Source organism: Triticum urartu, chromosome 5A (assembly GCF_056163025.1).
Source record: "Triticum urartu cultivar PI428250 chromosome 5A, HENAU_Tu73, whole genome shotgun sequence".
Classification (NCBI taxonomy): Eukaryota; Viridiplantae; Streptophyta; class Magnoliopsida; order Poales; family Poaceae; genus Triticum; species Triticum urartu.
In genome coordinates, this window is record NC_141877.1 from 403,609,456 (window position 1) to 403,681,544 (window position 72,089).

Genomic DNA, 72,089 nt, shown 5'->3' on the forward strand with positions numbered 1-72,089 from the left:
AGAATGCGTAGTGACAAGTGTAGGGCACATGGCATGGAAGATAACGGTAACGACGAGTCTTCATCACGGGGAGGACATCCCTGAGACGAGCTATCGCCTCGCGGGCTGCCATCTGCATAGCATGCTTCTCCGTAGGCATGGCTCTTCCCAAGAACCGGAAGCGGCGTAACTCACCATGCCCTCCCTTGAATTGCACCACGACCTGGTGCATGGTCAGACTGTCGTTGACTCGGTGCTGGCAGAGTGTGAAGACTGGGCGCACGGATGGCCCCATCGCGACCTGAACGATGAAGGAAAGAAGCTTGACGAACCCATCGGGCACGTTGGCGAAGGTCTGAGACTCGCAGCTGTTGTCGGACATCTACAAAAGTAGGCAAAAATTCTGCATGGTCAGATCATAAATTTATGCTGACTGACAGAAAATGACTACAATCAAGAAAATAAGAAAAAGGCTCAAACATGCCAATAACCAATTAGCGATCGCACCTAGTGGCTTCCTACAGTCAGCCTGGCTCTGGTACCAAGCTTGTCACGACCGGTTTTCCAATAAAATATTTATTGAGAAACCAATCTTTTGAGTCCAGTATGAGAAAAATTCTCCTTACCGGTAGACAAATTCCTGATACAATAAGCCAGTAGCATAAAATATATTACAGGGTCGAGCTACGGCAGCTCAGCCAAATTATTACAAGCACGCCAATAATTATACATAATGGCGGACATGACACAGTGGTGTGGAGGCATACTACTGACTCGAGGATAGGGCGGTGGTGGAAAAACACAGCGGGGAGTGAGATACATGACTCTAAAACTGGCATCTCATCGAGCGTCGAGGTGAGGCTCGATGAATTTATTTGGTAGCGGAAGCGGATATAATACAGTGACCAAATCCAGGGTCGCACGAGACTGACTGGGATTCCTCTAGGCGTCGGACTCGCTATCGAACTCTTCATCCATGAGATCGCCTTCGTCAGCATCTGGCCAAATCAACAAGCCAGTGAGTACTTTGAAAGTACTCGCAAGACAGTTCGGACGTAAGATATAACAAATGCATGCATGAATGCGTCATGATTTATTCACCAATGTACATACAAAAATTAGCATAACGAAGTAAGTAAAAGGGAAACGGCGGTAGTCCGCCTGAAATCCCAACAAAACATAAATGAAAACCGATCGGGTGTCTGAAGCGACGCCTCGAAGGGTGGACAAATAAATATAAGAAAAGGATGCCACAGTCGGGCGTCTTAGCGACACCACATAAAGGGCTTTAAAAGAAATGCCACAGTCGGACGTCTAAGCGACATCACAGAAAGGGCTTTAAAAGAAATGCCACAGTCGGATGTCTAAGCGACATCACAGAAAGGGCTTTAAAAGAAATGCCACAGTCGGACGTCTAAGCGACATCACAGAAAGGGCTTTAAAAGAAATGCCACAGTCGGACGTCTAAGCGACATCACAAAAAGGGCTTTAAACGAAATGCCACAGTCGGACGTCTAAGCGACATCACAGAAAGGGCTTTAAAAGAAATGCCACAGTCAGACGTCTAAGCGACATCACAGAAAGGGCTTTAAAAGAAATGCCACAGTCGGACGTCTAAGCGACATCACAGAAAGGGCTTTTATCGAAAGTAAAAAAATAACAATGCCACAGTCGGACGTCTGAGCGACATCGCAGAAAGGGCTTTTATTCACAAGTAAATAAAACTCATAATCAACATTCAATTCATGAAAATAAACGGGTTAGTCCATCCACAGGAATAATCATTTAGCCGGAATTAGCAGTCATGAGATTCACCGGAGTCTCTGTCATCAAAATTGGCACTTGTCAGGATAAGATGATGTGGAACTTGGACATGGAATAGATGATTTGAAGGAATATATGACTCTGCAGGGGTTGTACAAAAATTTCCCACAGCCAACGGATTTCCGTAGTCACGAAGGACTAGTTCCGTTTACGGTATTTCGGAAGAAAACACAGCTAACCAGTACACACCCATCCTACCTCTCGATGCTAGGAATCACCCTAGACATCGTCCAAGAAAAACTTTTGAGACGGGGAGATCACAATCTCGAATAGCATGGGATCAAATTTATATACGCGCGCTCTAAGGGGTGCCCCCCTCTCGGTCCCAACCGGAAACACCCATGCCCCCTGATCGGATGACTGGCTTTAATCCAGGGCCATGGAACCATCATCACGGCCTCTCCTTTTGGTGTGTACCAGGAAAGCGGTTTGCAACTTACTAAGCCATATTCCTTGCGGAAAACGTGTGGTAGTACAGGGAAGGAAATGGGAGGAACTGGACCGATACGGTTTGACACTGCAGTCACATAGTCTGGCATAAGACTGGCGTGCTACAACACTGCCATCTTACCCATCCTCATGCCAACACATGGCCATTCATATCCACATCCATCCACTTATGGATCATCGAACTCACTTACCTCAACAAGGCAATGGAAATAACGTTCATTAGTATGCTCATCAACATGCCATGAGACTAACTAAATGCAAAACATGCCAAGACACTCATCATATCAAAAGTTCAAACATTCTTGCCTGGTTCGGAGTAGTCGGAGCCTAGCTCGGTGAAGTTTGCGGTCCCGTCACCTCCTTCGGTATCTATGGTATAAAGAAAATATACGCGCTATCGTGAATACCGTGAGGTGCACAAAAAGTATTCCAAATTTTTTTTTAAATAAATATGATAAAAAACTAGACAAAAATCTGAAGAGGACAGAAAAAGAATCAATCAAAAATACTATTCTGTTTAAAAGTTATAAAGGTTTTTGTCCAGGGACTCATCTGTAATGAAACAAAAAGTTTCCAGGGGCTAGCTTATAAAAACAGAAGACGTTCCAGTATTGAATACGCCAGCCCAGAGGGGAAAACGCATTTTGCCCGAAGGCGCTACCAGAAAACGTTTCACATAGAGATGACAGAGAGGCTGACGGTGGGGTCCCACTCGTCAGGTTTAAACTTTCAAATGGGGGGGGGACGAAGTTCGTCGGCGTCCGAGAGCCGCGGTGGTCGCCGGCGGCGATCCACGGCGAGGCAGGGGGATCGGAGGGTACCTCCGTGATCAGGGCTCCTTCCCGCGTCGGTTGGTGGTGGTGGTGGTCGCTGGCGAGTACCACGTCGACGGCGAGCTTTGCTCCGGCGGACGGCGGCTCGGGTGGTCGAGGGACTCGTCGGAGAGAGCTGCGAAGGACAAATTGATGCTGGCGTTAGCTTACTGGGTACTAGAGGGAGTAACTAACGGGATTTGGGCGCCGGAGACGGCCTCACCGGAGCGAATCGTGGTGGAGGCCGAGGCGGATCGGGGCGGCCGGAGTTGGGGGAGGAGACCTCCTCGAGGTCCTCCGGGTGGCTTGGCAGAGCCTTGGTGAGGTGTGGTGATGATGCGTGCACGAGGGTGAGCTCGGGAGCCCTTTATATAGGCGGTCCGAGGCGGTGGCCGTGAACGGGGGTCTCCGGTGACGATTACAGCGGCGCAGGGCTTGGTCGGGGTAATTAGGACGTTGAGCGTCATCGTGGAGGTCCACGGTTCCGTTTTGGTGCTAATCGAGCTGGAGTTTGGTGCTTTGGGGTTGAGTTCGACAGAACGGGGCGGCGCGGGCCCGTCGGCGGGAGGGAGCGCGTCCCGTGCTTTGCCGGCCACGGTGGCGGTGCCACGGGCGTGCGCTGGCACGCATGAGGCCACGCGGAGAGCAGAGGGGCGATGGGCGGCGTGGAACGGCGTTGAGCCGCCGTTCTTGTCCCATGTCGGCTGTAACGGGGTTTCGGCCGCCGCAAGACACGCCAGCGCGGGCGGCCAGGGGCGCCACCGATGCCGGGAAGACGCCAAGCGCGCGTGCAGGGGTGCTGGCCAGGGAGAAGAGGCTGCGCGCAACGCGCCAAGCGCACTATCGACGCGTGAGTGAAGCTGACGGACGAAAAACAACACTGAAATCTGAATTTACTGAATTTGCAAAGGAACAGTGCAGCTCAGGTGTTCGACAGAATGTTTTTGGCCTCTGGGAATTTTTCCTTGAGCTGATTTTTTGTGTAGTGGCTTCTCATTGCTCAAGTAGGCTGCCTGAATTTTTGTGGAATTTTTGGAGAAGTGTAGATATGAATTTCACCAAATTTGGCAAATCTGGTCCAAACTTGCAGAGACTGAATTTTGAAAATTTTGAAAAGGGGAGGAGTGGATCAAGATGGTTCTGGGGTGTGGGTTCAAAGGACTATCCTGGAGAGTTGGTTTGAGGTCAAAATTCAAATGAAAAAGGGTACTTGCTTTGAAAATCTCTCAGGCTCCAAATAATTTTCAGAAATGATTTGAGGGGAAAAATAATTAGAATAAAATCCAAAACTTGCTTGGATGAGTTGGGACAGAGATCTTAGGTTGATTACAAGGAGGAGGGGAGGTTTTGGAGGGGTTTTATCACATGGGAAAAATACAAAGATCATGGGTGGTTTCTAAGATATGAAAATCCAAATTTTCATAGAGTTTCTTTTTAAAAGAAAAGGATTAAACTCCCAAAATAATTTGAGAGGAAACTAACAGAGAAGAAGTTTCAAAAGATCAGACATCATAGTTTTGAAAAAATAAAATCCTTGCCCAAGAAAAGGAAGTTTTTGAGAGGAAGGATTTCTGGAAAAGAAATTTTAAATGCCCTCTTAAAAAAAATTCAGCAAAGTTTTTGATGAAAACCAATTAAAATTTTTGGAGTGTCACACAACGTGTAGGTGTGCAACGAGCAATGGGCTCAAAGCCCTGTGCACATAGGATTTAGACCGGCGTGCTGACCTTTCTGTTAGGCCTTGGTGGGGTTGCGACGTGTTGATCTTCCAAGCCCGGGCATGACCTAGGAAAGTGTGTCCGGCCAGAAGGATCGAGTGTGTTGGGTAATGTGGTGCACCCCTGCAGGGAAGTTTATCTATTCGAATAGTCATGTCCCTCGGTAAAAGGACGACCCGGAGTTGTACCTCGACCTTATGACAACTAGAACCGGATACTTAATAAAACACACCCATCCAAGTGCCAGATACAACCCGGTGATCGCTCTCTCACAAGGCGACGAGGAGATGATCGCCGGGTAGGATTATGCTATACGATGATACTTGGTGAACTTACCATCTACTCTCTTCTATATGCTTCAAGATGGAGGCTACCAGAAGCGTAGTGTTCGCTAGGACTAGCTATCCCCTCTTATTTTGGCATTCTGCACTTCAGTCCACAGATACTACCCATTTGATTGATACCAATGCATATGTAGTGTAGATCCTTGCTTGGGAGTACTTTGGATGAGTACTCACGGTTTCTTTGCTCCCCCCTTTTTCCTATACCTGGTTGCTGCGACCAGATGTTGGAGCCCAGGAGCCAGACGCCACCGACGAGGACTCCTACTAAACCGGAGGTGCCTACTACTATGTGCAGGCCGCCACCGACGACCAAGAGTTGTTTAGGAGGATCCCAGGCACGAGGCCTGCGCTTCTTTCGATGTGTATCCCAGTTTGTGCTAGCCATCTTATCGCAACTTGTTTAACTTATGTCTGTACTCAGATATTCTTGCTTCCGCTGACTCGTCTATGACCAGGCACTTGTATTCGAGCCCTCGAGGCCCCTGGCTTGTATTATGATGCTTGTATGACTTATTTTATATTAGAGTTGTGTTGTGATATCTTTCCGTGAGTCCCTGATCTTGACCGTACACATTTGTGTGTATGATTAGTTTACGATTGAATCGGGGGCGTCACAAGTTGGTATCAGAGCCGACTACCTGTAGGAATCCCCTTCCACTCCTTGGCCGAAGTTGAGTCTACACTACAAAAAAAGACACATCCGTGACATTTTGGGCCGAACAAATTTTTTTCTGTCATACATATGACACTTCTATGACGATAATTGTGACAAAACCCGGTATCATCATAGATGTGGTGGGCTCCTACTTCTATGACAAAAAATCATGACAAAAAATGGGCTTTTCGTCCTAGGCGGGCCAGAGATGCAGCTGCATGACATTGTTTGGGCCGTCCATGACGGAAAAAACCATGGTAGAAGCGACGGCGAGGAAAATTTCAGGGAGTTCCCGGTTATGGTGGGAGGTCGGGGACCGAGTGATGCGCGTTTCTCTCGTACACGTACGCGCGTGTGTGCGAGGCGTTGGCTCTAACTGAACCCGAGTGAGGCATTGGGCTCTAACTGAACCCGAGCGATTGCACTGCAGGCTACGCGTTACTGAACCCGAGTGATCGATCGATGGCTGTTAACTGAACCCGGTCGAGCGATTCCTTCGCTACTGCTGCTAACTGAAGCCGATCGATGCTGCCTCTGGGATGAACAGTGAGCGTTGCGGGGGGTTTGGATGAACAGTGAGCGGTGGCGTTGCCTCTGGATGAACAGGACCCCGTGGTGTGGTGGAGGGCTAGATGAACAGTAGATGGTGGAGGGGTGCCCATGGACGGGTGGTTGAACAAGACCCCGTGGTGTGGAGGGCTGGATGAACAGTGGACGGTGGAGGGGTGCCCGCGGAGGGGTGGTTGAACAGTAGCCGGTGGAGTAGCGCGCGGTGGAGGCTGGATGAACACGAGCCCGTGGAGGCTGGAGGAGGTCGGCGGTAGCCCGTGGAGGCTGGAGGAGGTCGACGGTGGAGATGAACAGTATCCCGTGGAGTCCCGTTTTGCGGTACGCCACACCCCTCCCGATGAACAGGACCCCCGTTTTGACAGTAGCGCTCCAACACAAGTCTGTTTCGTCCGTTTTGCGGTACGCCACACCCCTCCCGATCAACAGGACCCACGTTTCGACCGTAGGAGGTCCGTTTCGTCCGTTTTGCGGTATGCCACACCCCTCCCGATAAACAAGACCCCCGTTTCGACCGTAGGAGGTCCGTTTCCTCCGTTTTGCGGTACGCCAGACCCCTCCCGATCAACAGGACCCCGTTCCGAACGTAGGAGGTCTGTCTCCTCCGTTGTGTGGTACGCCAGGCCTCGTTTCCATCGCCTATTCCGTCCAAGCCCTCCCGATGAACACGACCACGCATTCCGTTCTGACCCAACCGGTTGGCTCGCATGCATTCCGTTGCCTCCCGATGAACACGACGCATTCCGTTGCCTCCCGATGAACACGACGCATTCCGTTGCCTCCCCATGAACACGACGCATTCCGTTGCCTCCCCATGAACACGACGCATTCCGTTGCCTCCCCACGAACACGACAACGACGATGTTTCTCCGTTCTGACCCAGCCATGTACACGAGCCCTGGCCGTACGTATGCGCGAGTAGGCGTTCGAGACCCCGCTCGTATGTACACATACGTGGTCATATTTTCTTTCTTGCACCCTGGCCGTTGTACGTACGTGTACATGCTATGTGCGCGCCTCTACTACGACACGTACGTGCCTCTACTACGACACGTGCGCGCCTCTACATCCACCAGTATATATGTATGTACACGTTCGTGACCAGAATGACAACGCTACGTACGCTTCGACCAGGTGGGTCCCGACTGTCAGGCACTTCCTTGCCTGCGAAGATGTAGCTGGTGGGTCCCAGCAGTCAGGGGGCGAATCGTTTTTTTTCTGCCCGGACGCACTTCCTTGCGTGCGAAGATGTAGCTGGTGGGTCCCAGCAGTCAGGGGCAAACGTTTTTTTCGTGAAATACGATGGCCCGTCCAGTGGGTCCCCGCTGTCAGGTGGAGGAATAATTATTTTGCACATAATAAGGAGGCACTTCCTTGTTGCGGTCGTGGACCCAGCTGTCAGCCTCTCCATGTACAGTCCACGTCCGATGGAAGTCGTTCCTTGACCATGTTGACCACGCCGCGCCGAGAGCACCAGGGCGGTGGACGACGGTGAGGCCTAGAAAGGGGACGACATGGAGCCGGGGAAGACGCGGCAGTGGATGCCCAAGCGTAGAGGAGTATGAGGGTTCACTGGTTCGCTGCGGTCTGAGGCCGCCATCGCCGCAGAATAACAGGGGGTGTGGGTGAGTAGAGGGATGGCTTGGCCAGCGGTGGGAGTAGTAGGGGGCGGTGAGGCCTCCGTCGCATCACAGCCGGCCACGGGAGGCAGGAGCACAAAGCACGACCGGCGCTGGTTTGGGCGCCTGGAGTAAGAAGACCAAAGGTTGAAGAAGCACTACGGCCGTTGGATGGACATCGTACGGTCACTGGAGCTAGAATCGTGCATATTGACTAAGTTGACAAAGCCCTCCATCCCCGTCAACTTAGTACGCCCACAAGTCAGCCTGCCACTATACTGGGTTCCAGCTAACAGGGGGAGTATTCATTTTTTTTGTGCGTAATAAGGAGGCACTTCCTTGCGTGCGAAGATATAGCTGGTGGGTCCGAGCTATCAGCCGAGGTAATGTTTTTTTTTGTGAAATACAGAGGCCCTTTTGGTGGATCCCTGATGTCAGGTGGTGTTATCATTATTTTGCGCGTAATAAGGAGGCATTTCCTTGCGTGCGGCCGTGGACCCAGCTGTCGGCCTCTCCACGTACAGTCCACTTCAGATGCATGTCGGTCGTTGACCACATTGACCAGGCCGCGCCGAGAGCACCAGGTGAGGCCTAGGAAGGGAACGACACGGAGGCAGGGAAGACTCGGCAGTTGTTTCCCACGCGGAGGGGAGTATGATTGTACGAGGGTTTACGGGTTCGTCTGCCATCACCGGAGAATAATAGTAGGTGTGGGCGAGTAGAGGGATGGCTAGGCCAGCGATGGGAGTACGGTGGGACGGTGAGGCCTATGCGGCAGCACAGCCGGCCGCGGGGAGGAGGGAGCATGCAATCCCGCCAACGCTTGTTTGAGCGGCTGGAGCAGGAAGAGCAGAGATTGAAGAAGCTCGACGGCCGTTAGATGGACATCCAACAGTCACTGCTTGTGCGTCAACCTTTTTTTAGGAAAGCCTCAAATTTGTGGAAAACAGCATACAGCCCATCTGCCATTATTTCTAATAATTTATAGCCCATTTGCTAATTCTTAAGGTTTTTTTTGGAGCTCATATTCTTTTTGTTAGCATTACAGCCCATATTGTGGCCACAGTTAAAAAAATATACGAAATTTTGCATATTTCGGTGTGGTCTGAACTGTTTTTAATCCCAAAATTTCGACTCACATTCAAACTGATTTTAAAAATAAATGTATATCAATATAAAATCCAACAAATTCTCCATGCATAAAAGTTAATGTAATTTAAAATCTCTAAATGAAAAAAAGATATTTGAAACTAATTTCCGGTTTGATGTGTTTTAAAAATGTATAGCCCATTTCTCATTACTGATGGGCCATTTTCTCGGCCAGCCGAATGAAAGCTCTCCTCGTCTTGAAAGATTTGCAGCCCAACAGGCCTCACAAAGCTGTGAGCCTATCCACGTACAGTACTCTTTCGATGGAAGTCGTTCCTTGACCACGTTGACCGCGCCGCGCGGAGAGCACCACGGCGGTGGACGACGGCGAAGCCTAGGAAGGGGACGACACGGAGCCGGGGAAGATGCGGCAGTGGAAGCCCGTGCGGAGAGGAGTACGAGGGTTCACTGGTTCGGCTGCGGTGTGAGGCTGTCGTCGCTGCAGGGCCTGGCCAGCGGTGGGAATAGTAGGGGGCGGTGAGGCCTCCACGGTAGCACAGCCGGCCACGGGAGGCAGGAGCATGCGGCACGATGGGCGCTGCTTTGGGCGGCTGGAGCAAGAAGACCAGAGGTTGAAGAAGCACTACGGCCGTTGGATGGACATCGTATGGTCACTGGAGCTAGAATCATTCATATTGACTAAGTTGACAAAGCCCTTCGTCCCCGTCAACTTAGTAGGCCCACAAGTCAGCCTCCCACCAAGGTGGGTCCCAGCTAGCCGGGGGAGTATTCATTTTTTTGTGCGTAATAAGGAGGCACTTCCGGTGGGTCTGAGCTGACAGTGGGGGAAATGGTTTTTTCGTGAAATACGGTGGCCCGTCAGGTGGGTCCCAGCAGTCAGGGGGCAAACGTTTTTTTCGCAAAATACGGTGGCCCGTCCAGTGGGTCCCTGCTGTCAGTTGGAGGAATCATTATTTTCCGCGTAATAAGGAGGCACTTACTTGCTATGGCCGTGGACCCAGCTGAGACTCTCCACGTACAGTATACTTCTGATGGAAGTCGTTCCTTGACCACGTTGACCTCGCCGCGTTCCGTTGCATGCATGCTGATACGTCTCCAACGTATCTATAATTTTTGATTGCTCCATGCTATATTATCTACTGTTTTGGGCTATATTGGGCTTTATTTTCCACTTTTATATTACTTTTGGGACTAACCTATTAACCGGAGGCCCAACCCAGAATTGTTGTTTTTTGCCTATTTCAGTGTTTCGAAGAAACGGAATATCAAACGGAGTCCAAACGGAATAAAACCTTCGGGAACGTGATTTTCTCACCGAACGTGATCCAGGAGACTTGGACCATGCTCCAAGGAACAAAAGAGGCGGTCACGAGGGTGGGGGGCGCCCCCCCATAGGGCGCGCCCCCTGCCTCGTGGACCTCTGGGAGCTCCACCGACGTACTCCTTCCTCCTATATATACCTACGTACCCCCAAACGAACAGATACGGAGCCAAAAACCTAATTCCACCGCCGCAACTTTCTGTATCCACGAGATCCCATCTTGGGCCCTGTTCCGGAGCTCCGCCGGAAGAGGGCCATCATCACGGAGGGCTTCTACATCATCATAGCCTCTCCGATGAAGTGTGAGTAGTTTACCTCAGACCTTCAGGTCCATAGTTACTAGCTAGATGGCTTATTCTCTCTCTTTGAATCTCAATACAAAGTTCTCCCCCTCTCTTGTGGAGATCTATTCGATGTAATCTTCTTTTTGCGGTGTGTTTGTTGAGATCGATGAATTGTGGGTTTATGATCAATTCTATCTATGAATAATATTTGAATCTTCTCTGAATTCTTTTATGTATGATTGGTTATCTTTGCAAGTCTCTTCGAATTATCCGTTTGGTTTGGCCAACTAGATTGGTAGTTCTTGCCATGGGAGAAGTGCTTAGCTTTGGGTTCGATCTTGCGGTGTCCTTTCCTAGTGACAAAAGGAGCACCAAGGCACGTATTGCATCGTTGCCATCGAGGATAACAATATGGGGTTTATTTCATATTGCATGAATTTATCTCCCTACATCATGTCATCTTGCTTAAAGTGTTACTCTGTTTTTAACTTAATACTCTAGATGCATGTTGGGTAGTGGTCGATGAGTGGAGTGATAGTAGTAGATGGAGAATCGTTTCGGTCTACTTGTCACGGGCGTGATGCCTATATACATGATCATGCCTAGATATTCTCATAACTATGCTCAATTCTGTCAATTGCTCAACAGTAATTTGTTCACCCACCGTAGAATACTTATGCTCTTGAGAGAAGCCACTAGTGAAACCTATGGCCCACGGGTCTATTCTCATCATATCAATCTCCATCACTTTAATCTTGCTTTGCTTTTTACTTTGCTTTTACTTTTCACATTGCATCTTTATACCAAAAATACCAAAAATATTATATCTATCAGATCTCACTCTCGTAAGTGACCTGAAGGGATTGACAACCCCTAATCGCGTTGGTTGCGAGTAGCTATCGTTTTGTGCAGGTACGAGGGACTTGAGCGTGGCCTCCTACTGGATTGATACCTTGGTTCTCAAAAACTGAGGGAAATACTTACACTACTCTGCTGCATCATCCTTTCCTCTTCGGGGAAATCCAACGCAAGCTCAAGACGTAGCAAGAAGAATTTCTGGCGCCGTTGCCGGGGAGTCTATGCAAAAGTCAACATACCAAGTACCCATCACAATCCCTATGTCTCGCATTACATCATTTGTCATTTGCCTCTCGTTTTCCTCTCCCCCACTTCACCCTTGCCGTTTTATTCGCCCTCTCTCTCTATCCTCCCTCTCTATTTGCCTCCTTTGCCCGTTTGCTCTTGTTTGCTCGTGTGCTAGTTTTCTTGTTTGTCGCGATGGCTCAAGATACTACCAAATTGTGTGACTTCACCAATACCAATAATAATGATTTCCTTAGCACTCCGATTGTTCCTCTTGCCAATACTGAATCTTGTGAAATCAATGCTGCTTTGTTGAATCTTGTTATGAAAGATCAATTCACCGGCCTTCCTAGTGAAGATGTCACTACTCATCTGAATAGCTTTGTTGATTTATGTGATATGCAAAAGAAAAGAGATGTCGATAATGATGTCGTTAAATTGAAGCTATTTCCTTTTTCGCTTAGAGATCGCACTAAAGCTTGGTTTTCGTCTTTGCCTAAAAATAGTTTTGATTCTTGGAACAAGTGCAAAGATGCCTTTATCTCTAAGTATTTCCCTCCCGCTAAGATCACTCTCTTAGAAACGATATTATGAACATTAAACAACTTGATCATGAACATGTTTCACAAGTTTGGAAAAGAATGAAATTAATGATACGTAATTGCCCTACTCATGGTTTGAATTTATGGATGATTATACAAATTTTTTATGCCGGATTGAATTTTGCTTCTAGAAATCTTTTAGATTTGGCCGCGGGAGGCACTTTTATGGAAATCACTTTAGGAGATGCTACTAAACTCCTAGATAATATTATGGTTAATTATTCTCAATGGCGTACTGAAAGAACTTCTAATAAAAAAGTGCATGCGATAGAAGAAATCAATGTGTTGAGTGGAAAGATGGATGAACTTATGAAATTATTTGCTACTAAGAGTGTTTCTTCTGATCTTAATGATATGCCTGTGTCTACTTTGATTGAGAATAACAATGAATCTATGGATGTGAATTTTTTTGGTAGGAATAATTTTGGTAACAACGCTTATAGAGGGAATTTTAATCCTAGGCCATATCCTAGTAATCCTTCTAATAATTATGGGAATTCCTACAACAACTCTTATGGAAATTATAATAAGATGCCCTCTGAATTTGAAAATAGTGTTAAAGAATTTATGAATTCACAAAAGAATTTTAATGCTTTTCTTGAAGAGAAATTGCTTAAAATTGATGATTTGGCTAGGAACGTTGATAGAATTTCTCTTGAGGTTGATTCTTTAAAGCTTAGATCTATTCCTCCTAAGCATGATATCAATGAGTCTATCAAAGCCATGAGAATTTCCATTGATGAGTGCAAGGAAAGAACCGCTAGGATGCGTGTCTCCAAAGATGCCTTTATTAAAGTGTGTTCTTCCAATTCCTATGAAAATCAAGATGAAGATCTAAAAGTAATTGATGTGTCTCCTATTAAATCTTTGTTTTGCAATATGAATCTTGATGAAACTGAATATGATCTTCCTTTACCTAGAAGGTGTTCAAAAAATTCGGAGTATTTAGATCTTTGTGATAAAATTGATGAAAGTGGGACTGAAAGAAATAAAAATCTAGATATTTCTAAACCCACTATATTGGATTTCAAGGAATTTAATTATGAAAGTTGCTCTTTAATTGATTGTATTTCCTTGTTGCAATCCGTGCTAAATTCTCCACATGCTTATAGTCAAAATAAAGCCTTCACCGAACATATTGTTGATGCCTTGATGCAATCTTATGAAGAAAAACTTGAGTTGAAAGTTTCTATCCCTAGAAAACTTTATGATGAGTGGGAACCGACTATTAAAATTAAAATTAAAGATCATGAGTTTTATGCTTTGTGTGATTTGGGTGCTAGTGTTTCAACTATCCCCAAAACTTTGTGTGATTTGCAAGATTTCCGTAATTTTGATGATTGCTCTCTAAACTTGCATCTTGCGGATTCTACTATTAAGAAACCTATGGGAATAATTAATGATGTTCTTATTGTTGCAAATAGGAATTATGTGCCTGTAGATTTCATTGTTCTTGATATAGATTGCAATCCTTCTTGCCCTATTATTCTTGGTAGACCTTTCCTTAGAACGGTTGGTGCGATTATTGATATGAGGGAAGGGAATATTAGATTTCAATTTCCATTAAAAAAGGGCATGGAACACTTTCCAAGAAAGAAAACAAAATTGCCATATGAAACTATCATGAGAGCCACTTATGGATTGCCTACCAAAGACGACAATACCTAGATCTATCCTCGCTATTATGCCTAGCTAGGGGCGTTAAACGATAGCGCTTGTTGGGAGGCAACCCAATTCTATTTTTATTCCTTGCTTTTTGCTCCTGTTTAGTAATAAATGAATTATCTAGCCTATGTTTTGGTTGTCTTTTTTGTGTTTAATTAGTGTTTGTGCCAAGTAGAACCGTTGGGAAGACTTGGGGAAAGTCTTGTTGAACTTGCTGTAAAAAAACAGAAACTTTAGCGCTCACGAGAACTGCTGTCATTTTTATTTGGAGAGTACTATTTAGTTAATTCTTTTTGCAGATTATTAATAGATAAATTACTCACGTCCAGCAACTTATTTTAGAATTTTTGGGTTTCAGATATTGCGCTAGCTACAGATTAATACAGACTGTTCTGTTTTTGACAGATTCTGTTTTTCGTGTGTTGTTTGCTTATTTTGATGAATCTATGGTTAGTAAAATAGTTTATAATCCATAGAGAAGTTGGAATACAGTAGGTTTAACACAAATATAAATGTATAATGAGTTAATTACAGTACCTTGAAGTGGTCTTTTGTTTTCTTTCGCTAACGGAGCTCACGAGTTTTCTGCCTTAAGTTTTGTGTTGTGAAGTTTTCAAGTTTTGGGTAAGGATTTGATGGATTATGGAACAAGGAGTGGCAAGAGCCTAAGCTTGGGTATGCCCATTGAACCCCCAAGATAATCTAAGGACACCTAAAAGCCAAAGCTTGGGGATGCCCCGGAAGGCATCCCCTCTTTCGTCTACTTCTATCGGTAACTTTACTTGGAGCTATATTTTTATTCACCAACATGATATGTGTTTTGCTTGGAGCGTCTTGTATTATTTGTGTCTTTGTTTGTTAGTATGCCACAATCATCCTTGCTGTACACACCTTGTGAGAGAGCCATACATGAATTAAAATTTGATAGAATACTCTATGTGCTTCACTTATATCTTTTGAGCTAAGTAGTTTTGCTCTATGTGCTTCACTTATATCTTTTGAGCTAAGTAGTTTTGCTCTATGTGCTTCACTTATATCTTTTCAGCTATGTAATTTTTCTCTATATGCTTCACTTAGATATTTTAGAGCACGGTGGTGGATTTTTTTAAAGAAACTATTGATCTCTCATGCTTCACTTAAATTATTTTGAGAGTCTCTTAATAGCATGGTAATTTGCTTAATAATAATATGCTTGGTATTCAAGATTTGTGAAACTTTCTTTTGAGTGTGTTGAATACTAAGAAAAGATTGAAGCATGATAATTGTTTTGAGATATGGAGGTGATAATATTAAAGTCATGCTAGTTGAGTGGTTGTGAATTTAAAGAATACTTGTGTTGAAGCTTGTGATTCCCGTAGCATGCACGTATGGTGAACCGTTATGTGATGAAGTCGGAGCATGATTTATTTATTGATTGTCTTCCTTATGAGTGGCGGTCAGGGATGAGCGATGGTCTTTTCCTACCAATCTATCCCCCTAGGAGCATGCGCGTAATACTTTGCTTTGTTAACTTCTAGATTTTTGCAATAAGTATATGAGTTCTTTATGACTAATGTTGAGTGCATGGATTATACGCACTCTCACCCTTCCACCTTTGCTAGCCTCTCTAATACCGCGCACCTTTCGCCGGTATCATACACCCACCATATACCTTCCTCAAAATAGCCACCATACCTACCTATTATGGCATTTCCATAGCCATTCCGGGATATATTTCCATGCAACTTTCCTCCGTTCCGTTTATTATGACACACTCCATCATTTTCATATTGCTAGCATGATCATGTAGTTGACATCGTATTTGTGGCAAAGCCACCGTTCATAATTCTTTCATACATGTCACTCTTGATTCATTGCATATCCCGGTACACCGCCGGAGGCATTCATATAGAGTCATATTTTGTTCTAAGTATCGAGTTGTAATTGTTGAGTTGTAAGAAAAATAAAAGTGTGATGATCATCATATTAGAGCATTGTCCCAGTGAGGAAAGAATGATGGAGACTATGATTCCCCCACAAGTCGGGATGAGACTCCGGACGAAAAATAAATTAAAAAGGCCAAAGAAGCCCAAATAAAAAAAAGAGGCCATAAAAAAGGAGAAAAGGCCCAAATAAAAAAACTAAAAAAAATAAAAAAAAATGAGAGAAAAAGAGAGAAGGGACAATGTTACAATCCTTTTACCACACTTGTGCTTCAAAGTAGCACCATGATCTTCATAGTAGGGAGTCTCTCATGTTATCACTTTCATATACTAGTGGGAATCTTTCATTATAGAACTTGGCTTGTATATTCCAATGATGGGCTTCCTCAAATTGCCCTAGGTCTTCATGAGCAGGCAAGTTGGATGCACACCCACTTAGTTTCTTTTTGAGCTTCCATATACTTATAGCTCTAGTGCATCTGTTGAATGGCAATCCCTACTCACTCACATTGATATCTATTGATGGGCATCTCCATAGCCCATTGATACGCCTAGTTGATGTGAGACTATCTTCTCCCTTTTTGTCTTCTCCACAACCACCATTCTACTCCACCTATAGTGTTATGTCCATGGCTCATGCTCATGTATTGCGTGAAGATTGAAAAAGTTTTGAAAAAGTTAGAGTATGAAACAATTGCTTGGCTTATCATCGGGGTTGTGCATGATTCAAATATTTTGTGTGGTGAAGATAGAGCATAGCCGGACTATATGATTTTGTAGAGATAACTTTCTTTGGCCATGTTATTTTGAGAAGACATAATTGCTTTGTTAGTATGCTTAAAGTATTATTATTTTTATGTCAATATGAACTTTTGTTTTGAAGCTTTCTAATCTTAATATTCATATCACAATTAAGAAGATTTACATTGAAATTATGCCAAGTAGCACTCCGCATCAAAAGTTCTCTTTTTATCATTTACCTACTCGAGGACGGGCAGGAATTAAGCTTGGGGATGCCTGATACGTCTCCAACGTATCTATATTTTTTGATTGCTCCATGCTATATTATTTACTGTTTTGGACTATATTGGGCTTTATTTTCCACTTTTATATTACTTTTGGGACTAACCTATTAACCGGAGGCCCAGCCCAGAATTGTTGTTTTTTGCCTATTTCAGTGTTTCGAAGAAACGGAGTCCAAACGGAATAAAACCTTCGGGAACGTGATTTTCTCACCGAACGTGATCCAGGAGACTTGGACCCTGCTCCAAGGAACAAAAGAGGCGGTCACGAGGGTGGGGGCGCCCCCCCCCCCCCAGGGCGCGCCCCCTGCCTCGTGGTCCCCTCGGAGCTCCACCGACGTACTCCTTCCTCCTATATATACCTACGTACCCCCAAACGAACAGATACGGAGCCAAAAACCTAATTCCACCGCCGCAACTTTCTGTATCCACGAGATCCCATCTTGGGCCCTGTTCCGGAGCTCCGCCGGAAGAGGGCCATCATCACGGAGGGCTTCTACATCATCATAGCCTCTCCGATGAAGTGTGAGTAGTTTACCTCAGACCTTCAGGTCCATAGTTACTAGCTAGATGGCTTATTCTCTCTCTTTGAATCTCAATACAAAGTTCTCCCCCTCTCTTGTGGAGATCTATTCGATGTAATCTTCTTTTTGCGGTGTGTTTGTTGAGATCGATGAATTGTGGGTTTATGATCAATTCTATCTATGAATAATATTTGAATCTTCTCTGAATTCTTTTATGTATGATTGGTTATCTTTGCAAGTCTCTTCGAATTATCCGTTTGGTTTGGCCAACTAGATTGGTAGTTCTTGCCATGGGAGAAGTGCTTAGCTTTGGGTTCGATCTTGCGGTGTCCTTTCCTAGTGACAAAAGGAGCACCAAGGCACGTATTGCATCGTTGCCATCGAGGATAACAATATGGGGTTTATTTCATATTGCATGAATTTATCTCTCTACATCATGTCATCTTGCTTAAAGCGTTACTCTGTTTTTAACTTAATACTCTAGATGCATGCTGGATAGCGGTCGATGAGTGGAGTAATAGTAGTAGATGCAGAATCGTTTCGGTCTACTTGTCACGGACGTGATGCCTATATACATGATCATGCCTAGATATTCTCATAACTATGCTCAATTCTGTCAATTCCTCAACAGTAATTTGTGCACCCACCGTAGAATACTTATGCTCTTGAGAGAAGCCACTAGTGAAACCTATGGCCCCCGGGTCTATTCTCATCGTATCAATCTTCATCACTTTAATCTTGCTTTGCTTTTTACTTTGGTTTTACTTTTCACTTTGCATCTTTATACCAAAAATACCAAAAATATTATATCTATCAGATCTCACTCTTGTAAGTGACTGTGAAGGGATTGACAACCCCTAATCGCATTGGTTGCGAGTAGCTATCGTTTTGTGCAGGTACGAGGGACTTGAGCGTGGCCTCCTACTGGATTGATACCTTGGTTCTCAAAAACTGAGGGAAATACTTACGCTACTCTGCTGCATCATACTTTCCTCTTCGGGGAAATCCAACGCAAGCTCAAGACGTAGCACATGCGTCCATGGGCGTGGTGCGTCCCCACTGTCAGCCTCTCACCTAAAGTCATCTTCCGATGACTCTCGGTTGTTGACCATGTTGACCACACCGTGCCGAGCGCACCCAGACTGGAACGACCTGGAGATGGGGAAGACGGGGCAGTGGATTCGCAGATGGAGAGGAGTGGGAAACTTCACTGGTTCGGGTGCGCGGCAGCACAGCCGCGGTGCCGCCCACGGGAGATAGGAGCAAGAACAGAGGTTGAAGAAGGAGCACGGCTGTTGGATTAACATCCAACGGTCCAGCTGCTAGAATCATTTGTTGATTAAGTTGAAAAAGCCGTGCGTACACTTCTGCTTAGTAGGCCCACAAGTCAGTCACCAAATCTGACGGGTCCCAGCTGTCAACGGGATGAATAATTTTTTTTGTAAAACAAGGAGGCACTTCCTTCCGTGCGAAGATACAGCCGGTGGATCCCAGCTGTCAGGTGGAGGAAACATTTTTTCAGCTTAATAAGGAGGAACTTTCCTTGCGTGCGACCATGGACCTCGTGGGTCCCAGCCGTCAGGCTCTCCACGTACAGTCCTCTTCTGATGACTCTCGTTTGTTGACCACGCTGCACCGAATGCAGCGAGGCGGTGGACGACGGCGAGGCCCCAGACGGGAACGACTCGGAGATGGGAAAACGCAGCAGTGGAGTCGCAGATTGAGAGGAGGAGAAGGGTTATAACTGGTTCTGTTGTGGCGTGGGGTTGTAGTCTGTGGAGAATAACAGGAGGTGTCGAGGGGTGGAGGGATAGCCTGGTCGGCGGTGGGGTAGCACTTCGCAGCGATGCGTTCTAAGCAGAGCCGCTAGCCGCCGGAGGCTGGACCAGGCGGTCCCGGCGACGCTGGAGGAAGAAGACGAGAGATTGAAGATGCATGCAGGCCGTTGGATATAAATCCAATGGCCGTGGAAGACACAATCATTTGTTGACCAAGTTGACAACGCCCTACGTAGGCTTCGACCTATTGGCCCACATGTCAGCCTAAAAAAATGTGGCATATATTTAACCCATGTTTTCTTGAATGTACAGTCCATTTGCTGGGCTGGGTGAACAAATAATTTCGCGTCAATCAGACCCATTTATATTTTCCAAGAAATCCCAACCCATTTGCACTTCCTTGAAATACACGTATTAGGTGGGCTCGTTATATATATAATGTTATGTTAGAAGGAGCAATTAATATCAAAGAATAAACCGGAGAGGCACATTATATATATATATATATATAATTAAGAAATTAGCGAGTTATTTCTCAAAATAAAAATGAGCGCATTATTATTAAATTGGTCATTAAAATCTTCGCAAGCTTTTGTACGCAATCACCAGGATTTTCCTTGCCTGTGAGTCAAAAACAACCAGGATTTTCCTTGCCAACTTCCGTTAAACATTTACTTTTATAAGTTAATAACACGTGGGATGTTTTTATAATGTATATATAAGTCTCTATAAAATATACGATAATAGTAATAATATAAATATATATAATGTGGTTATAAGGGAAAACATAAATTGGACACAACATTACTTTTGTAAGAGACCTGCGTTTTATACCCCACAGTAGGCATACTAACAAGTTCACACACAAATACAACAGAAAAGGTAAAAATTCATATCAAACTCAGGTTCACAGGACACGTTCATATTCATAGCCAACATTCACTATCAACAACTCAAAAGATTCATATATACACAAGCTCAGCATATCTATGCATCCAAATGATTGATAGATCACACGACAATATTCATACATAATTCACAAAAAGATTCAGATATACACATGTTCAGTATGTTTATGCATCCAAATGATTGAGATCACAGCCAATATGATCCATGGACGAACTTTAATTGCCTAGGGTACAGACTGGTAAATGGTGTTCAATCGGAGGTACTTCTTGCTAAAATTAGTTCTTGTACGAGTAAACTTTCGAGTACATAAGAGGCAGCACAGACAATCTGAACTTTGCTTGTAGATTTATCCTCAAATAGTGGCCTCGTGCCGAGGGAGGTTTGAGCAACTTGGCCACTACTTTCATCCAACTAGTTTACTGGCTCATCTTGGTCCTGTATCTCGCCAAAATTCTACATTGCAGACGAGAAAGGAGGCGGTTGAGAAAATGCACCACCCAATTTTTTGTGCAGTTCAACTGAAATGGAGCATCCTTGGCGTGCAGACTGATTAAGAGCCAGATGAATATATGCGTCAACCAACTTGTCTGGAATCTTTAGACTCCATGTCATATAGTTCGCTACCATATGTGCCGATAACCAAAAGGCACAAGTTGGGACCAAAGACTGGACTGCGTTTTCTGGGCTATGCACCAAGCAATATTTTAGGCGTTCACTCTCCTAATACTTGGAGTTTGACAATTGGTTGACGTCGGTTGATACTTGAATGAATATAGGCACTTCTTGTCAACATCGATGCTTGTTTGAGTGAACTTTGGAGTGCATAGCAGCAACATAAGTACCTGTCCATCTGATCATTTTGTGCAGTTCTACTGAAATCACCCGATGTAATGATTTGCCTGCGAGTTCAGGCTCCAAATTACTCCTTTATGAAATCGGCAAACAGTAGCACAATACCAAATTACCAATACATATGACGGGCACAATAATCAGGATAAAGACCAGTACCAACCTGTGTGAGGTAGCATATCAATTACTATTTCCTTTCATTGGAAGCCGAGATAAGCCAAGCGACTGACAACAAAGGAAGAAAGCAAGCGGAGATTAGCGACTGACAGGAAAGGACGGAAGTTGTCGAGGCAATGAAGCACCCAAAGTTTTTGTGTAGTTCCACCAAAATCGAGCATTCATGTTAGCACATATATTGAGAGAGTGAGATTACTGTAATAGTGGGACTAGTTGATGAAACATACACTAACAAATAGAAGCACCCTCATTATCTTAATGGGTAAAGTTAGCAACATAGTAGTCTTGCTTAAAGAGAGGTATTAGTTTATTTAATCAGTGCCAATTAGCTCAACTCAACACTCAAAGCATTTCCATTTATCATAGGTTGCAAAACTTTAACGTGCAAAGATAAAGGAGTTTCTCATGACAGTAGCACGATACAAATAGAGATGACAGCAAACTAATATGGATGAAGGCCTTAGGCCCGTACCAACCTGAGAAAAAAAGCTTATTCATGTAGTCCCATAAGAGATGATAAAGCACTCACTGGAATCACACAATAGTATATATTTTTGTGCACTTCAAATGTACGGTTGAAATCACTCTTGTTTACTAGTGCTGAGATTATATCGAAAGATTATCAAGAACTTCCAGCAGAGTTAAAGCACTGGCTGGGATATAGTTCATTTTATTGTCTTGTGTAGTTCCACTAAAATGTATGATTGGCACAACATGATCCCTGTTTGCATAAGTACGAACAAGGTGAAACTTTCATTATCTTAGTGAGAAAGGATTGGAATGCATATTACTCAAACAGTAGCATCAAATTCATGATGGACAATACAAAAAACATTGCCTTATTGAACCAATGGTAATAAATTGACATGCAAAACAATAGCACTATGATGTCATGACACTAATAATATTCCCTCCCTGCTCCACCACATGATTCACCTCCATAGACAAACTGTGACGACCTCGATTTGACCGTACACTAATCATACACGCAAATGTGTACGATCAAGATCAAGGACTCTCGAGAAGATATCACAACACAACTCTAGACACAAATTAAAATAATACAAGCTTTATATTACAAGCCAGGGGCCTCGAGGGCTCGAATACACAAGAGTCAGCGGAAGCAACAATATCCGAGTACAGACATAAGTTAGACAAGTGTGCCTTAAGAAGGCTAGCACAAAAGCAACAATGATCGAAAAGGCAAGGCCTCCTGCCTGGGAGCCTCCTAACTACTCCTAGTCCGGCGGTCTTCACGTAGTAGTAGGCATCCTCCAGGTAGTAGTAGTCATCGGTGGTGGCGTCTGGCTCCTGGGCTCCGTCATCTGGTCGCAACAAACGGGTATGAGGGAAAAGAAGTAGCAAAGCAGCCATGAGTACTCATCCAAAGTACTCGCAAGACTTACATCAGATCTAAACTAAGTATGCATCTGTATCAAAGGAATGGGTTGTATCTATGGACTAAACTGCAGAATGCCAGAAGGGAAGGGGAAAGCCTAGCCTATCAAAGACTAGCATCTTCTGGAAATCACCATCTTGCAGCAACAGGAGGGAGTAGAGTAACATAAGGTAAAGTAGCAGTAGAGTTATCAACCTCGGCCAGAGATCCTTTCTCGACTCCCTGCGAGAAAGCAATCCCAGAGCCATACTATCTAGTTATCATCTCATATCCAAGTCTCATCACAATCCATTTCTCATCACAAGTATCCAGTTCTAGTTGTATCGATCGGGATACAACTCCAAGTGTCCGTTACCGTAGGACAGGCTATCGATAGATGTTTTCTTCCCTGCAGGGGTGCACCGACTTACCCACCACGCTCGATTAACTCCAGCCGGACACACTTTCCTGGGTCATGCCCAGCCTCGGCCAAACAATACGCCGCAACCTGACCTAGGCTTAATAGAGAGGCCAGCACGCCGGACTAAACCTATGCCCCCAGGGGTCATGGGCCATCTCCCCGGGAACTCCTGCACATTGCGAACGTGGCCGGTGAGCAGACCTAGCTACCTCATTCAACAAGGCAGGCGCTTACGCAGTCCAACCCGGCGCGCGCCGCTCAGTCACTGAAGTCTATTAAACTTCGGCTGATGTATACGACGCAGAACGCCCATACTATGCCCATGTGTTGGTTAGTGCTATCAGGCCAGAGGCCCCTCGGATCAAATATCCAAATCGTAGTGGATTGGGAGCATGCGGTAACAAGCAGAGACTCATGAAAGATGTGACCCCGTTGCCCCGTCTCGAGTACTTGCGGCAAGGGCTAAGAATGCCCGGCCACGCCTCCTAGTTATATTGCGGGCACCTTCCAGGTCAACCCGACTCCAGATCACTCGCTATTAAGCTCGCGTGGGTACCTTCCAGGTCAACCCGTCTTTAGTAACATGGTTCAGTGTAAAGTCATAGTAACCATAGTAACCGTGTGTCTAACACCAAGTGGAAAACCCCAAGGAATCACCCCCGGTGAATTCCACTCGATGTTGTCATGAAGGTGAACGTAAGAGGATCCACCCTCGAGGTTCACATTTGATGGGTTGCGCGACAGAGCCGTAACGGAAGTGGTTAAGGAGGAAATCACCCTCGATGACCTCGACCGTATAGCTACACTACAGAGATCTCATCAGGAGTGATGTAAGAGGTTCCACCCTCGGCACTCGATGGTAACTCTGCAGAGTCGTACAACTAAGGGGGGTGATGTGCGGTGTCGGGGTCTGGACGTCGATCACGTTGATCGAGTCATCGAACATAAAGCGAGGCAACTGGGACAAGGTGGGGTCACTGATGGATCACTAACCAACCTATACTACGCAGTTTAGGATAAACAGGTAAGGTATGAAAGCAGGTAACAACAACAGGCTATGCATCAGAGTAGGATCATACAGAAAGCAGTAGCAGTTCTAATGCAAGCATGAGAGGGAAAGAAATGGGCGATATCGGAATGCTCAAGGGGGGTTTGCTTGCCTGGTTGCTCTGGCAAGGAGGGGGTCGTCGTCGACGTAGTCGATCACAAGGGCATCATCGGTCTCGGGGTCTACCAGAGAGAAGAGGGGTAAGAAACAGTAAATATAAAGCAAACACAGCACCACAAAGCATAACATGGCAATAAGATGTGTCGGGTGTGACCTAACGCGGTAGGAGGTGATACCGGCGAAGGGGGGGAAACATCCAGGAAAGTATCCCCAGTGTTTCGCGTTTTTGGACGGATGAACCGGAGGGGGAAAGTTGCGTGTTCGCTATGCTAGGGATGCGTGGCGGACGAACGGGCTTCGTATCCGGGTTCGTCTCGTTGTTCTCAGCAACTTTCATGTACAAAGTTTTTCCATCTGAACTACGGTTTATTTTATATTAATTTTAAAAGATTTAAATCATTTTTAGGATTTATTTAATTGATTTAATCAACATTATCTAGAATAGTGTTTGCTGACGTCAGCATGACGTCAGCAGTCAACAGGGGTGTTGACTGGTCAAACTAACGTGCGGGTCCCACCTGTCAGTGACACATTTTAATTAAACACATTAATTAACCTAATCAGGATTAATTAGGGGTGGGCCCCACTCTCATTGACTACTTAATTAACTAATTAACTAAATAGGTTAATTAGTTAACTAATGTGTAATTAGTTTAATTAGTTGTTTAATTTAATTAATCAAAATTAATTGAGTTAATTATTTAATTAATTAATTAATTAATTTTATTTTTATTTTTATTTGTTAAAAAAACGTTCTGTGGGCGGGGGCCCTCTGTCATAGGCCCAGGGGGCGCTAATGGGCACGGGCACGCGGGGGCGCGTTAACGAGCGCCGGGGCGCTGCGAGTTACGGGCTTCGCCCGTGCGGGCGTTGCAGCCCGGCGCCGGCGGCCATGGGCACGGCAAGAACGGAGCGGGGCGGGATCCGCTGGCGACGGTGAGGCACGCCGGGGGGGACGCGGCGGCGCAGGCGAGCCGGGACGCAGCGGCGAGGCGGCACGCAGCAGAGGAGGCAGTGCAACGGCGGGAGCCGCGGCGGGAGGACGGGGCGCGACGGGCGTGGTCCGGTGCAGGCGACGATGAGCTTGGGCGAAGGGGGATAGGCTCGACGAGGCAGGCCGAAGTGCAGTGGGGGGCGCGAGCGGTGAGCGGCGGCATGGGTCGAGCGCGGTGGCGCGGCAATGATCGCGGGGCGAGGGAGAGAGGCAAAGAGGAGAGGGCGGCGGCTCACGGCGGTTGCAGGGACGTGGCAATGGGGGTTGAGGAGGAGTCGGGGACGAGGTCGAGGACGGGGCAGACCGGCGATGGTGGCCGTCGGCGACAAGGGCGGCGGGGTCGGGGCGCGCCTGGCGCAATCCAGATCCAGGTGGGGGGCGCTGGGCGGCATGGGATCGAGCCCTCCTCGATCCAGAACTAGGGGTCCGGGGAGGAGGGCGAGGCGTCCGGCGAGGGGGCCCCGTGGCGCCGACGTCGAGGGGGGGCACGGGACGACGCCCAGATCGAGTGGCAGACGGGGGCAGTTCCCCCGATCCAGATCGGGGGAGGAGGGAGCGAACGTGGGGGGATGCGAGTGCATGGGGGGTTAGGGTTTCTGGTGCGGGGGGGTGTGGGAGGCCAAGTAGGCTGGGGGTGGGCTGGCCTGGGGTTGGCCTAGCTAGCAACTGGGCCGACTGGCCCAATGGGGAGTGGGGTTTTTTTACCTTTGTTTATTTTCTTTGAGCCACTAAAAGAGTTTTTTTTAATACAAAACTTGGCACAAAAATACAAGGCAATAACCTGGGTTGGTACAAAAGGTTCCAAAGCATTTGGGGAGTGTTCAACTATTTTTTTGAAATTGAAAAGCTCAAATAATTGGCTGTTGGTCCACTGAATAAAATTTTTAGGGGCACTGCAGGTATCCAAAAGAGGTTGGTTCAACCATGAAAAAGATCAGGTGAAATTATGGAATATTGTGAACATTTTAGCTTTACTATTTTATAGAGTTATGATTTGACTTGGCCATAGAATTTGGATTTGAGTTCGATGTTGAAGCAAGGTGAGGATTATCAAAATAATTATGATGAACTAGCATCATTAGGCATGAGATTACTGTAGAATGACACTGGGGGTGTTACAAGTCTCCTCCACTACAAGAAATCTCGTCCCGAGATTTAAGTGGGGAAGTAAAGAGTAACTTCGGAGAACTGACTCTTAAAGGGTTGATTATCTTGTGAACAATTCAGGAAATGAGGCAGAAGTATCTCTCGAGCTGAAACTTAATAACATCGAGAGCAAAGTATGAAGGTACAATAAGAAGTTACAACTGAATGGACAAACGATTGATACCTGAACAGAGTGTGAGAAATGGGTTCAGAGCATCGGGAATAGATCATCTCTCAGAAGGTGGCTCATGACATTATATGAAGCCAAGTGTAAAGAATATTTCGGCATCACGGTTGTACAGGAGAGTAAGATTTCGATCATGTGGAACTGTGGGTTATGGGCCCACCATGTGGGTTAAAAGAAGGAAAGGCGCTATTCCTTTTGAACGGTCATGATAGCAAGGCATGTCAGAGGGTAGCCTGCTAGTTATGTCGGCAACAATCATCGGTACTAAGGGCGAGGGACGAAGAGAACCATTCTCCTGCTCGTTGAACAAGGCGGACCAATAGGCAAAATTCTCGTCCATCGGTGGCTACCAGAAAGTCGTCCACAATAGTAACAGGGTCTTACTCACAGTTTGTACACCGAGGTGTTTACATAAGCAGGGAAATATTTCCGCTTATATCATATAGATCACCAGAAAGGTCAAACAAACCAATGGAAAGGAAAATGTGATCATCAGGTTAAGCAGAACAATGGAAAGGAAAAATGTGTTTAAACACATATTTCAGGGGTATATCCTTCCCAAGGACAAGCAGAGTATGATATCCATGACAGGATAGAAGTATAGAACCATTTAGGTAAGGGGGAAGAAAATTCCTGACATTACCCATACAACGGTGTTTGGATAATTGATAAAGAAAATTTAGTATCATGCTTCAAATGTTCTCATTGGAGATCGGATCACCACAGACATGCTTCGAGATAGCATTGACATGGTTTCAAGCAAAGGTCAGACTTTGGATACACCAAGGATCCATCGGAAACAACCTAGAAAATAAGTCATACAATTTTAGTAGGGAAAAGATAAGAGTGTGTCCGACGGGCTCAACCACAATCCATCGGCATGTCAAAAAGGATGTATTTCCAAAATTATATGAACAAGTTTGTGTTGGGGAAGGCAAGAATGTTGTCGATGATAACATAAATCATTGAGGGGAAGGATTGTATTTCTCCTCATTAATTTGTTTGATATCCTGGAAAAGCTCAGAATGTTGATGATGATCACGACACATTTGTCGAGAGATTTCATGAAGATGTAATTGATCGGCGATGACATCCAGACAAAGGAATGATGAAGCGAAAGGTTATTGGAACCATGAGTACGACACAAACTCGAAATTAAGCTTGCTGTTCAAGGAGAAATGATAAGATGGGGAAGATCGACGTAAGCTTAGCTCATCGTCGGAAGTTGCTCCGGGCATAAGGACCAGGTAGCACAGTTAAAAAGTTGACAAGATAAAAATATAGCCGTTCAGGCTAGGAATGATGCGATGGGGTATAAAGCTTCCCAGTATCAAGTACTAGGTGTAATGCCAGAAGGTAAATCGGAGTAGAGGTTGGACGGGGGAATGATTTGTTGGGGAACGTAGTAATTTCAAAATTTTCCTACGCACACGCAAGATCATGGTGATGCATAGCAACGAGAGGGGAGAGTGTTGTCTACGTACCTTCGTAGACCGAAGCAGAAGCGTTGACGCAATGTAGAGGAAGAAGTCGTACGTCTTCCTGATCCGACCGATCCAAGCACCGTTACTCCGGCACCTCCGAGTTCTTGGCACACGTTCAGCTAGATGACGATCCCCGGGCTCCGATCCAGCAAAGCGTCGGGGAGGAGTTCCGTCAGCACGACGGCATGGTGATGATCTTGATGTTCTACCGTCGCAGGGCTTCGCCTAAGCACTGCAACAATATGACCGAGGTGGAATATGGTGGAGGGGGCACCGCACACGGTTAAGGAACGATCATGAAGATCAACTTGTGTTGTTCTGGGGTGCCCCTGCCTCCGTATATAAAGGCTCAAGGGGGGGGTGCGGCCGGCCTAGGAGAGGCGCGCCAGGAGGAGTCCTACTCCCTCTGGGAGTAGGATTCCCCCCCCCCCAATACTTGGGGCAGTTCCACTTCCAGTGACCAGTCCCTTTGCAGTAGAAGCACTTAGTCTTAGGCTTAGGACCGGACTTGGGCTTCTTCACTTGAGCAGCAACTTGCTTGCTGTTCTTCTTGAAGTTCCCCTTCTTCCCTCTGCCCTTTTCTTGAAACTAGTGGTCTTGTCTACCATCAACACTTGATGTTTTTCTCGATTTCTACCTTCGTCAATTTCCGCATTACGAAGAGCTTGGGAATCGTTTCCGTTATCCCTTGCATATCATAGTTCATCACGAAGTTCTACTAACTTGGTGATGGTGACTAGAGAATTCTGTCAATCACTATCTTATCTGGAAGATTAACTCCCACTTGATTCAAGCGATTGTTGTACTCAGACAATCTGAGCACATGCTCACTAGTTGAGCGATTCTCCTCCATCTTTTAGCTATAGAACTTGTTGGAAACTTCATATCTCTCAACTCGGGTGTTTGCTTGAAATATTAACTTCAATTCCTGGAACATCTCATATGTTCCATGACGTTCAAAACATCTTTGAAGTCCCGATTCTAAGCCATTAAGCATGGTGCACTAAACTATCAAGTAGTCATCATATTGAGCTCGCCAAACGTTCATAACATCTGCATCTGCTCCTGCAATAGGTCTGTCACCTAGCGGTGCATCAAGGACATAATTCTTCTGTGCAGCAATGAGGATAAACCTCAGATCACGGATCCAATCCGCATCATTGCTACTAACATCTTTCAACACAATTTTCTCTAGGAACATATCAAAATAAACACAGGGAAGCAACAACGCGAGCTATTGATCTACAACATAATTTGCAAAATACTACCAGGACTAAGTTCATGATAAATTTAAGTTCAATTAATCATATTACTTAAGAACTCCCACTTAGACAGACATCCCTCTAATCCTCTAAGTGATCACGTGATCCAAATCAACTAAACCATGTCCGATCATCACGTGAGATGGAGTAGTTTCAATGGTGAACATCACTATGTTGATCATATCTACTATATGATTTACGCTCGACCTTTCAGTCTTCGTGTTCCGAGGCCATATCTGTATATGCTTGGCTCATCAAGTATAACCTGAGTATTCCGCGTGTGCAACTATTTTGCACCCGTTGTATTTGAACATAGAGCCTATCACACCTGATCATCACGTGGTGTCTCAGCACGAAGAACTTTCGCAACGGTGCATACACAGGGAGAACACTTCTTGATAATTAGTGAGAGATCGTCTTATAATGCTACCGTCAATCAAAGCAAGATAAGATGCATAAAAGATAAACATCAAATGCAATCAAAATATGTGACATGATATGGCCATTATCATCTTGTGCCTTTGATCTCCATCTCCAAAGCATCGTCATGATTTCCATCGTCATCGGCATGACACCATGATCTCCATCATCTTGATCTATATCAATATGTTGTCACATGGTCGTCTCGCCAACTATTGCTCTTGCAACTATTTCTATCGCATAGCGATAAAGTAAAGCAATTATTTGGCGCTTGCATCTTATGCAATAAAGAGACAACCATAAGGCTTTTTCCAGTTGCCGATAACTTCAACAAAACATGATCATCTCATACAACAACTTATATCTCATCACGTTTTGACCATATCACATCACAACATGCCCTGCAAAAACAAGTTAGACGTCCTCTACTTTGTTGTTGCAAGTTTTAGGTAGCTGCTACGGGCTTAAGCAAGAACCAATCTTACCTACGCATCAAAACCACAACGATAGTTTGTCAAGTTGGTGTTGTTTTAACCTTCGCAAGGACCGAGCGTAGCCACACTCGGTTCAACTAAAGTTGGAGAAGCTGACACCAGCCAGCCACCTGTGTGCAAAGCACAGCGGTAGAACCAGTCTCGCGTAAGCGTACGCGTAATGTCGGTCCGGGCCGCTTCGTCCAACAATACCGCCGAACCAAAGTATGACATGCTGGTAAGCAGTATGACTTATATCGCCCACAACTCACTTGTGTTCTACTCGTGCATATAACATCAAACCATAAAAACCTAGGCTCGGATGCCACTGTTGGGGAACGTAGTAATTTCAAAATTTTCCTACGCACACGCAAGATCATGGTGATGCAAAGAAACGAGAGGGGAGAGTGTTGTCTACGTACCTTTGTAGACCGAAGCGGAAGCGTTGACGCAACGTAGAGGAAGTAGTCGTACGTCTTCCCGATCCGACCGATCCAAGCACCGTTACTCCGGCACCTCCGAGTTCTTGGCACACGTTCAGCTCGATGACGATCCCCGGGCTCCGATCCAGCAAAGCGTTGGGGAGGAGTTCAGTCAGCACGACGGCGTGGTGACGATCTTGATGTTCTACCGTCGCAGGGCTTCGCCTAAGCACTGCAACAATATGACCGAGGTGGAATATGGTGGAGGGGGGCACCGCACACGGTTAAGGAACGATCATGAAGATCAACTTGTGTTGTTCTGGGGTGCCCCTGCCTCCATATATAAAGGCTCAAGGGGGGGTGCGGCCGGCCTAGGAGAGGCGCGCCAGGAGAAGTCCTACTCCCTCTGGGAGTAGGATCGCCCCCCCCAATCCTAGTTGGAATAGGATTCGCGGAGGGGGGAAAAGAGAGAGGGGGGCCGGCCCCCTCTCCTTGTCCTATTCGGACCAAGGGAGGGGATGGGCGCGCGGCCCATCTAGGGCTGCCCCTTCTCTTTTCCACTAAGGCCCACTTAGGCCCATATAGCTCCCGGGGGGTTCCGGTAACCTCCCGGTACTCCGGTAAAATCCCGATTTCACCCGGAACACTTCTGATATCCAAACATAGGCTTCCAATATATCAATCTTTATGTCTCGACCATTTCGAGACTCCTCGTCATGTCCGTGATCACATCCGAGACTCCGAACAACCTTTGGTACATCAAAATGTATAAACTCATAATATAACTGTCATCGTAACCTTAAGCGTGTGGACCCTACGGTTCGAGAACAATGTAGACATGACCGAGACACGTCTCCGGTCAATAACCAATAGCGGGACCTGGATGCCCATATTGGCTCCTACATATTCTACGAAGATCTTTATCGGTTAGACCGCATAACAAAATGCATTGTTCCCTTTGTCATCGGTATGTTACTTGCCTGAGATTCGATCGTCGGTATCCAATACCTAGTTCAATCTCGTTACCGGCAAGTCTCTTTACTCGTTCCATAATACATCATCCCGTAACTAACTCATTAGTTGCAATGCTTGCAAAGCTTAAGTGATGTGCATTACCGAGAGGGCCCAGAGATACCTCTCCGACGATCGGAGTGACAAATCCCAATCTTGAAATACGCCAACCCAACATGTACCTTTGGAGACACCTGTAGAGCTCCTTTATAATCACCCAGTTACGTTGTGACGTTTGGTAGCACACAAAGTGTTCCTCTGGCAAACGGGAGTTGCATAATCTCATAGTCATAGGAACATGTATAAGTCATGAAGAAAGCAATAGCAACATACTAAACGATCGGGTGCTAAGCTAATGGAATGGGTCATGTCAATCAGATCATTCACCTAATGATGTGATCCCATTAATCAAATAACAACTCTTTGTCCATGGTTAGGAAACATAACCATCTTTGATTAACGAGCTAGTCAAGTAGAGGCATACTAGTGACACTCTGTTTGTCTATGTATTCACACATGTATTATGTTTCCGGTTAATACAATTCTAGGATGAATAATAAACATTTATCATGATATAAGGAAATAAATAATAACTTTATTATTGCCTCTAGGGCATATTTTCTTCATGATTTGCAGAGGATAAGTAATTGTAACTTACCCAGTAAATGGGATCAAGGAGGAAATATGGTCGGGACCATAACTACAAGGGATCCAATTCCCGATACCGGAAGAATTATTCAAATGGTTAAATATCCTTGCAAGAAGCTTTCATGATAAGTCCCACACCGTGTCCGTGGGCATGAACAGAAGGTTCAGGGTCGACTCCCACTTCTACAATGCATAACCTTTCATTTTACTTCTCGCTCTCGGTGCATCTGTAGTACTGAAATTTTATTTGACAAAAAGCTAGTAGAGTATAATCCGCATAACTTTCGAGTTCACATAGATTAGGGAAGGCATAGGTTCTACCCATCGAGGCATCTTAGGAACATATATCATAAATTTCAAGAATAATAACACAAGCTCGGTAGTAGAGCATGCTTGAGAAAGCGGAGGATACAATTTACCAAAAGCATTATGTATCTGAGGAAAAGGCTACAAGGTTACTGAATATGAAGGACGTTGTTGGATAAAATCCGAAAAAAGGGTCTGGTGGTCCACAAGGGATCTGATGTGAGCATTAGTACTCAATCAGAGGAAGAAAGAATGCAAGGAGATCAGATTATAGAAACAACTGGCTAACTCAAAGCCCAATTGCAAAGGAATTATGACTTCTAAGAGAAGGGATCAGAAGCAATGCTCTGATTAGGGATGGATAGGTAGAATAGCCTTAGGGTACAATCGATGGCGATTTGATTGATCGAGATTAAGCACATGTTAAAATGACGTCTGAGTCGGAAGGATGAATTCTAGGATCTGATTGAGGATGGCGAGCATTCACAACATATTGTATCAACGGACTCAAAATGGTAATGACAATGGCTGATAATAAGATTACTAGACTTATGGTATTAACCACAATGCAAGCAAGCAAGAAGTTCAAGAACAATAGGCTATTGAGGATTTTCACAAGAACGAATGGTATTACAAAGACTTTTGTGAAGTACATGAGTCAACTGAGTATGAGCGGATACTCGATAGGTGCACAAGGTTATCCGTAGGGGTATTCAGATGACAAGGAACTGCAAGGCAGTAAGCTCAGTGATTCTCAGAAAAAGAAGCGCAGTTCAGGGCATCTTGTAATAACAAGATCAACGGGATGGAATGTAAGATTGGCAAGTGTGTGTAGTTATCCATAAGGATATCTCAGTGGTAGGGAATTGCAAAGGCATCAGGCAGAAAGCCTCGAGAGAATATCGTAGAGTATCTTCGGAATATTCTGATGCAGCAGGCGATCATCTGAAATAAGGGACTCTCCGGGCGGATGTGATCACAAGATCCTAATGTTTGAGTTAGTAAAACCATTTAACCTGAATAGAAGAGAGATCAGAGTCCCAGAGTATAGACGAGGAATAAAAGATCCTAATACCTCCCATATGGCGACATGGGCCCATAAGCCACACAGTCATGTTAGTAAAAAAATTAGTGACTATACTCAACTTCGGCCAAGGAGTTGGAAAGGGGGCTACCTACAGGCAGCTGGCTCTGATACCAACTTGTGACACCCTCGATTTGACCGTACACTAATCATACACGCAAATGTGTACGATCAAGATCAAGGAATCACGGGAAGATATCACAACACAACTCTAGACACAAATTAAAATAATACAAGCTTTATATTACAAGCCAGGGGCCTCGAGGGCTCGAATACACAAGAGTCAGCGGAAGCAACAATATCTGAGTACAGACATAAGTTAGACAAGTGTGCCTTAAGAAGGCTAGCACAAAAGCAACAACGATCGAAAAGGCAAGGCCTCCTGCCTGGGAGCCTCCTAACTACTCCTAGTCGTCGGTGGTCTTCACGTAGTAGTAGGCATCCTTCGGGTAGTAGTAGTCATTGGTGGTGTCGTCTGGCTCCTGGGCTCCGTCATCTGGTCGCAACAAACGAGTATGGGGGAAAAGAAGTAGCAAAGCAGCCGTGAGTACTCATCCAAAGTACTCGCAAGACTTACATCAGATCTAAACTAAGTATGCATCTGTATCAAAGGAATGGGTTGTATCTGTGGACTAAACTGCAGAATGCCAGAAGGGAAGGGGAAAGCCTAGCCTATCGAAGACTAGCATCTTCTGGAAACCATCATCTTGCAGCAACAGGAGGGAGTGGAGTAACATAAGGTAAAGTAGCAGTAGAGTTATCAACCTCGGCCAGAGATCCTTTCTCGACTCCCTGCGGGAAAGCAATCCCAGAGCCATACTATCCAGTTATCATCTCATATCCAAGTCTCATCACAATCCATTTCTCATCACAAGTATCCAGTTCTAGTTGTATCGATCGGGATACAACTCCAAGTGTCCGTTACCGTAGGACAGGCTATCGATAAATGTTTTCTTCCCTGCAGGGGTGCACCAACTTACCCACCATGCTCGATTAACTCCGGACGGACACACTTTCCTGGGTCATGCCCGCCCTCGGCCAAACAATACGCCGCAACCTGACCTAGGCTTAATAGAGAGGCCAGCACGCCGGACTAAACCTATGCCCCCAGGGGTCATGGGCCATCTCCATGGGAACTCCTGCACGTTGCGAACGCGGCCGGTGAGCAGACCTAGCTACGTCATTCAACAAGGCAGGCGCTTACGCAGTCCAACCCGGCGCGTGCCGCTCAGTCACTGACGTCTATTAAACTTTGGCTGATGTATACGACGCAGAACGCCCATACTATGCCCACGTGATGGTTAGTGCTATCAGGCCAGAGGCCCCTCGGATCAAATATCCAAATCGTAGTGGATTGGGAGCACGCGGTAACAAGCAGAGACTCACGAAAGATGTGACCCCATTGTCCCGTCTCGAGTACGTGCGTCAAGGGCTAAGAATACCCGGCCACGCCTCCTAGTTATCTCGCGGGCACCTTCCAGGTCAACCCGACTCCAGATCACTCGCTATTAAGCTCGCGCGGGTACCTTCCAGGTCAACCCGTCTTTAGTAACATGGTTCAGTGTAAAGTCATAGTAACCATAGTAACCGTGTGTCTAACACCAAGTGGAAAACCCCGAGGAATCACCCCCGGTGAATTCCACTCGATGTTGTCATCAAGGTGAACGTAAGAGGATCCACCCTCGAGGTTCACATTTGATGGGTTGCGCGATAGAGCCGTAACAGAAGTGGTTAAGGAGGAAATCACCCTCGATGACCTCGACCGTATAGCTACACTACAGAGATCTCATCAGGAGTGATGTAAGAGGTTCCACCCTTGGCACTCAATGGTAACTCTACAGAGTCGTACAACTAAGGGGGGTGATGTGAGGTGTCGGGGTTTGGACATCGATCACGTTGATCGAGTCATCAAACATAAAGCGAGGCAACTTGGACAAGGTGGGGTCACTGATGGATCACTAACCAACCTATACTACGCAGTTTAGGATAAACAGGTAAGGTATGAAAGCAGGTAACAACAACAGGCTATGCATCAGAGTAGGATCATACAGAAAGCAGTAGCAGTTCTAATGCAAGCATGAGAGGGAAAGAAATGGGCGATATCAGAATGCTCAAGGGGGGTTTGCTTGCCTGGTTGCTCTGGCAAGGAGGGGGGTTGTCGACGACGTAGTTGATCACAAGGGCAGCATCGGTCTCGGGGTCTACCAGAGAGAAGAGGGGGAAGAAACAGTAAATATAAAGCAAACATAGCACCACAAAGCATAACATGGCAATAAGATGTGCCGAGTGTGACCTAACGCGGTAGGAGGTGATACCGGCGAAGGGGGGAAACATCCGGGAAAGTATCCCCGGTGTTTCACGTTTTCGGATGGATGAAGCGGAGGGGGAAAGTTGCGTGTTCGCTATGCTAGGGATGCGTGGCGGATGAACGGGTTGCGTATCCTGGTTCGTCTTACCGTTCTGAGCAACTTTCATGTACAAAGTTTTTCCATCCGAGCTACGGTTTATTTTATATTAATTTTAAAAGATTTAAATCATTTTTAGGATTTATTTAATTGATTTAATCAACATTATCCAGAATAGTGTTTGCTGACGTCAGCATGACGTCTGCAGTCAACAGGGGTGTTGATTGGTCAAACTAACGTGCGGGTCCCACCTGTCAGTGACACATTTTAATTAAACACATTAATTAACCTAATCAGTATCAATTAGGGTGGGCCCCACTGTCATTGACTACTTAATTAACTAATTAACTAAACAAGTTAATTAGTTAACTAATGTGTAATTAGTTTAATTAGTTGTTTAATTTAATTAATCAAAATTAATTAAGTTAATTATTTATTTAATTAATTAATTATTTTTATTTTTATTTTTATTTGTTTAAAAAAACGTTCTGTGGGCGGGGCCCCTCTGTCATAGGCCCAGGGGGCGCTAATGGGCACGGGCACGCGGGCGCGCGTTAACGGGCGCCGAGGCGCTGCGAGTTACGGGCTTCGCCCGTGCGGGCGCTGCAGCCCGGCGCCGGCGGCCATGGGCACGGTAAGAACGGAGCAGGGCGGGAGCCACTGGCGATGGCGAGGCGCGCGGGGGGGGGGGGGGGGAACACGGCGGCGCAGGCGAGCCGGGACGCAGCGGCGAGGTGGCACGCAGCAGAGGAGGCAGTGCAACGGCGGGAGCCACGGCGGGAGGACGGGGCGCGATGGGCGTGGTCCGACGCGGGTGACGACGAGCTTGGGCGAAGGGGAGAGGCCCGACGAGGCAGGCCGGAGTGCAGTGGGGGCGCGAGCGATGAGCGGCGGCGCGGGTCGAGCGCAGTGGCGCGGCGGTGATCGCGGGGCAAGGGAGAGGGGCAAAGAGGAGAGGGCGGCGGCTCACAGCGTTTGCAGGGACGTGGCAACGGGGATTGAGGAGGAGTCGGGGACGAGGTCGAGGATGGGGCAGACCGGCGACGGTGGCCGTCAGCGACAAGGGCGGGAGGGTTAGGGTTTTGGTGCGGGGGGGTGTGGGAGGTGGGCTGGCCTGGGGTTGACCTAGCTAGCAACTGGGCCGACTGCCCAATGGGGAGTGGGGTTTTTTTAATCTTTTGTTTATTTTCTTTGAGCCACTAAAAGAGTTTTGTTTAATACAAAACTTGGCACAAATATACAAGGCAATAACCTGGGTTGGTACAAAAGGTTCCAAAGCATTTGGGGAGTGTTCAACTATTTTTTGAAATTGAAAAGCTCAAATAATTGGCTGTTGGTCCACTGAATAAAATTTTCAGGGGCACTGCAGGTATCCAAAAGAGGTTGGTTCAACCATGAAAATGATCAGGTGAAATTATAGAATATTGTGAACATTTTAGCTTTACTGTTTTATAGAATTGTGATTTGACTTGGGCATAGAATTTGGATTTGAGTTCGGTGTTGAAGCAAGGTGAGGGTTATCAAAATAAATATGATCACCTAGCATCATTAGGCATGAGATTACTGTAGCATGACACCGGGGGTGTTACACAAACATACACACGTACATGATTCAACATAGGGTCCTACTAAAGATTTGTTTAACTCCAGCAGGAGAATTAGGCAGTAATAAATTAGTGGTACTTAAGTACTCCTAATTAATTAAGTGAGACATCAGAAGTGGAAGGGCTCCCTGGAGGATCGTCTCACATGTAAGGTAGTCGTTGCCGGAGCCCTTGAATGGCCTCGACTGAGGCCTCTGGCTTCAGCAAGATCGCCTTAGCACTGTTTATTCTTCTTCTTCTTCTTCCTCTTCATGCTCTGTTTATCTTTCTCCTCACTAGTTGGTGAAACCAAGTACATGATTGGCCTTCTAATTCAGAATTGGTTTTGTCCGTGAGGGAGTACAAGTGTACTAGTAAAAAACATCATTATTTTCTCATGGCAGTCGAAAAATAGAGATGAACACATGCATTAAATATAATTCTTACCTAAAGGAAGGTTATGGCGCAAATATGGATGATGAGGATTGGAACACAGATCTCCCTTTGTGCAGTTCCACCAAAATGAACCAACTGTTCCATTCTGACATTCCAGTTAAACAGCACAAAAGTCACTTCTTTTAAGAAGAGTTTTGTGCAGTGCACCAAAAGGTCACAACAGCAACCAGGTGAATTGGATATCCCTGTTTGCCCAAAAAGGCACAGAGGAAACAGTCAGAGTCTCAAAAAATTACAGGCAAAAACATTTGGCTAAACTTGTCATGGCTTATAACAGTGGCATGGCTTCCTTTTTACCAGGGACATTAGATTAAGAACAGCTAAGGCTGCGTTCAGTTCACAGGTTTGGTGTAGAATTTTCGTAGGAACACAATTCCTACGGTATTCTTTCCCTTCCAACCGTTCGGAACACGGGAAAGGTGAATAGTGTTTCATAGGAAAGCTGGTCTGGTAGTACTGATTCCATAGGATTAGAAACATCCACGCGCTGCTCATTTTTTGGGCGGAAGCCCGAGGCAGGTGCTCGCTGCCATGCGTTAGACAGGTTGTTGTGCTGTGTTGCCGGAATAAAAAATCAACCTATGTGTGGTACGTGAGGTGAGGACAAGAGTAGTCACTGTGCAGCTGAATAAACAAATAGCATCTCATACTGCCAAGCATGCTACTCTAAAAAAACAAATCTATACATTTCGTAGTCCATCCGAACACATTCTCTTGAGAGTTTCCTCCGGTTCGCTGTTCCATAGTTTTATACCTACATTCCTTTCCTATTCCTCTATTTTCATCAAGACCTCTATTTTCTGCCCCTTTATTCCGAACGGAGCCTAAATATTTGCTATAAGGGCATGGGACAGTGGGTGCACCAGCAGTCTAGCACCATGTACGAAAACAGGGGCATAAAGTGGTGATTCATAGTTTGTTGCCCCGAGAAACAAACATCCAAGAAACATATCTGGGTTGGTCCCATTTTTGTTCACTCTAGCCACCTACTCCTATGTGTGGATATCAAATCTAGTCCTGGTCATACCACTGTGTACAACGTTACCCCTATATTTCCCTTTTCGACCAAGAGACCGGTTGGATGACCAGTCTGTACTACTTTCACCCCCTTTCCTTCCTGTTTGTACCAAGTCCGATGTACATACTAAATTCCCCCACCCCCACTTTATTTCTTGTTTGAACCAAGTACTCCCTCTGTACGGAATTACTTTTCATCAAAATGGATGTGTCTAGAACTAAAATACATCTAGATACATCCATTTCAATGACAAGTATTTTCGGATGGAGGGAGTACAAGATTCGACTCCATGAAGTAGCTTTACCTCTAACAATAGAAAAAAATGTAACGTTGGACCATCCGATCGAGAGGGGCTGAGAGGTAGAAAATGATGCACATGCAGCAACGTAGCGAGCTGGGGAAGTAGAGCTAAGGCGGTTTCGAACGAAGATATACCTGAAGGTCGTCGGGATGTGGATAGGTGGGCGGCGGGAGGCCGGATCCGCCCACAGGCAACGACGAAGGGATCAGAGGACCTCCCCCGCCGGCGCTCGGCCAGAGATAACGGTGCGGCCGGCAGTGGGTCTCCTCCCTCACTGTCGATGACGGCCTAAACGCTGCCCCTCCTCCCCTTCACCGGCGGAGGGGGATATGTCCGGATCTGTAACCAGCGGTGAGGATAGAAAGCCAGTGTTTTTTGAAGGGAGAAAGACATTATTACTACCCCTATCTTGTTTAGATCTGGAGAGGATGAGAGTGTGTGAATAGAGCAACCCTAGCAAGCAAGCGCGGAGGCTCCGGCCTATATATACGTAGTGGGGTAGTTTTCCTTTTTTCACTCCATCAAAACAATAATTTAAAATTGTGTACTACTACATGCCAGGTCGCGGTTTTTTTAGTTGTTGATTGTTTTTGAGATAGCTACCCGCTTGTTCCAAGTGGTGTTACGGTGTGCCAGGTCGACTTTGTATCATTCAAGTCTGGTACTACAAGTCCCTCCATTAAATGAACAACCACCCCCTCGTAAAAATTGTGAACAAGCCCACGGCTAAAATTAGCGGAAACGTGGGTTGCCCCAACATGCATTATTATTTATATTTTCTACTCCCTCCATTCCTAAATATAAGTCTTTTTTATCAGCCACACCTAAGACAAGAATTTTTTTATTAGCAGTGAACCCCACATGTCATAGACACAAAAATTGTGGCAAGATTCCCTTAGGCAAGCCAAAGTGTGTCTAACAATTTGAGCAACTCAGGTTAGGCAAGTGTGGCAAGTGTGGGAAAAATAATGTGGCAACATAAGACAAACATAGTCACAATCCAAACAGCCCTGTAATTTTTTGTGACATGCATGAAAATTTGGTTATTTAAATTTATAGTCAAAATTTGGCAAGGTGCATCAAATCAACACATGCAAGTATCAAAAGGAAAGTCACGGCATGCATGCATGCGTTGTAATCCCTCCGTTTCCAAATATAAGTCTTTTTAGAGATTGCAACAAGTGACTACATATGAAGCAGAATATGTCTACTCCTACATATGAAGTAGCCCATTTGAAATGTGTAAAAAGACTTATATCGAGTGTAGTGCTTTGATGTGTCGCGTCAACTCGTACAAGACCGAGAAATTTGATAACTAAAACACCCTCTCCCTCGCGGACTGAGCTCCGATGCCTTAACTGCACCTGCCTTTGGCTGCATGACAGGAGGGCCAACCACCTGTTGGGCCCACCTATCATAGACGCAAAGGCAGGAGAAGTAAGTAGAAGCTTTCGCTACACGCTATCCCTCCCGCACGAGGTGGACGGACATGCAGCAGTGGATTCGATACTGTAGAAGTAGGAGTAACATCATTGTTCGTCTTCTCGAAGAGGTGAAGAGCCAAGTGCAACCCGAATGTGGCAGTTGCGAACGCTCGCATGGTGCGGTTCCTTGGAGTATTAGACAGGCTCTTGCATGAGACAAAATTGCTATTGTTTAACAATTAAACTCCATTATCCATTGGTTGATACTCATTCTGCATAGGTCCACACGCTTAGCACCGTTTCCTCTTGGGGTCACCAATGTTTATTTGCTAATTAATAGCATTGCATGCAATGAACTAGCCATTGCAAGTCATTAAAAGCATGCACACCTCTCATCTCTTATTGGTTGATATGTCAAGAAACAAGAAACAAGGTAGAAGTTAATGCACCGCGCCTAAGTGTTTTGGGACTATTTGGTTTTCGTAAGATGACTTACACACCTAGACGGAGGGAGTAGTATAGCCCTGTAAACCGGAAAGGAGTATTTGCCTTTCTAGAGATTTCAACAAGTGACTAGACTACACCGTGTGCAGTACTCCCTCCCTTCCGGTTTATAGGGCTCAAATCTCAAATCTCATGAACCAAGGCATTTTGCGATTGGAGGAATGTATCTCGTACTTTACAAAACTACCCTAATTAAACTCATGCATTAATTACGTAGTTCTCTCTTTTTCCTCTCCGCCTTGGTCGCGGTGCACATGCGGGACATTTAAAAGCATCCGGGCCCACGTGCCATCCACAAAATCACAGTGAGGTGCTACAGTCGAGACTCACTTGTCACCCCGGTGTGGCCGTGATGACCCGTCATATCACAAAACCCACACCTTTACCAGCAGTGGTAAGGTGGCCTCCAAGTTGGAATGGACGAAGCAACCATCATTTCACTGGAACGCTCGTTCAAGCCCTTTCTTCCCTTTCTTGAAGAAAACCTCACTCCAGGCTACTCACTTCTGCCATTTTTCTTCTGTACCAATGAAGGAAAGGTGGGCGAATTAGTTATGTTGCTATATTTTCATTGCAAGAATCTTCTTTTTGCGAAGCACCGACCGACTCTCACATCCTATTCTTTTCCCGTTTTCATTGTGATTGTGGTTTCCTTTCGATTGCTTTTTGTTTGTAAGTTCATTGATGGATCCTAGAGCACTAGGCAAAGAGTTGCCGGCGGACAACCCACTGGAGACAGCGATCTCCAGGAAGCGAGCACCGACCAACGAGTTGACCATGTTGGCGGGCCAACCCATGGAGACGAAGAACTCCAAGAAACAAGCACTAGCCAAAGAGTTGAGGACGTTGGCGGACGAACTCCTCAAAGAAAGTTGGAAGAACAGCAAGGGCCCCACCATGCCTACCCCAGGAACTCTGATTTCCACCTATGTGAGGCTCAAGACCGAGTTTGAGTAGATAGTCGCCATTGAGAAGCAGTATTCCCCTGGCAAAGTGATGGACCCCATTGAGGACGAGGAGATGGCCCTCGAAGGGATGAGATCCCCTGGTGAGCTGCACAAGGTAAAAAATAATGGCTTATTACCATAGTTGTGGTTTTTGATTATTTGCAATGTGCTTGCTAATATGTTAGGGTTATGCATGTGCCGGTGGACATCCTTGATGATTCCGATGTCGTGGCCCGTCCTATTGGCATCGCCCCGGAGATCGATTCCGATGCCGCTGTCCATCCTGTGGACATCGCCCCAGAGACCGATTCTGATGTCGCGGTCAGTCCTGTGGACATCTCCCCAAAAATTGATTCCCATGCCGCTATCCATGCTGTGGTCATTGCCTGAGAGATCGATGACAAGAAATAGTTGGTCACGCTAATCCTTCAGGGTAGTTTACATTGCCCTGTGTTTAATTACCAGAACGATGTGTGTTATCAAACCATCTTAGGGCTAGTGCACTGTCTTGTGTGGGCGGATCTTGCTACTTTTGTTTGATAGTGAATCATGCGAACCCTCTCCGAGTTATGGAAACAGATGTATCCTCACCAGCTTTTGATGTAATATATGGCATGCTTAGATGTAAGTTTGAACTGTTTATCATATCAGTAGGGCTTGTTTGATGATTCTTGGTGTTAGTAGGCTAGCTATTGTGCGAGCTATAGTACTTGCAAAACACTCACCGAAGAGAAACGTTGGGGCTGATGAGCTCGTGGTACGCTTATACTTATCCCTCGTCGATCGACCAATAGCCCTAGCTCCTAAAATTGTAGGCTTAGCGATTGATCAGACAATAGTCGACATACATTCAGGCCTCATTTGGTTCATAGGGTAGGAAAATCGTAACAAAAGTACAGAGAACATGCAACACAAAATCATAGCAGTGTAGAGACGTACTCCCTCCATTCCAAAATAGATGACCTAGGCGGGCTAGTTTGGCCTACTAGGTTTCAGTGATACGACGTGGTACAGTGCCGTCCAGTCTTCGCGTGTGGTAGCAGTATTGCGGGTACAGTAAGTTTTCTTGAAGAAGCGGAATTCAACGAAGTCATGATGGTTCCTTCGTCTGAACAACTTAAAGTGGGAAAGGTTGAGCCTGCGCTACGACCGGGGTACACCAGGATAATTTTGTGCATGGCAGGTGGACCAGGATGGTCGACGTCCCACATGTCGGCGAATGAAAGTATTCTTTCCGATATAGAGGACGAGCAACGAGTATTCATTGTATATTTTTGATGAAAGCTATTGTCTCCACTGTTACGACGGAGGAGTGTGAAACACGGCAGCCCAGTGAACTTGGCATGTGCCACTCCCTCCTTCCTCATGTAATGCCCAGGTTACAGCTTTTTCTCACTTTCTCTCTATCTATTTCCTCTCAAATGTTTTTTACCTTTCTTTTTTTAAGACACAATTGTTTTTGTGCCTTTTTTAGAATTATTATTTTTATACCTAGGAGCACGTGTAAAGATGGGCTCTTGCAGAGCCCACTATTTGACTTTGTCAATGCCTCTCTCTCCTCCACATAAGGAGTACTACTTGCTATGCATGCATGCGGCAGGCAGCTGGCGTCTTGAGGGGCCAGGGCGGTGAGAGCAGGCTCCGGAAGCGGTCCAGACTCCAGCATGGCCCACCTCACATTATCACCATATATTTCTTGGAGTCCGTGTGTGGTGGGCGGGCGATCTCTTCTCCCTCCCCCGTTTCTCTCTTCTCAGCCGACGCCCGCCGAGCGATTAGATTTTGGCTATCGACGGTTTATTCAATTACGGTCCCACATGTCAGTGAAATTGCAAGACAACGCGTGTCCCCTCTGGTGAGCGGCGTGCAAGCCGGACTGTCGGGGTTGCGACGCGTACGAGTCATAAGTGTGCCGCCTTTTCCTTTAGAACTTGCGAAGCATAACATTTTCGCGCGATCGATCGATAGAAATCCAGAACAGAACAAAATGACGAAGCGTATACAATGATCAAAGTGAGCTATCAAGACAAGTTCGATGACCGCCAATGCATTTTACTCGGTAATAAATGACCAGGATTGAAGGGGAATCCAAATTTGCTTCGTATTCTATCCTTGAGCTCTTGACAAACCAATGCACTATACGGTTGTCCGGCCACTCCACCCCAGAGCTCTCACTAAGCGTCATTAATGCCACCGCGCCACACACTAACCAGTAAGGCAGCGATGGCATCCCGCCACGCCGAGTTCCTCGCCGCCCACGACCGCACACAAAATGGTAGGGAAGCGATGGCACCCCGTCGTGCCGAGTTCATCGCCGCTCGCGACCTCACAACTATGTGGGAGGAATTTGAAGATGCCAAGGCCGAATGGGCGGTAGAGCAAGAGGCGGCCAAAGCCGCATAGAGGGAGCGGAAAAGTCAGAAAGCACTCAAGAAAAGAGAGGCCCGCCGCCGCAAGAAAGAAAAGGACGCACGCGCTGCTGCGGAGAGATCGGCGGAGATCCAAGCACAGTGGGGTGTCGCCGACAAAGTCGGGAAGGAGAACGACGGCTTCTGGGCAGCATGTGAGAAATAGTAGTACTAGTAGTTAGTGTGTGTGTGTCTGTGTCTGAGTACGAGCATGTACCAATACTACTAGTTACTACTGTAGTTTTTAGAGCAAATTACCAGTACATTAGCCTAGACTAAATGGAAAAATTCCTATCCTAAGCATCAAATGGCATCTCTTTCTCTATAGGAATTGAGATGCATGTCATCTCACTTCCTATGATTTTCATATTCCTATCCTATGAACGAAAGAAGGCCTCTGTTGGAGTAACTACTGTAGCTAGCAGTACTGCTGGTACAGTAGTTTTCTTCAAGAAGCGGAATTCAATGAAGTCATGATGGTTCCTTCGTCCGAGCAACTTCAAAGTGGGAAGTGGGCCTGTGATTTGACGGCTCATTAGTCATTGTTACTGCGGCGCGACGACCTGGGTGGCTCTCCCTTGGAGTTCTGCGTGCATGGCAAGTGGACCAGGATGGTCGACATCCCACATGTTGGCGAACGGAAGTATTCTTTCCTATATCGAGGAGCAAGGAAACCGTGTGGTATAGTATCACTGCTGATTGGTTCGCAAAAAAATAGTATCACTGCCGATTTATAATTATTTTTTATTTCTGATGAATGCTAGCGTTTCAACTCTTACGACGAAGGGTGCCAAACACGGCACGTGCTGGATGTCCCACACGTCAGCGAAAGGAGTGGGACATGAACAGCGTGGTAGAGCCCAGCGTAAAAAACAGCGTGGTAGAGCGTCTCCACTCCTTCCACTTCTGGGTCGGAGACCACATGTAGTAGTACTTAGTGGTATGAACGATACAAAGTGTGACCCGGAGAGAAAGACACATCTAGTTGGAAGGTCTCGGGGCATACACGTAAACAAATATAAAAGTTAATATGTGCCTCCAACTAAGATAGTAGTAGAGTACTTAGGCACGTACTCCATAACATCACCGTGCATTGCACGTACAACATTTAGTGGTAGTACGTAGTAAGAGACAAATGTCGCCCAAGAGTTCCCTTCTCGACCTACTTTTGGGTGTTTGGTAGAGTGTATGGAGGGTGCATGAGTCCACACTAGTTTAGCACAAATACACTAGAAGCATGCATGAAGAGAGCATGCATGAAGAGGGGTGTTGAGTTGAGCATGCATGAAGAGGGAACAACTATGCTGAGACGAGAACGCAACCAAACACACCCTATATGCCACGCATGTTCATACCATTTGTGCCTTTCTACCTCACTTACTGCGCTACATTATTCAGGTTTGTACGTCCACTCCTGGGTACATGTCCGTCTTGTAGTTCCAGTCCCACGTGTTCTTCATATAGATGGAACGATCCTTGCATAACACGTGCACCTTGATGCTAGATTTCTCGTGTGTTGGCAAAAGGATGAACAAAGCTCACGTAAAAAATAGAGTGGAAGAACATAGATTCCAGACGAACGAGAAGGAGCAAGGAACCTCGTGGTGGAGCGTCTGCACTCGTAATATTTAATATTATCCAGCGATATAAAATTAACCAATCATCTCCACAGTGGACTGGAAGAGTACGAAACACGGCAGCCCACTGTAGTTACATCATACTAGTACATGGCTAACCCATGCTATCACCATATTTCTTGACTTCCGTGCGACACCTATCTCTAGTAATCCAGCAGCCTGTATCGCTTCTCCCTCCTCGTCTCTATCAAAGTGCGGCGGGGTGGCGTTTCTGCCGTCTATTGAGGTCGGTTAACTATCACATGTTAGCGACATGCCAAGAGCATTCTAAAAAATTCCTTTCACGTTCCGTTTTCAAAAATAAAAAATCCTTTCACGTACGAATTTGCCTATATGCTTTGAGCAACTTGCATGTCCTATACTGCTCCTGTTTGATACTCTAACTTAGCTAGAGGTTAGACTAACTCATGACTAACCCTGAACTAACTGTAGCCAAAGAGGTGTTTGGGTGACAGGGTTAGATTGACAATAAATGCACTTCATGGAGAGAGAAAAGTGATTTTTCAGTGGTCCCAATGAGAACTATCTCTAGTTAGCACCTCTTGGGTGGGATAGTTTTTTTTGGTGGGTTCGGTGCAACTTGCTCCAATTTAAACCCTCATGCTTGGATACTTTAGGGATATTTGAGCCCCAACTAGCTCAAACTAACTCTAACCCATGGATCCAAACATGGCCTATGGCCAGTCTCGGCGCGGAGCAGTCGCGTGCACTGGGAAGCGGCGCTCTCTCGGTCGTCGCGCCACTTCAAAGCTGGCGCCAGTGAGAGGTCGCCTCTGCTCTGGCTGAGCATTAATGCGGCACTGACGCTCCAGGGCGACGCTGACCGTTTCACGCGGGAAGCGCGCGCTGGCAAGGGAGTATAGGTTTTGAACCGTTTCAGGTGTAGTACTGGTAGTTTGCAAAACTACTCAATTATTGCACTCGGTTTCCTAAGAAATTGTGGTAAAAAACATTACTCCACAGCTCGGTTCCCTTCTCCTTCCTCTTCCACCGCCCGCGCACGTCCGCAGGAAGCGATCGGTCAACCCTTATATAGGAGTGCTAGCACAAAAAGATGCATGCACGACCACTAAAATTTCCATATTAAAGCACCGCTCTAGCGGGAGTATGGCGTATGTTGTTACCTTCGGACGGCCCATGTCTACCGGGCGACGGCGACCAGAGAAGAGGTGGCGGGAGGGGAATGAATGCAGCTACTGTTTGGGTTCGCCTTCCGGCTTAAATAAATGCGCAGCATCACGTGTACCCGCGGGTGCACAAATTGTAACATACGTGTCTGCTTAAGTGGGCGTCACGTAACTGGTGTGTGTGTGTGTGTGAGATTCTGAGAGACAGAGTTCATGTGTGCGACTCTACTCTTCGGACATGTACTCAACCTTTTGCATCGGGATATAAGTATAATGGTATTTACTTTAGCTAGTGATTTACGTGGCCATGTTAACGTGGTTGTGTCAAAAAAATGTCACTTTCTGCTCGTGATTTGCATTATATAATTACAAGCAAGATTCTCGTGCATTGCAGGGAACATCAATATGCATTTTTTACAAAACACCTGTTGTGATTGACCCATGCAGGAGTAATACCATGTGTAAAAACTAATGATATCTCAAGAATTTTATCGGAAAACTGGTATCTCGAGAATGTCATCGAAAAAATGAAAGATGAGAGATAAGGCGAGGAGGAGTGGAGCGTGGTGGTGACAGGTGGTCGGAATGGGCGGAGGCATGGGGATGGACGGCGCTGGTAGGCGGCAGCAGCCACCATGCATGCTAGATTGTTCCAAAGACTTATACCTTTTTTAATTGTTGAGCAATGAGGTTGCGGGAGATAATGATGTGGAGAGAGGTGCGGGTATCTTTTGTAAAATTATCATTGTTTGCTTTCTATCCTCAGAGATAGATCATATAGTCTGTATTACAAGATGGAAGGCACACCATCACCGCCAACTCGTTTTTTATAAGGGTACAGATGATAAGTTTGCTGACTACTAAAGTAAAGTGGAATTTTTCCATGTTATGCAAGTAAATAAAGGTGATTGTTTATCATATGGGTAAGGTTGGATGAAGGGTGGTAGGAACAAATGCTCTGCCTAGAGCATGTGTGTGTGAGATGGAGTCTTAGTGTGTGTGTGGGGTGTGTGTGTGAGAGAGAGAGAGGAGAGAGAGAGAGATGGAGCCTTAGTTTGTGTGTGTGTGTGTGAGAGAGAGAGAGAGAGAAAGCTGGAGTCTTAGTGTGTGGGGGGGTATGCGTGCGTGTGTGTGTGTGTGTTTGTGTGTGTGTGTGAGAGAGAGAGGGAGAGAGATGGAGTCTTATGTGTGTGGGGGGTGCGTGTGTGTGTGTGTGTGTTGCGGGGTCCTCTGTGGCGGATGTAATTTAAGTGTGCATGGCTTCATCATAGAGAGGTGATGTGTATGGCAGAGGCCACCAACGATGGGGTGCGAGAGAGAAAATGCCCGTAGAGAGGGAAGAGAAGGTGTGTGCGCGTGAGAGGAGTCGACATCGAGAGAACGTGTTTGTTCGAGAGACACCGAGGAAGACTACTATATATCGATGGTGCATGTAGGCGGTAATTAAACAAAGGGATGGTCTTATTGGTTTCGGGGATATAGGGGAAGAGTGAGAGGCGGGGGTGTAACACCCCGGATGTAACTTTCCCAATTTGTACTCCAACTCTTGCCGTTTTCGGCGTTAAGTTATTTTATTTTCTCGGGTTCGGGTCTTTGTCTCCGTGTGTTGTTGTCGTTGTCATGCATCTCATATCGTGTCATCATGTGCATTGCATTTGCATACGTGTTCGTCTCATGCATTCGAGCATTTTCCCCGTTGTCCGTTTTGCATTCCGGCGCTTTATTCTCCTCCGGTGGACATTTCTAGCTTTCTTTCGTGTGTGGGGATTAAACATTTCCGGATTGGACCGAGACTTGCCAGGCGGCCTTGGTTTACTACCGGTAGACCGCCTGTCAAGTTTCGTATCATTTGGACTTCGTTTGATACTCCAACGGTTAATCAAGGGACCGAAAAGGCCTCGTGTGTGTTGCAGCCCAACACCCCTTCAATTTGGCCCAAAACCCACCTAAGCCTTCTCCATCATCTAGAGCGTTCGATCACGATCGCGTGGCCGAAAACCGCACCTCATTTGGACTCTCCTAGCTCCCTCTACCTCTATTTAAAGTCCCCTCCCGAAATTCGCGGATCTTCCCCTTCCTCTAACCCTAAAAAAATCCATCGCGCCGCGCCGGACACGTCCGTGCCGGCCGGACACCGTCCGCCGCCCACCCGCACCAGTGGCAGGCTGCCACGTGGCACCTCCGCCGCCAGCCGCCGCCGCGGCCCGGGAGCCCGGAGCCGGCCCCCGCGGCCCGCTCCCTCGCCCCGCCTCCTCGCGCACGAGGCTCGGCCGGACCGCGCCGCCCCCCCCCCCCCCCCGCCCGGTCATCGCCACCTCCGCGCCGGCCGCCACGGCCCGCCTCGCCGCCCGGTGCTCGCCGCGCCGCCGCCCTGCGTTGCTCCGGCCGCCGCCCCGCTCGCCTCGCTCGCCGGCCATCTCCACCACCATCTCTGGTCACCTCCCTGGTGAACTCCGGCGAGACTCCGGCCGGATCCGGATCGGGACTAGATCCACCGGTCCCCGATCCAAACGCCCTCTCCCGTCCCCGCACCGCTCCGTCCCGATCCGCGAGATCCACTTTTCCCGGGGTGTGATTTTCTGAAGGAAATATGCCCTAGAGGCAATAATAAAGTTATTATTTATTTCCTTATAATCATGATAAATGTTTATTATTCATGCTAGAATTGTATTAACCGGAAACATAATACATGTGTGAATACATAGACAAACAAAGTGTCACTAGTATGCCTCTACTTGACTAGCTCGTTAATCAAAGATGGTTATGTTTCCTAACCATGAACAATAAGTTGTTATTTGATTAACGAGGTCACATCATTAGTTGAATGATCTGATTGACATGACCCATTCCATTAGCTTAGCACCCGATCGTTTAGTATGTTGCTATTGCTTTTCTTCATGACTTATACATGTTCCTATGACTATGAGATTATGCAACTCCCGTTTGCCGGAGGAACACTTTGGGTGCTACCAAACGTCACAACGTAACTGGGTGATTATAAAGGAGCATTACAGGTGTCTCCAAAGGTAGATGTTGGGTTGGCGTATTTCGAGATTAGGATTTGTCACTCCGATTGTCGGAGAGGTATCTCTGGGCCCTCTCGGTAATACACATCACATAAGCCTTGCAAGCATTACAACTAATATGTTAGTTGTGAGATGATGTATTACGGAACGAGTAAAGAGACTTGCCGGTAACGAGGTTGAACTAGGTATTGGATACCGACGATCGAATCTCGGGCAAGTAACATACCGATGACAAAGGGAACACCGTATGTTGTTATGCGGTCTGATCGATAAAGATCTTCGTAGAATATGTAGGAGCCAATATGGGCATCCAGGTCCCGCTATTGGTTATTGACCGGAGACATGTCTCGGTCATGTCTACATTGTTCTCGAACCCGTAGGGTCCGCACGCTTAAGGTTACGATGACAGTTATATTATGAGTTTATGCATTTTGATGTACCGAAGGTTGTTCGGAGTCCCGGATGTGATCACGGACATGACGAGGAGTCTCGAAATGGTCGAGACGTAAAGATTGATATATTGGAAGCCTATGTTTGGACATCGGAAGTGTTCCGGGTGAAATCGGGATTTTACCGGGTTACTGGGAGGTTGCCGGAACCCCCCGGGAGCCATATGGGCCTTCATGGGCCTTAGTGGAAAGGAGAAAGGGGCAGCCCAAGGTGGCTGCGCCACTTCCCCCTCCCCTAGTCCTATTAGGACTAGGAGAAGGTGGCCGGCCCCCCTCTCCCTCTTTTCCCCTTTGGGGAATCCTAGTTGGAATAGGATTGGAGGGGAGTCCTACTCCCGAAAGGAGTAGGACTCCTCCTGCGCCTCCCTCCTTGGCCGGCCAGCCTCTCCCCCTCTACTCCTTTATATACGGAGGCAGGGAACACCTCTAGACACACAAGTTGATCCACGTGATCGATTCCTTAGCCGTGTGCGGTGCCCCCTGCCACCATATACCTCGATAATACTGTAGCGGAGTTTAGGCGAAGCCCTGCTGCTGTAGTACATCAAGATCGTCACCACGCCGTCGTGCTGACGGAACTCTTCCCCGACACTTTGCTGGATCGGAGTCCGGGGATCGTCATCGGGCTGAACGTGTGCTCGAACTCGGAGGTGCCGTAGATTCGGTACTTGATCGGTTGGATCGTGAAGACGTACGACTACTTCCTCTACGTCGTGTCAGCGCTTCCGCAGTCGGTCTGCGTTGGGTACGTAGACAACACTCTCCCCTCTCGTTGCTATGCATCACATGATCTTGCGTGTGCGTAGGAAAATTTTTGAAATTACTACGTTCCTCAACAGTGGCATCCGAGCCTGGTTATTTATGTTGATGTTATATGCACGAGTAGAACACAAGTGAGTTGTGGACGATACAAGTCATACTGCCTACCAGCATGTCATATTTTGGTTCGGCGGTATTGTTGGACGAGACGACCCGGACCAACATTACGCGTACGCTTACGCGAGACCGGTTCTCCCGACGTGCTTTGCATACAGGTGGCTTGCGGGCGACTGTCTCTCCAACTTTAGTTGAACCAAGTATGGCTACGCCCGGTCCTTGCGAAGGTTAAAATGGAGTCTATTTGACAAACTATCGTTGTGGTTTTGATGCGTAGGTGAGATTGGTTCTTACTTAAGCCCGTAGCAGCCACGTAAAACTTGCAACAACAAAGTAGAGGACGTCTAACTTGTTTTTGCAGGGCATGTTGTGATGTGATATGGTCAAGGCTTGATGCTGAATTTTATTGTATGAGATGATCATGTTTTGTAACCAAGTTATCGGCAACTGGCAGGATCCATATGGTTGTCGCTTTATTGTATGCAATGCAATCGCGATGTAATGCTTTACTTTATTACTAAACGGTAGTGATAGTCGTGGAAGCATAAGATTGGCGAGACGACAACGATGCTACGATGGAGATCAAGGTGTCGCGCCGGTGACGTTGGTGATCATGACGGTGCTTCGGAGATGGAGATCACAAGCACAAGATGATGATGGCCATATCATATCACTTATATTGATTGCATGTGATGTTTATCTTTTTATGCATCTTATCTTGCTTTGATTGACGGTAGCATTATAAGATGATCTCTCACTAAATTATCAAGAAGTGTTCTCCCTGAGTATGCACCGTTGTGAAAGTTCTTCGTGCTGAGACACCACGTGATGATCGGGTGTGATAGGCTCTACGTTAAAATACAACGGGTGCAAAACAGTTGCACACGCGGAATACTCAGGTTATACTTGACGAGCCAAGCATATACAGATATGGCCTCGGAACACGGAGACCGAAAGGTCGAGCGTGAATCATATAGTAGATATGATCAACATAATGATGTTCACCGATGAAACTACTCCATCTCACGTGATGATCGGACATGGTTTAGTTGATTTGGATCACGTGATCACTTAGAGGATTAGAGGGATGTCTATCTAAGTGGGAGTTCTTAAGTAATATGATTAATTGAACTTAAATTTATCATGAACTTAGTACCTGATAGTATCTTGCTTGTTTATGTTGATTGTAGATAGATGGCTCGTGCTGTTGTTCCGTTGAATTTTAATGCGTTCCTTGAGAAATCAAAGTTGAAAGATGATGGTAGCAATTACACGGACTGGGTCCGTAACTTGAGGATTATCCTCATTACTGCACAGAAGAATTACGTCCTGGAAGCACCGCTGGGTGCCAGGCCTGCTGCTGGAGCAACACCATATGTTATGAACGTCTAGCAGAGCAAAGCTGATGACTACTCGATAGTTCAGTGTGCCATGCTTTACGGCTTAGAATCGGGATTTCAACGACGTTTTGAACGTCATGGAGCATATGAGATGTTTCAGGAGTTGAAGTTAATATTTCAAGCAAATGCCCGGATTGAGAGATATGAAGTCTCCAATAAGTTCTATAGCTGCAAGATGGAGGAGAACAGTTCTGTCAGTGAGCATATACTCAAAATGTCTGGGTATAATAATCACTTGATTCAATTGGGAGTTAATCTTCCAGATGATTGCGTCATTGACAGAATTCTCCAATCACTGCCACCAAGCTACAAGAGCTTCGTGATGAACTATAATACGCAAGGGATGAACAAGACTATTCCCGAGCTCTTCGCGATGCTGAAAGCTGCGGAGGTAGAAATCAAGAAAGAGCATCAAGTGTTGATGGTCAACAAGACCACTAGTTTCAAGAAAAAGGGCAAAGGAAAGAAGAAGGGGAACTTCAAGAATAACGGCAAACCAGTTGCTGCTCAAGAGAAGAAACCCAAGTCTGGACCTAAGCCTGAAACTGAGTGCTTTTACTGCAAGCAGACTGGTCACTGGAAGCGGAACTGCCCCAAGTATTTGGCGGACAAGAAGGATGGCAAGGTGAACAAAGGTATATGTGATATACATGTTATTGATGTGTACCTTACTAATGCTCGCAGTAGCACCTGGGTATTTGATACTGGTTCTGTTGCTAATATTTGCAACTCGAAACAGGGGCTACGGATTAAGCGAAGATTGGCTAAGGACGAGGTGACGATGCGCGTGGGAAACGGTTCCAAAGTCGATGTGATCGCGGTCGGCATGCTGCCTCTACATCTACCTTCGGGATTAGTATTAGACCTAAATAATTGTTATTTGGTGCCAGCGTTAAGCATGAACATTATATCTGGATCTTGTTTGATGCGAGACGGTTATTCATTTAAATCAGAGAATAATGGTTGTTCTATTTATATGAGTAATATCTTTTATGGTCACGCACCCTTGAAGAGTGGTCTATTCTTATTAAATCTCGAGAGTAGTGATACACATATTCATAATGTTGAAGCCAAAAGATGCAGAGTTGATAATGATGGTGCAACTTATTTGTGGCACTGCCGTTTAGGTCATATCGGTGTAAAGCGCATGAAGAAACTCCATACTGATGGACTTTTGGAACCACTTGATTATGAATCACTTGGTACTTGCGAACCGTGCCTCATGGGCAAGATGACTAAAACACCGTTCTCCAGTACTATGGAGAGAGCAACAGATTTGTTGGAAATCATACATACCGATGTATGTGGTCCGATGAATATTGAGGCTCGTGGCGGATATCGTTATTTTCTCACCTTCACAGATGATTTAAGTAGATATGGATATATCTACTTAATGAAACATAAGTCTGAAACATTTGAAAAGTTCAAAGAATTTCAGAGTGAAGTTGAAAATCATCGTAACAAGAAAATAAAGTTTCTATGATCTGATCGTGGAGGAGAATATTTGAGTTACGAGTTTGGTGTACATTTGAAAAATTGTGGAATAGTTTCGCAACTCACGCCACCTGGAACACCACGGCGTAATGGTGTGTCCGAACGTCGTAATCGTACTTTACTAGATATGGTGCGATCTATGATGTCTCTTACTGATTTACCGCTATCATTTTGGGGTTATGCCCTAGAGACGGCCGCATTCACGTTAAATAGGGCACCATCAAAATCCGTTGAGACGACGCCTTATGAACTGTGGTTTGGCAAGAAACCAAAGTTGTCGTTTCTGAAAGTTTGGGGCTGCGATGCTTATGTGAAAAAGCTTCAACCTGATAAGCTCGAACCCAAATCGGAGAAATGTGTCTTCATAGGATATCCAAAGGACACTACTGGATACACCTTCTATCACAGATCCGAAGGCAAGACTTTTGTTGCTAAATTCGGAAACTTTCTTGAGAAGGAGTTTCTCTCGAAAGAAGTGAGTGCGAGGAAAGTAGAACTTGACGAGGTAACTGTACCTGCTCCCTTGTTGGAAAGTAGTACATCACAGAAAACTGTTTCTACGACACCTACACCAATAAGTGAGGAAGTTAATGATAATGATCATGAAACTTCAGAACAAGATACTACTGAACCTCGTAGATCAACCAGAGTAAGATCCGCACCAGAGTGGTACGGTAATCCAATTCTGGAAGTCATGCTACTAGATCATGATGAACCTACGAACTATGAAGAAGCGATGGTGAGCCCAGATTCCGCAAAGTGGCTTGAAGCCATGAAATCTGAGATGGGATCCATGTATGAGAACAAAGTATGGACTTTGGTTGACTTGCCCGATGATCGGCAAGCAATTGAGAATAAATGGATCTTCAAGAAGAAGACTGACGCTGATGGTAATGTTACTGTCTACAAAGCTCGACTTGTCGCGAAAGGTTTTCGACAAGTTCAAGGGATTGACTACGATGAGACTTTCTCACCCATAGCGATGCTTAAGTCTGTCCGAATCATGTTAGCGATTGCCGCATTTTATGATTATGAAATTTGGCAGATGGATGTCAAAACTGCATTCCTGAATGGATTTCTGGAAGAAGAGTTGTATATGATGCAACCGGAAGGTTTTGTCGATCCAAAGGGAGCTAACAAAGTGTGCAAGCTCCAGCGATCCATTTATGGACTGGTGCAAGCCTCTCGGAGTTGGAATAAACGCTTTGATAGTGTGATCAAAGCATTTGGTTTTATACAGACTTTCGGAGAAGCCTGTATTTACAAGAAAGTGAGTGGGAGCTCTGTAGCATTTCTAATATTATATGTGGATGACATATTGCTGATTGGAAATGATATAGAATTTCTGGATAGCATAAAGGGATACTTGAATAAAAGTTTTTCAATGAAAGACCTCGGTGAAGCTGCTTACATATTAGGCATTAAGATCTATAGAGATAGATCAAGACGCTTAATTGGACTTTCACAAAGCACATACCTTGACAATATTTTGAAGAAATTCAAAATGGATCAAGCAAAGAAAGGATTCTTGCCTGTGTTACAAGGTGTGAAGTTGAGTAAGACTCAATGCCCGACCACTGCAGAAGATAGAGAGAATATGAAAGATGTTCCCTATGCATCAGCCATAGGCTCTATCATGTATGCAATGCTGTGTACCAGACCTGATGTGTGCCTTGCTATAAGTTTAGCAGGGAGGTACCAAAGTAATCCAGGAGTGGATCACTGGACAGCGGTCAAGAACATCCTGAAATACCTGAAAAGGACTAAGGATATGTTTCTCGTATATGGAGGTGACAAAGAGCTCACCGTAAAAGGTTACGTTGATGCAAGCTTTGACACTGATCCGGACGATTCTAAATCGCAAACCGGATACGTGTTTACATTAAACGGTGGAGCTGTCAGTTGGTGCAGTTCTAAACAAAGCGTCGTAGCGGGATCTACATGTGAAGCGGAGTACATAGCTGCTTCGGAAGCAGCGAACGAAGGAGTCTGGATGAAGGAGTTCATATCCGATCTAGGTGTCATACCTAGTGCATTGGGTCCAATGAAAATCTTTTGTGACAATACTGGTGCAATTGCCTTGGCAAAGGAATCCAGATTTCACAAAAGGACCAAACACATCAAGAGACGCTTCAATTCCATCCGGGATCTAGTCCAGGTGGGAGACATAGAGATTTGCAAGATACATACGGATCTGAATGTTGCAGACCCGTTGACTAAGCCTCTTCCACGAGCAAAACATGATCAGCACCAAGGCTCCATGGGTGTTAGAATCATTACAGTGTAATCTAGATTATTGACTCTAGTGCAAGTGGGAGACTGAAGGAAATATGCCCTAGAGGCAATAATAAAGTTATTATTTATTTCCTTATAATCATGATAAATGTTTATTATTCATGCTAGAATTGTATTAACCGGAAACATAATACATGTGTGAATACATAGACAAACAAAGTGTCACTAGTATGCCTCTACTTGACTAGCTCGTTAATCAAAGATGGTTATGTTTCCTAACCATGAACAATAAGTTGTTATTTGATTAATGAGGTCACATCATTAGTTGAATGATCTGATTGACATGACCCATTCCATTAGCTTAGCACCCGATCGTTTAGTATGTTGCTATTGCTTTTCTTCATGACTTATACATGTTCCTATGACTATGAGATTATGCAACTCCCGTTTGCCGGAGGAACACTTTGGGTGCTACCAAACATCACAACGTAACTGGGTGATTATAAAGGAGCATTATAGGTGTCTCCAAAGGTAGATGTTGGGTTGGCGTATTTCGAGATTAGGATTTGTCACTCCGATTGTCGAAGAGGTATCTCTGGGCCCTCTCGGTAATACACATCACATAAGCCTTGCAAGCATTACAACTAATATGTTAGTTGTGAGATGATGTATTACGGAACGAGTAAAGAGACTTGCCGGTAACGAGATTGAACTAGGTATTGGATACCGACGATCGAATCTCGGGCAAGTAACATACCGATGACAAAGGGAACAATGTATGTTGTTATGCGGTCTGACCGATAAAGATCTTTGTAGAATATGTAGGAGCCAATATGGGCATCCAGGTCCCGCTATTGGTTATTGACCGGAGACATGTCTCGGTCATGTTTACATTGTTCTCGAACCCGTAGGGTCCGCACGCTTAAGGTTACGATGACAGTTATATTATGAGTTTATGCATTTTGATGTACCGAAGGTTGTTCGGAGTCCCGGATGTGATCACGGACATGACGAGGAGTCTCGAAATGGTCGAGACATAAAGATTGATATATTGGAAGCCTATGTTTGGACATCGGAAGTGTTCCGGGTGAAATCGGGATTTTACCGGGTTACCGGGAGGTTGCCGGAACCCCCCAGGAGCCATATGGGCCTTCATGGGCCTTAGTGGAAAGGAGAAAGGGGCAGCCCAAGGTGGCTGCGCCACTTCCCCCTCCCCTAGTCCTATTAGGACTAGGAGAAGGTGGCCGGCCCCCCTCTCCCTCTTTTCCCCTTTGGGGAATCCTAGTTGGAATAGGATTGGAGGGGAGTCCTACTCCCGGAAGGAGTAGGACTCCTCCTGCGCCTCCCTCCTTGGCCGGCCAGCCTCCCCCCTCTACTCCTTTATATACAGAGGTAGGGGACACCTCTAGACACACAAGTTGATCCACGTGATCGATTCCTTAGCCGTGTGCGGTGCCCCCTGCCACCATATACCTCGATAATACTGTAGCGGAGTTTAGGCGAAGCCCTGCTGCTGTAGTACATCAAGATCGTCACCACGCCGTCGTGCTGATGGAACTCTTCCCCGACACTTTGCTGGATCGGAGTCCGGGGATCGTCATCGGGCTGAACGTGTGCTCGAACTCGGAGGTGCCGTAGATTCGGTACTTGATCGGTTGGATCGTGAAGACGTACGACTACTTCCTCTACGTCGTGTCAGCGCTTCCGCAGTCGGTCTGCGTTGGGTACGTAGACAACACTCTCCCCTCTCGTTGCTATGCATCACATGATCTTGCGTGTGCGTAGGAAAATTTTTGAAATTACTACGTTCCCCAACATTTTCTTCCAAGTCCCGAAATCCCAGATCCATGTGCTCATCTTCATCATGCTATAACTCCGCATCCGTAGCTCCGATTCATGCATATAGCATATCAAAATGTTCATCTCAGAGAGTACATCATTTCATCCCATTGCATCATTTTCATTTGACTTCATCTTGATGCCCGAAATGCTGTTAGAAGAGGGCTACTTGAGATAATTGTCAGATCTGCTACTCCATTTAGCTTTTTGTCATTTTTGCCATGATTATTGTGTGCATGATATGCCCATGAGTTCTACATATGTTTTGTTAAGGGTTTTTTCATCTTTCCAGAGGTGCAAACCATGTATTTTTGTGATGTGTGTGGTGACTAGCACAAGCTTGCAAAGTGGTGCACTTGTTAATTCTGATTTCAGGGACTTAGCAATTCCACTAAGTCCTTGAGCTGTTTATTTCATATGGCCATATGTTCATGTTGTTTCCTAGTGATCCGTGCCTCTTTTGATGATGATTAGTAAGGATGTTTTTTTAATCTTGTAGTGCTCTATCCATCCATTTCTTTGTTTGCAATTATGGAGCAACCTAGCTTTAGTCAACCGAGCTCTACTTTTGCTACTTTGTGAATCTGGGCAGATTGTCAACTTGTTTGCAATTTTGCCGATGATGTTGTAGTTGATCCGTGCATGCTATGTTATTGTTCTTGCCATGTCTAGCTTGTATTTTGTGTGTTCTTAATAGGTGTATGCTTAGTTTATCATGACTTGCTCCGTGGTGAGTGCATCGAGCTCGTAAACATGCCTACTTGAGATATGTTTCAGCATCTGGCAGTTTTCACTAAGTCTGAAAACTGATTATGTTTTTGCTATGTTCACATGCTTGCAATTGTATTTTCTGATCCCTTTTGGCTCAAGGTCACTAAGGGACTTTTGTTAAGCTCTTTGAGTAGCTCCATTCCATGCTTTACTTTGCCATGTTCAGGTACTGTAGCATGTAGTTTTGTTGCTCCGAAGAGTGCTACCTGATCTGAAATTCCAGACAAGTGTTAATTTCACTAAGTCTGAAATCTGTTTGCCATATGCTTTTTTGCCATGCTTGTTTGAACCTGTTAATGGATGAATTGGTCGTATCTCAGTGCTAGACTTTTGTTAAGAATCTTGAATGCATCCCATCCATGTATTTTATTGTAATGTTTGGGTGCTGTAGCATGTTCATCTCATTGCATTTAGATGGCTACTTGCTGTAAATCGCAGACCGGTGTCATATTTGAATCGCTTGCCTTTTCCAAACCGTAACTCCGATTCCGGCGTTCTTTATATCGTTTTCAAGCGATTTCATATCATCTTTCCAGTGGAATGCTTGGATTCCCAAGTTGAGGCCAGGTTCATGCATTCCCCTGTCATATCTTGCATTTGCATCCCGCATCGCATCCCGCATAGCATATCATCTTTGCATCATCGTGTTTGATCCTTGCACGTGGTTGATTGTATCCTTGTTGCTTGTTTGTCTTGTTTGGGTAGAGCCGGGAGACGAGTTCGCTAACGAGGAGCCCGTTGAGTTTGCTTTCAAGGATCCAGTCAACTCTGACAACTGTGCGGGCAAGATGATCATACCCTCGAAATCACTACTATCTTTGCTATGCTAGTTTGCTCACTCTTTTGCTATGCCAATGCTACGATGCCTACCACTTGCTTTCAAGCCTCCCAAATTGCCATGTCAAACCTCTAACCCACCATGTCCTAGCAAACCGTTGATTGGCTATGTTACCGCTTTGCTCAGCCCCTCTTATAGTGTTGCTAGTTGCAGGTGAAGATTGGAGGCCGTTCCTTGTTGGGACATTTATTTACTTGTTGGGATATCATTACATTGCCATGTTATCTTAATGCATCTATATACTTGGTAAAGGGTGGAAGGCTCGGCCTCTCGCCTAGTGTTTTGTTCCACTCTTGCCGCCCTAGTTTCCGTCATATCGGTGTTATGTTCCCGGATTTTGCGTTCCTTACGCGGTTGGGTTATAATGGGAACCCCTTGATAGTTCGCCTTGATTAAAGCTTTTCCAGCAATGACCAACCTTGGTTTTACCATTTGCCACCTAGCCTCTTTTCCCTTGGGTTTCCGGAGCCCAAGGGTCATCTTATTTAAACCCCCCCGGGCCAGTGCTCCTCTGAGTGTTGGTCCAAACTGTCAGCCGCCAGTGGCTACCAGGGGCAACTCTGGGCTGGCCTACCGGAAGTTTAGACAATCTGAGTGTGCCCTGAGAAAGAGATATGTGCAGCTCCTATCGGGATTTGTCGGCACATTCGGGCGGTGTTGCTGGTCTTGTTTTAACCTGTCGAAGTGTCTTGAAGAACCGAGATACCGAGTCTGATCGGAACGTCTTGGGAGGAGGTCTAATCCTTCGTTGACCGTGAGAGCTTGTCATGGGCTAAGTTGGGACTCCCCTACAGGGATTTGAACTTTCGAAAGCCGTGCCCGCGGTTATGGGCAGATGGGAATTTGTTAATGTCCGATTGTAGATAACTTGAACCTTAACTTAATTAAAATGAATCAATTGAGTGTGTTACCGTGATGGCCTCTTCTCGGCGGAGTCCGGGAAGTGGACACGATGTTGGAGTAATGTTTGCGCAGGTTGCTCTCTAGTTTCTCGCTCGCGCTTTGCCTCCTCTTCTCGCTCTCTTTTGCGAATAAGTTAGCCACCATATATGCTAGACGCTTGCTGCAGCTCCACATATTTTAACCTTGCCATACCTATAAGCTTAAATAGTCTTGATCGCGAGGGTGCGAGATTGCTGAGTCCCTGTGGCTCACAGATTACTATTACACCAGATGCAGGGCCTGATGATTCCGCTCCAGGAGACGCGCTTGAGCTCAAGTGGGAGTTCAACGAAGACTCTCAACGTTACTATGTTTCCTTTCCTGATGATCAGTAGTGGTGCCCAGTTGGGGGTGATTGGGACCGTGTCGCATGTTGGGTTCTCTTTTATTTTGGCGCCGTAGTCGGGCCATGAGTGTTTGGGTGATGTAATGTTATTTATGTACTTGATTGACATGGCGAGTGTAAGCCAACTATGTTATCTCCCCTTTATGATTTATATTACATGGGATGTTGTGAAGATTGCCTAACTTGCGACATATGCCTTCAATGCGATTATGCCTATAAGTCGTGCCTCGACACGTGGGAGATATAGTCGCATCGAGGGTGTTACAAGTTGGTAATCAGAGCCTTCCCCGACCCTATGAGCCCCATTGCTTGATCGTTTTTAGCAGCCAAGTTGTGTCTAGAAAAAATGTTTTGAGTCATTTAGGAATTATATATCGGAGAGTTTAGGAATTCTTTTTACTTCCCAGTCTCCTCATCGCTCTGGTAAGGCATCCTGACGTAGAGTTTTGACTCTTCTCTTCTCAAATTTCACTAAAAAAAATTTAGGATCACACGGGTATCTTGGAATCGTTCCGATGGTTTTATGATGAGAACATTGTCTTGGTGCCTCCTGTCAGGGGTTTTGTGGAAGTGGCCCGGGGAGTTGAGCTCTGAGGTGTTGTCGTCATAATTTTATCGTTGCAATTCTGGAATACCTGAGTTTAGTACGCCGACATTGAAAATCTCTTTTATGCAGTTCGTTGGTGAGATAACCTCGACGCCACCCAGTACTGGGGCGGGAGTTCGGGAGTATCGCCATAACTTGTATAACGGATGCTTTTCGAAGGTTGAGGTAGATGGTTTCCGAAGGTTTCTTGGTTATGTGTTGAAGGATGGATACAGCTGGATGTAGGATTTGCTAGATTTGGGTGAGATATTATGCTTCCCTTGTATCCCCAACACCTGATTGCATAACCGGAAAGGTTCGGGAGTTTCATAGGTGGGAATTCTTGTAGCTCTAGTTCTTCTTCCACGGATATTGGTTTGAGATTGGGATTTCTTACCGATTATTCGTTCTTGATCCGTACCTTGTCGATTTATTTCTCTACCTTAATTCTACGTGGCTTCTCAATTTATGGATATGTGACCATTTCAAGAGGAATGCATTCGTTCATTTTGTTCGGATGTGAAGACTATATGTTGCAATTTTCATTCCGTTGGATTCAGCTTCAATATTTGTCTATCAATGTGCTAATGGATGTCAACCTCTTCAGGATGGCTCCTCCAACGCGCACAACTCCGAATCCTGATCCGCCACCACCTCCACCTCCTCCGGAGGCATGGCAAGCTATGATGGCCGCAACCAATGCAAACACACAGTTGATCATGCAAATTCTTCAAGAGCGCAATCAAGGCAACCAAGGAAATCAAGGCAACAATCAGAATCACTTTGCTACACTCAACCAGTTCCTTGCTAACGGGCCAAAGACTTTCAGCAATTGTGTTGAGGCAACCGATGCTGACGATTGGCTTGTGGATCTGTGCAAGCATTTCGAGTGCAGTAACGTCAGGCCTGAGGACTTTGTCAAGTTCGCTTCCTTCCAACTGGAAGATCAAGCTGCAGAATGGTTCCAGGAGTACAAGGACTCCAGAGGTGGACGTGTTATCACTTGGTATGAATTCCGTCAAGATTTCTGAGCTCATCATATTCCTCAGAGCGTGGTTGAAAGCAAGCGTGAGGAATTCCGCAACCTGAAGCAAGGCTCTTTGTCTGTCTATGACTACAACAAGTTGTTTCAGAAGCTCGCCCGCTTTGCCAAGCAGGACGTACCTGATGAGAAGAGCATGATATACCAGTTCAGGGGTGGTCTCAGAGAAGAAATTCAGCTAGCTCTTGTTCTCTTTGAGCCCTTGAGGTACGATGAGTTCTACAACATGGCATTGAAGCAAGAGGCTGCTCAGTTGAGGTGTGATGCTTCCAAGAAGCGAGTCAGAGATGCTACTCCTTCTTCCTCTACTCAAGTGGCCAAGCAGCAAAAGTATTGGCTTCCTCCTCCTCCGTTCCGTCAGCCGTATCAGCAGAAGAGCAAAGGTGGCGGTGGTTCTTCCCACCCACCCAACCCTGGCTTTCAGAACAAGACTTCGTCTCAAGCTCCAAGATCGAGTGCTCTGTATCACCGTCCTCTTTCAGAGGTCACGTGCAACAAGTGCCAATAGAAGGGTCACTATGCCAACAAGTGTTTCAACCAGAGGCGTCTTCCTCCTCCTCCTGTTAGATCGGCAAGTATAGCTATGGTCAAGCATAACCCCAAGTACGCGAAGGTCAATATGGTGAATGCAGCTCAGGCAGAGGATTCATCAGATGTCATCATGGGTAACCTTCCTGTTAATGATGTTCCTGCAAAAGTTCTTTTTGACACTGGTGCATCGCATTGCTTTATCTCGAGACCTTTTGCATCTAAGCATGGGTGGTTTTCTCAAGTTATGCATAAGCCATTAGCATTTGTCTCTCCGGGTAGATGCTTGCTTGCTAACTACGAAGTTCCGGATATTTCTATCTCGATGGGTGATTTCAAGTTTCTGGCTTCTCCAATGATTCTTGGTAACTCGGATATTGATCTTATTCTCGGAATGGATTGGCTTTCTAAGCACAAGGCTCAGCTTGATTGTGCAGCAAGGCAGATTCAATTGACTCATTCGTCTGAGGATGTAATTGTCTTTGCCGCTCGGGATAATACCATCCGTCTATTTTCTCTCAATGAGAAGGGTGAACTTGATGCCATCTCTCAAATTCTAGTCGTTTGCGAATATCAAGACGTCTTTTCAGAAGAGCTTCCAGGAATGCCTTCGCACCGGCCAGTTGAATTCGTTATTGATCTTGAGCCTGGCACGGAACCTGTGTGCAAGCGTCCTTACAAGCTCGGACCTAAAGAGTTGAAGGAGATGAAGAAGCAACTCGATATTCAAGAGAAAATGGGTCTCATCCGGCCTAGTTCTTCTCCGTGGGGTTGTGGTGTTCTTTTTGTGAAGAAGAAGGATGGAATGGACCGACTTTGTGTTGATTACCATCCATTGAACAAGAAGACCATCAAGAACAAATATCCACTTCCCAACATCAACGAGCTGTTCGAACAACTCAAAGGTGCCCAAGTATTCTCCAAGCTCGATCTCCGTATGGGCTATCATCAGATTCGAATCCGTGAGCAAGATATTCCCAAGACGGCTTTCAGGACAAGCTATGGTTCATATGAATACACTATCATGTCTTTTGGCCTCGTCAACGCTCCTCCGACTTTCTCTCGCATGATGAACTTCATCTTCAACGCCTACACCAATGACTTCATTTTGGTCTATCTCGACGACATTCTGGTTTTCTCCAAGAACAAGGAAGATCATGCCAAGCACTTGCGTTTGGTTCTTGATAAGCTCAGAGAACATCAGTTCTACGCCAAGTTCTCCAAGTGTGAATTTTGGCTCGATGAGGTTCTTTATCTTGGTCATATCATCTCTGCCAAGGGCATTGCCGTGAATCCTGAGAAGGTGTCTGCAATTGTGAATTGGGAACCTCCTCAGAACGTGAAGCAACTCCGTAGCTTCCTCGGTCTCGCAAGCTACTGCCGAAGATTCGTTGAAAACTTTTCTAAGATCGCGAAGCCTCTCTCTAATCTTCTCCAGAAGCACGTCAAGTACGTTTGGTCTCCGGAGTGTGACATTGCTTTCAACACTTTGAAAGAGAAATTGATCACTGCTCCAGTTCTGACTCCGCCTGATGAATCCAAGCCGTACGAGGTCTTTTGTGATGCCTCTCTCCAAGGTCTTGGCGCAGTATTGATGCAAGAGAAGAAAGTTGTTGCTTATACCTCTCGCCAGTTGAAGCCTAATGAGAAGAACTACCCCACTCATGATCTCGAGTTGGCGGCAGTTGTGCATGCTCTTTTGACTTGGAGACATCTCTTATTGGGAAGAAAAGTGGACATTTTCATTGATCACAAGAGTCTCAAGTACATCTTCACTCAGCCTAATCTCAACCTCAGGCAAACTCGATGGGTCGAAATGATTCAAGAGTATAATCCGAGTATCGAGTATACTCCAGGCAAGGCCAATGTGATTGCTGACGCATTGAGCAGAAAGGCTTATTGCAACAGTCTGATTCTCAAGCCTTATCAACCCGAGCTTTGTGAAGCTTTCCGCAAACTTAATCTGCAAGTTGTTCCTCAAGGTTTCCTCGCCAACCTTCAAGTCTCTCCTACCTTGGAAGACCAGATTCGCCAAGCCCAGCTTCTTGATGCTATGGTGAAAAAGGTGAAGATTGGGATTGCCAAGAGTCAACCCAAGTACAACTGCTACCGCCTTGACGACAAGGATACTCTCTTCTTCGAGGATCGTATTGTTGTACCCAAAGGTGACCTCCGTAAAGTGATCATGAACGAGGCTCACAATTCTCTCCTCTCCATCCACCCTGGGAGCACGAAGATGTATCAGGACCTTAAGCAGGCTTATTGGTGGACTCGAATGAAGCGCGAGATTGCTCAATTCGTGAATGAATGTGATGTCTGCAGAAGAGTGAAGGCAGAACACCAAAGGCCAGCTGGTCTCCTCCAACCTCTTGCCATTCTAGAATGGAAGTTTGACCACATTGAAATGGACTTCGTGACTGGGTTTCCAAAGTCCAAACGTGGCAATGATGCTATATTCGTTGTCATCGACAAACTCACCAAAGTGGCTCACTTTCTGCCTATCAAAGAGTCGATCACTGCAGCTCAATTGGCGGAACTCTATACCTCTCGTATTGTCTCTCTGGATGGTATTCCTCAAGTGATCTCTTCAGACCGTGGCAGCATTTTTACATCCAAGTTTTGGGATTCTTTTCAGAAGGCCATGGGCACCAACATCCGCTTCAGCACAGCTTTCCATCCTCAAACTAGCGGTCAAGTCGAGCGTGTCAACTAGATTCTTGAAGATATGCTCAGGGCTTGTGTGATCTCCTTCGGCATGAAGTGGGAGGATTGTCTTCCTTATGCTGAATTCTCCTACAACAACAGTTTTCAAGCAAGTTCGGGCAAGGCCCCATTTGAAATTCTGTATGGCAGGAAGTGCCGTACCCCTCTCAACTGGTCTGAAACCGGTGAACATCAGCTTTTGGGTAATGACTTAATCACAGAGGCAGAAGAAATGTGCAAAGTCATTCGTGATAACCTCAAAGCAGCCCAATCCCGTCAGAAGAGCTACTATGATAGTAAGCACCGTGATTTGGCTTTCGAGATCGGAGATCATGTTTACCTCCGCGTCTCTCCTATGAAAGGTACTCGTCGCTTCGGTATCAAAGGGAAGCTTCCCCTAGATACGTGGGACCTTTCAAGATTGTCAGCAAGAGAGGCGACCTCGCCTATCAACTCGAGCTTCCTTCAAACTTTGCAAATGTTCATGACGTGTTCCATGTCTCTCAGCTCTGAAAGTGCTTCAAGACTCCTGACTGCACTGTCAACTTCGAGGACATTGAGCTCCAAGAAGATCTCTCCTATCGTGAGCACCCAGTTTCTATTCTTGAAGAGACTGAACGCAAGACTCGCAACAAGTCAATCAAATTTCTCAAAGTCAAGTGGTCACACCATTCCGACCGTGAAGCTACCTGGGAACGCGAGGATCACCTCCGTTCTGAATACTCGGCGTTCTTTCAGTCCTAGATCTCGGGATGAGATCCTTTCGTAGTGGTGGAGTGTTGTAACACCCCGGATGTAACTTTCCCAATTTGTACTCCAACTCTTGCCGTTTTTGGCGTTAAGTTATTTTATTTTCTCGGGTTCGGGTCTTTGTCTCCATGTGTTGTTGTCATTGTCATGCATCTCATATCATGTCATCATGTGCATTGCATTTGCATACGTGTTCGTCTCATGCATTCGAGCATTTTCCCGTTGTCTGTTTTGCATTCCGGCGCTTTGTTCTCCTCCGGTGGTCATTTCTAGCTTTCTTTCGTGTGTGGGGATTAAACATTTCCGGATTGTACCGAGACTTGCCAAGCGGCCTTGGTTTACTATCGGTAGACCGCCTGTCAAGTTTCGTATCATTTGGACTTCGTTTGATACTCCAACGGTTAACCGAGGGACCGAAAAGGCCTCGTGTGTGTTGCAGCCCAACACCCCTTCAATTTGGCCCAAAACCCACCTAATCCTTCTCCATCATCTAGAGCGTTCGATCACGATCGCGTGGCCGAAAACCGCACCTCATTTGGACTCTCCTACCTCCCTCTACCTCTATTTAAAGTCCCCTCCCGAAATTCGCGGATCTTCCCCTTCCTCTAACCCTAAAAAAAATCCACCGCGCCGCGCCGGACACGTCCGTGCCGGTCGGACACCGTCCGCCGCCCGCCCGCACCAGTGGCAGGCTGCCATGTGGCACCTCCGCCGCCAGCCGCCGCCGCGGCCCGGGAGCCCGGAGCCGGCCCCCGCGGCCCGCTCCCTCGCCCCGCCTCCTCGCGCCCGAGGCTCGGTCGGACCACGCCGCCCCACCGCCCGGTCATCGCCGCCTCCGCGCCGGCCGCCGCGGCCCGCCTCGGCGCCCGGTGCTCGCCGCGCCGCCGCCCTGCGTTGCTCCGGCCGTCTCCACCACCATCTTCGGTAACCTCCCCGGTGAACTCCGTCGAGACTCCGGCCGGATCCGGATCGGGACCAGATCCACCGGTCCCCAATCCAAACGCCCTCTCCCGTCCCCGCACCGCTCCGTCCCGATCCGCGAGATCCACTTTTCCCGGGGTGTGATTTTCTTCCAAGTCCCGAAATCCCAGATCCATGTGCTCATCTTCATCATGCTATAACTCTGCATCCGTAGCTCCTATTCATGCATATAGCATATCAAAATGTTCATCTCAGAGAGTAAATCATTTCATCCCATTGCATCATTTTCATTTGAGTTCATCTTGATGCCTGAAATGCTGTTAGAAGAGGGCTACTTGAGATAATTGTCAGATCTGCTACTCCATTTAGCTTTTTGTCATTTTTGCCATGATTATTGTGTGCATGATATGCCCATGAGTTCTACATATGTTTTGTTAAGGGGTTTTTCATCTTTCCAGAGGTGCAACCCATGTATTTTTGTGATGTGTGTGGTGACTAGCACAAGCTTGCAAAGTGGTGCACTTGTTAATTCTGATTTCAGGGACTTAGCAATTCCACTAAGTCCTTGAGCTGTTTACTTCATATGGCCATATGTTCATGTTGTTCCCTAGTGATCCGTGCCTCTTTTGAGGATGATCAGTAAGGATGTTTTGTTAATCTTGTAGTTCTCTATCCATCCATGTCTTTGTTTGCAATTATGGAGCACCCTAGCTTTAGTCAATCGAGCTCTACTTTTGCTACTTTGTGAATCTGGGCAGATTGTCAACTTGTTTGCAATTTTGCCGATGATGTTGTAGTTGATCCGTGCATGCTATGTTATTGTTCTTGCCATGTCTAGCTTGTATTTTGTGTTTTCTTAATAGGTGTATGCTTAGCTTATCATGACTTGCTCCGTGGTGAGTGCATCGAGCTCGTAAACATGCCTACTTGAGATATGTTTCAGCATGTGCCAGTTTTCACTAAGTCTGAAAACTGATTATGTTTTTGCTATGTTCACATGCTTGCAATTGTATTTTCTGATCCCTTTTGGCTCAAGGTCACTAAGGGACTTTTGTTAAGATCTTTGAGTAGCTCCATGCCATGCTTTACTTTGCCATGTTCAGGTCCTGTAGCATGTAGTTTTATTGCTCCGAAGAGTGCTACCTGATCTGAAATTCCAGACAAGTGTTAATTTCACAAAGTCTGAAATCTGTTTGCCATATGCATTTTTGCCATGCTTGTTTGAACCTGTTAATGGATGAATTGGCCGTATCTCAGTGCTAGACTTTTGTTAAGAATCTTGAATTCATCCCTTCCATGTATTTTATTGTAATGTTTGGGTGCTGTAGCATGTTCCTCTCATTGCATTTAGATGGCTACTTGCTGTAAATCGCAGACCGGTGTCATATTTGAATCGCTTGCCTTTTCCAAACCGTAACTCCGATTCCGGCGTTCTTCATATTGTTTTCAAGCGATTTCATCTCATCTTTCCAGTGGAACGCTTGGATTCCCAAGTTGAGGCCACGTTCATGCATTCCCCTGTCATATCTTGCATTTGCATCCCGCATCGCATCCCGCATAGCATATCATCTTTGCATCATCTTGTTTGATCCTTGCACGTGGTTGATTGTATCCTTGTTGCTTGTTTGTCTTGTTTGGGTAGAGCCGGGAGACGGGTTCGCTAACAAGGAGCCCGTTGAGTTTGGTTTCGAGGATCCAGTCAACTCTGACAACTGTGCAGGCAAGATGATCATACCCTCGAAATCACTACTATCTTTGCTATGCTAGTTTGCTCGCTCTTTTGCTATGCCAATGCTATGATGCCTACCACTTGCTTTCAAGCCTCCCAAATTGCCATGTCAAACCTCTAACCCACCATGTCCTAGCAAACCGTTGATTGGCTATGTTACCGCTTTGCTCAGCCCCTCTTATAGTGTTGCTAGTTGCAGGTGAAGATTGGAGGCCGTTCCTTGTTGGGACATTTATTTACTTGTTGGGATATCATTATATTGCCATGTTATCTTAATGCATCTATATACTTGGCAATGGGTGGAAGGCTCGGCCTCTCTCCTAGTGTTTTGTTCCACTCTTGCCGCCCTAGTTTCCGTCATATCGGTGTTATGTTCCCGGATTTTGCGTTCCTTACGCGGTTGGGTTATAATGGGAACCCCTTGATAGTTCGCCTTGATTAAAGCTTTTCCAGCAATGCCCAACCTTGGTTTTACCATTTTCCACCTAGCCTCTTTTCCCTTGGGTTTCCGGAGCCCAAGGGTCATCTTATTTAAACCCCCCCCCGGGCCAATGCTCCTCTGAGTGTTGGTCCAAACTGTCAGCCGCCGGTGGCTACCAGGGGCAACTCTGGGCTGGCCTACCGGAAGTTTAGACAATATGAGTGTGCCCTGAGAAAGAGATATGTGCAGCTCCTATCGGGATTTGTCGGGACATTCGGGCGGTGTTGCTGGTCTTGTTTTAACCTGCCGAAGTGTCTTGAAGAACCGAGATACCGAGTCTGATCGGAACATCTTATAGGAGGTATATTCCTTCGTTGACCGTGAGAGCTTGTCATGGGCTAAGTTGGGACTCCCCTACAGGGATTTGAACTTTCGAAAGCCGTGCCCGCGGTTATGGGAAGATGGGAATTTGTTAATGTCCGGTTGTATATAACTTGAACCTTAACTTAATTAAAATGAATCAACTGAGTGTGTTACCGTGATGGCCTCTTCTCGGCGGAGTCCGGGAAGTGGACACGGTGTTGGAGTAATGTTTGCGCAGGTTGCTCTCTAGTTTCTCGCTCGCACTTTGCCTCCTCTTCTCGCTCTCTTTTGCGAATAAGTTAGCCACCATATATGCTAGACGCTTGCTGCAGCTCCACATATTTTAACCTTGCCATACCTATAAGCTTAAATAGTCTTGATCGCGAGGGTGCGAGATTGCTGAGTCCCTGTGGCTCACAGATTACTATTACACCAGATGCAGGGCCTGATGATTCCGCTCCAGGAGACGCGCTTGAGCTCAAGTGGGAGTTCGACGAAGACTCTCAACGTTACTATGTTTCCTTTCCTGATGATCAGTAGTGGTGCCCAGTTGGGGATGATTGGGACCGTGTCGCATGTTGGGTTCTCTTTTATTTTGGTGCCATAGTCGGGCCATGAGTGTTTGGATGATGTAATGTTATTTATGTACTTGATTGACGTGGCGAGTGTAAGCCAACTATGTTATCTCTCCTTTATGATTTATATTACATGGGATGTTGTGAAGATTGCCTAACTTGTGACATAGGCCTTCAATGTGATTATGCCTCTAAGTCGTGCCTCGACACGTGGGAGATATAGTCACATCGAGGGTGTTACAGGGGGGTAGCTAGAAGGAGATTGTTAAGTGTGAGTGTGTCTTTTACCCATCCAGGCGGAAGTTATGTGCATAAAATAGGAGAACGATTCGATGTGGCGTTAGGATTGAGGGTAATTAACTACGTATGGAGACATAGAGACCTTGAACGTGGATGTGTGAGAGGTATACATGTATACGTGGGATGTGTGTGTGTGCGCGCGCGCATGATTGAGATAAAAGAAATAAGACATAAGTCATAAGATCAACGACATGGGAGAGACGGGTCGGTATGACAATATGCATGCATGTGAGAATGCAGGGAAGAAGGCCCGACAATTGAGCATGTGTTTTTGTCTTTAAGAGATAGTGGCGTGGGCTAGAGCATGCATCTATGGCGAGCAGAGGGAGTGAGGCGCAACGATTGTGCAAAAGAGACCAACCTATAAATGCATATGTATGGAGAGACATATATAGTGTGGGTGATAGGAAGAAAGACTCCGTGCGAGAAAGAAATGTTGACGGAGAAACTATAGATAGATACAGAGATGGAGATGCTAGCAAGAGGGGCATCCGCTAGTTTGGGTGTTGGAGATGACCGTCGGGTGG

At 46.0% G+C, this 72,089-nt stretch overlaps 1 long non-coding RNA gene across 1 annotated transcript; it reads right to left on the bottom strand.

The window, feature by feature from the left end:
* Nucleotides 1–22,240: 22,240 nt before the first annotated feature.
* LOC147971608 (uncharacterized) lies at nucleotides 22,241–25,749 on the bottom strand. The gene is made up of 3 exons (XR_015603328.1): nucleotides 25,412–25,749; nucleotides 24,174–24,243; nucleotides 22,241–22,539 (listed from the first exon to the last, which is right to left on the bottom strand). It is a non-coding gene; the product is annotated as an uncharacterized LOC147971608 (long non-coding RNA).
* Nucleotides 25,750–72,089: the final 46,340 nt, after the last annotated feature.